This window comes from Suillus discolor (genome assembly GCF_016758755.1).
Source record: "Suillus discolor strain FC423 chromosome Unknown F5147scaffold_31, whole genome shotgun sequence".
Taxonomy (NCBI): Eukaryota; Fungi; Basidiomycota; class Agaricomycetes; order Boletales; family Suillaceae; genus Suillus; species Suillus discolor.
In genome coordinates, this window is record NW_024541278.1 from 1 (window position 1) to 63,773 (window position 63,773).

At 46.6% G+C, this 63,773-nt stretch overlaps 19 protein-coding genes across 19 annotated transcripts; 7 read left to right on the forward strand and 12 right to left on the reverse strand.

Annotated features, from left to right (window-relative positions):
* Window positions 1-886: 886 nt before the first annotated feature.
* On the reverse strand, window positions 887-1,391 carry F5147DRAFT_774208 (uncharacterized protein; the record flags this gene model as incomplete). The annotated part of the gene is made up of 3 exons (XM_041441577.1): window positions 887-898; window positions 954-1,063; window positions 1,115-1,391. The coding sequence occupies 3 exons, from the start codon at window positions 1,389-1,391 to the stop codon at window positions 887-889; spliced, it is 399 nt and encodes a 132-aa protein (XP_041292191.1).
* Window positions 1,392-4,809: 3,418 nt separating this feature from the next.
* On the reverse strand, window positions 4,810-5,153 carry F5147DRAFT_577779 (uncharacterized protein; the record flags this gene model as incomplete). Its single annotated transcript, XM_041431415.1, has 2 exons — window positions 4,810-5,013; window positions 5,064-5,153. Coding segments are annotated over 2 exons (294 nt in total), but the record flags the coding sequence as incomplete, so codon positions are not given.
* On the reverse strand, window positions 5,148-6,884 carry F5147DRAFT_696977 (uncharacterized protein). The gene is made up of 5 exons (XM_041437485.1): window positions 6,678-6,884; window positions 6,495-6,618; window positions 6,191-6,432; window positions 6,052-6,146; window positions 5,148-6,000 (listed from the first exon to the last, which is right to left on the reverse strand). The coding sequence occupies exons 1-5, from the start codon at window positions 6,801-6,803 to the stop codon at window positions 5,508-5,510; spliced, it is 1,080 nt and encodes a 359-aa protein (XP_041292193.1). The 5' UTR covers window positions 6,804-6,884; the 3' UTR covers window positions 5,148-5,507.
* Window positions 6,885-7,392: 508 nt separating this feature from the next.
* F5147DRAFT_203642 (uncharacterized protein) lies at window positions 7,393-10,133 on the forward strand. The gene is made up of 4 exons (XM_041428566.1): window positions 7,393-7,628; window positions 7,676-8,178; window positions 8,233-8,918; window positions 8,971-10,133. The coding sequence occupies exons 1-4, from the start codon at window positions 7,415-7,417 to the stop codon at window positions 9,959-9,961; spliced, it is 2,394 nt and encodes a 797-aa protein (XP_041292194.1). The 5' UTR covers window positions 7,393-7,414; the 3' UTR covers window positions 9,962-10,133.
* Window positions 10,051-11,128, reverse strand: F5147DRAFT_577797 (TBPIP-domain-containing protein; the record flags this gene model as incomplete). The annotated part of the gene is made up of 7 exons (XM_041431418.1): window positions 10,051-10,219; window positions 10,240-10,439; window positions 10,482-10,573; window positions 10,631-10,771; window positions 10,822-10,945; window positions 10,998-11,029; window positions 11,077-11,128. 7 exons carry the CDS (start codon window positions 11,126-11,128, stop codon window positions 10,051-10,053), a joined length of 810 nt encoding a protein of 269 aa, XP_041292195.1.
* Window positions 11,129-11,175: 47 nt separating this feature from the next.
* F5147DRAFT_696986 (mitochondrial carrier domain-containing protein) lies at window positions 11,176-12,581 on the forward strand. The gene is made up of 5 exons (XM_041437486.1): window positions 11,176-11,399; window positions 11,453-11,531; window positions 11,592-11,737; window positions 11,788-11,851; window positions 11,902-12,581. Exons 1-5 carry the CDS (start codon window positions 11,310-11,312, stop codon window positions 12,501-12,503), a joined length of 981 nt encoding a protein of 326 aa, XP_041292196.1. The 5' UTR covers window positions 11,176-11,309; the 3' UTR covers window positions 12,504-12,581.
* On the reverse strand, window positions 12,582-18,107 carry F5147DRAFT_696991 (exonuclease II). Its single transcript, XM_041437487.1, has 21 exons — window positions 18,038-18,107; window positions 17,974-17,984; window positions 17,894-17,910; window positions 17,790-17,845; window positions 17,702-17,740; window positions 17,368-17,646; window positions 17,002-17,317; window positions 16,707-16,951; window positions 16,481-16,660; window positions 15,964-16,430; window positions 15,759-15,912; window positions 15,585-15,706; window positions 15,394-15,538; window positions 14,694-15,338; window positions 14,396-14,646; window positions 14,054-14,347; window positions 13,960-14,005; window positions 13,776-13,906; window positions 13,428-13,720; window positions 13,173-13,376; window positions 12,582-13,123 (listed from the first exon to the last, which is right to left on the reverse strand). Exons 1-21 carry the CDS (start codon window positions 18,039-18,041, stop codon window positions 12,727-12,729), a joined length of 4,296 nt encoding a protein of 1,431 aa, XP_041292197.1. The 5' UTR covers window positions 18,042-18,107; the 3' UTR covers window positions 12,582-12,726.
* A 1,112-nt stretch (window positions 18,108-19,219) lies between these two features.
* Window positions 19,220-21,298, reverse strand: F5147DRAFT_696997 (uncharacterized protein). The gene is made up of 11 exons (XM_041437488.1): window positions 21,144-21,298; window positions 20,889-21,090; window positions 20,821-20,833; window positions 20,716-20,770; window positions 20,468-20,665; window positions 20,318-20,400; window positions 20,165-20,266; window positions 20,057-20,116; window positions 19,922-20,009; window positions 19,581-19,867; window positions 19,220-19,529 (listed from the first exon to the last, which is right to left on the reverse strand). The coding sequence occupies exons 2-11, from the start codon at window positions 20,909-20,911 to the stop codon at window positions 19,470-19,472; spliced, it is 969 nt and encodes a 322-aa protein (XP_041292198.1). The 5' UTR covers window positions 20,912-21,090; window positions 21,144-21,298; the 3' UTR covers window positions 19,220-19,469.
* Window positions 21,299-22,157: 859 nt separating this feature from the next.
* On the forward strand, window positions 22,158-23,892 carry F5147DRAFT_203823 (uncharacterized protein). The gene is made up of 11 exons (XM_041428567.1): window positions 22,158-22,240; window positions 22,304-22,357; window positions 22,413-22,441; window positions 22,496-22,509; window positions 22,564-22,593; window positions 22,706-22,767; window positions 22,929-23,238; window positions 23,285-23,313; window positions 23,365-23,420; window positions 23,476-23,501; window positions 23,557-23,892. The coding sequence occupies exons 2-11, from the start codon at window positions 22,327-22,329 to the stop codon at window positions 23,753-23,755; spliced, it is 786 nt and encodes a 261-aa protein (XP_041292199.1). The 5' UTR covers window positions 22,158-22,240; window positions 22,304-22,326; the 3' UTR covers window positions 23,756-23,892.
* Window positions 23,893-27,266: 3,374 nt separating this feature from the next.
* On the reverse strand, window positions 27,267-29,354 carry F5147DRAFT_745953 (aryl-alcohol oxidase-like protein; the record flags this gene model as incomplete). Its single annotated transcript, XM_041439799.1, has 9 exons — window positions 27,267-27,353; window positions 27,404-27,750; window positions 27,799-27,883; window positions 27,936-28,345; window positions 28,399-28,587; window positions 28,635-28,839; window positions 28,888-28,994; window positions 29,047-29,207; window positions 29,263-29,354. The coding sequence occupies 9 exons, from the start codon at window positions 29,352-29,354 to the stop codon at window positions 27,267-27,269; spliced, it is 1,683 nt and encodes a 560-aa protein (XP_041292200.1).
* Window positions 29,355-29,865: 511 nt separating this feature from the next.
* On the forward strand, window positions 29,866-32,736 carry F5147DRAFT_697017 (MFS general substrate transporter). Its single transcript, XM_041437489.1, has 19 exons — window positions 29,866-29,994; window positions 30,043-30,266; window positions 30,330-30,391; window positions 30,450-30,597; window positions 30,647-30,691; window positions 30,747-30,847; window positions 30,900-30,917; window positions 30,965-31,033; window positions 31,090-31,165; window positions 31,212-31,261; window positions 31,312-31,495; window positions 31,542-31,617; window positions 31,665-31,723; window positions 31,771-31,904; window positions 31,957-32,038; window positions 32,097-32,121; window positions 32,168-32,244; window positions 32,296-32,399; window positions 32,457-32,736. The coding sequence occupies exons 2-19, from the start codon at window positions 30,192-30,194 to the stop codon at window positions 32,506-32,508; spliced, it is 1,437 nt and encodes a 478-aa protein (XP_041292201.1). The 5' UTR covers window positions 29,866-29,994; window positions 30,043-30,191; the 3' UTR covers window positions 32,509-32,736.
* A 1,435-nt stretch (window positions 32,737-34,171) lies between these two features.
* On the forward strand, window positions 34,172-35,159 carry F5147DRAFT_745955 (UbiA prenyltransferase family; the record flags this gene model as incomplete). The annotated part of the gene is made up of 4 exons (XM_041439800.1): window positions 34,172-34,231; window positions 34,295-34,679; window positions 34,731-35,059; window positions 35,109-35,159. The coding sequence occupies 4 exons, from the start codon at window positions 34,172-34,174 to the stop codon at window positions 35,157-35,159; spliced, it is 825 nt and encodes a 274-aa protein (XP_041292202.1).
* Window positions 35,160-35,718: 559 nt separating this feature from the next.
* Window positions 35,719-39,575, reverse strand: F5147DRAFT_697028 (uncharacterized protein). The gene is made up of 12 exons (XM_041437490.1): window positions 39,130-39,575; window positions 38,815-39,079; window positions 38,659-38,765; window positions 38,314-38,609; window positions 38,118-38,259; window positions 37,973-38,066; window positions 37,888-37,922; window positions 37,791-37,833; window positions 37,299-37,733; window positions 36,734-37,251; window positions 36,235-36,678; window positions 35,719-36,178 (listed from the first exon to the last, which is right to left on the reverse strand). Exons 1-12 carry the CDS (start codon window positions 39,418-39,420, stop codon window positions 35,759-35,761), a joined length of 3,090 nt encoding a protein of 1,029 aa, XP_041292203.1. The 5' UTR covers window positions 39,421-39,575; the 3' UTR covers window positions 35,719-35,758.
* A 374-nt stretch (window positions 39,576-39,949) lies between these two features.
* Window positions 39,950-42,114, forward strand: F5147DRAFT_697030 (cytochrome P450). The gene is made up of 13 exons (XM_041437491.1): window positions 39,950-39,991; window positions 40,024-40,179; window positions 40,235-40,275; window positions 40,315-40,374; window positions 40,439-40,611; window positions 40,665-40,725; window positions 40,800-40,873; window positions 40,956-41,192; window positions 41,356-41,516; window positions 41,569-41,611; window positions 41,665-41,737; window positions 41,819-41,868; window positions 41,922-42,114. The coding sequence occupies exons 1-13, from the start codon at window positions 39,955-39,957 to the stop codon at window positions 42,022-42,024; spliced, it is 1,269 nt and encodes a 422-aa protein (XP_041292204.1). The 5' UTR covers window positions 39,950-39,954; the 3' UTR covers window positions 42,025-42,114.
* Window positions 42,115-42,293: 179 nt separating this feature from the next.
* F5147DRAFT_774220 (alcohol oxidase) lies at window positions 42,294-45,371 on the reverse strand (the record flags this gene model as incomplete). The annotated part of the gene is made up of 24 exons (XM_041441578.1): window positions 42,294-42,328; window positions 42,385-42,411; window positions 42,461-42,533; window positions 42,583-42,647; window positions 42,703-42,735; window positions 42,785-42,829; window positions 42,883-42,966; window positions 43,029-43,086; window positions 43,134-43,216; window positions 43,274-43,488; window positions 43,543-43,627; window positions 43,682-43,805; window positions 43,858-43,876; window positions 43,926-44,101; window positions 44,157-44,225; window positions 44,274-44,285; window positions 44,340-44,378; window positions 44,430-44,488; window positions 44,538-44,602; window positions 44,651-44,840; window positions 44,982-45,059; window positions 45,107-45,206; window positions 45,260-45,267; window positions 45,317-45,371. The coding sequence occupies 24 exons, from the start codon at window positions 45,369-45,371 to the stop codon at window positions 42,294-42,296; spliced, it is 1,797 nt and encodes a 598-aa protein (XP_041292205.1).
* Window positions 45,372-47,054: 1,683 nt separating this feature from the next.
* On the forward strand, window positions 47,055-49,348 carry F5147DRAFT_802463 (cytochrome P450; the record flags this gene model as incomplete). The annotated part of the gene is made up of 11 exons (XM_041443297.1): window positions 47,055-47,145; window positions 47,198-47,287; window positions 47,335-47,653; window positions 47,711-47,850; window positions 47,880-48,013; window positions 48,065-48,179; window positions 48,230-48,243; window positions 48,296-48,564; window positions 48,623-48,748; window positions 48,801-48,944; window positions 49,000-49,348. 11 exons carry the CDS (start codon window positions 47,055-47,057, stop codon window positions 49,058-49,060), a joined length of 1,503 nt encoding a protein of 500 aa, XP_041292206.1. The 3' UTR covers window positions 49,061-49,348.
* A 227-nt stretch (window positions 49,349-49,575) lies between these two features.
* On the reverse strand, window positions 49,576-51,939 carry F5147DRAFT_697065 (aryl-alcohol oxidase-like protein). Its single transcript, XM_041437492.1, is given in 11 exon segments — window positions 49,576-49,853; window positions 49,904-50,250; window positions 50,299-50,383; window positions 50,436-50,845; window positions 50,899-51,087; window positions 51,135-51,339; window positions 51,389-51,495; window positions 51,548-51,708; window positions 51,764-51,866; window positions 51,904-51,905; window positions 51,918-51,939. The coding sequence occupies 9 exon segments, from the start codon at window positions 51,853-51,855 to the stop codon at window positions 49,767-49,769; spliced, it is 1,683 nt and encodes a 560-aa protein (XP_041292207.1). The 5' UTR covers window positions 51,856-51,866; window positions 51,904-51,905; window positions 51,918-51,939; the 3' UTR covers window positions 49,576-49,766.
* Window positions 51,940-52,884: 945 nt separating this feature from the next.
* Window positions 52,885-55,183, reverse strand: F5147DRAFT_653272 (uncharacterized protein; the record flags this gene model as incomplete). The annotated part of the gene is made up of 10 exons (XM_041433762.1): window positions 52,885-53,272; window positions 53,420-53,560; window positions 53,612-53,757; window positions 53,802-53,936; window positions 53,996-54,140; window positions 54,194-54,408; window positions 54,457-54,583; window positions 54,635-54,826; window positions 54,891-54,917; window positions 54,969-55,183. The coding sequence occupies 10 exons, from the start codon at window positions 55,181-55,183 to the stop codon at window positions 52,885-52,887; spliced, it is 1,731 nt and encodes a 576-aa protein (XP_041292208.1).
* Window positions 55,184-55,416: 233 nt separating this feature from the next.
* On the reverse strand, window positions 55,417-57,259 carry F5147DRAFT_653273 (uncharacterized protein; the record flags this gene model as incomplete). Its single annotated transcript, XM_041433763.1, has 9 exons — window positions 55,417-55,618; window positions 55,673-55,741; window positions 55,788-55,826; window positions 55,880-55,983; window positions 56,030-56,158; window positions 56,506-56,605; window positions 56,747-56,996; window positions 57,061-57,094; window positions 57,173-57,259. 9 exons carry the CDS (start codon window positions 57,257-57,259, stop codon window positions 55,417-55,419), a joined length of 1,014 nt encoding a protein of 337 aa, XP_041292209.1.
* Between the last annotated feature and the right edge of the window lie 6,514 nt (window positions 57,260-63,773).

The following is a 63,773-nucleotide window of genomic DNA, read 5'->3' on the forward strand; positions in this document are numbered from 1 at the left end:
TCACAATGCTCTACCAAAATGATGCTGTGACTTTGTCTTACTGTTCATATTTAATATTCATGTATGCTATTTAAAATTGGCTTGCCTACCACAGACACTGCTGTGACTGTAACAACTGTACGACAATTGCTGTGATTTTGTCTTACTATTCATACTTAACATTCATGTATGCTATTTAATTTTTGCTTACCTAGCTTAGACACCATGCAACTGTACAACATTAGCTTACTTATCACAGAGACCAATGCGATTGATGTGACAGTGCAACATTGGCTTACTTACTGCAGATACTGACATGATTGACACAGTGTGACATTTAACATTCATGTATGCATTTGACTTACCACAGATACTGACATGATTGACGCGACAGCGCGACATTGGGTTACTTACCACAGAGACTGACGCGACAGCGCGACATTGGGTTACTTATCACAGAGACTGACGCGACAGCGCGACATTGGGTTACTTATCACAGAGACTGACGCGACAGCGCGACATTGGGTTACTTATCACAGAGACTGACGCGACAGCGCGACATTGGGTTACTTATCACAGAGACTTGACGCAACAGCGCGACATTGGGTTACTTACCACAGAGACTGACGCGACAGCGCGACATTGGGTTACTTACCACAGAGACTGACGCACAGCGCGACATTGGGTTACTTATCACAGAGACTTGACGCGACAGCGCGACATTGGGTTACTTACCACAGAGACTGACGCGACAGCGCGACATTGGGTTACTTATCACAGAGACTGACGCGACAGCGCGACATTTACTTACCACAGAGATTGACGCGACAGCACGACATTGGGTTACTTACCACAGAGACTTGACATGATTGACACAACATTTAACATTCATGTATGCTAATTTAACTTACCACAGATACTGACAACAGATATTGACACGACATTTAACATTCATGTATGCTAATTTAACTTACCACAGATACTGACAACAGACACTGCTGCAAACCAACGCGACTGACGCGACCGACGCGTCTGATGTAAACGCGACGTCGCGCGGTAGTATGCCCCATACTACTCGGGACATCTATTTAGGTCAGTGTGACTTGATGCTCGCTCGGTGTCTCATGAAACTTACCAAACTCAGAAGCGTCAAAGACCTTGATTTTGACCGAGTCATTGTGGACGACGTTGATGTGCTTCTGGATAGCTTCACGCTTTTTGAAGACGATCTTACACTCCGGGAGCGGGCAGGTATAACGCCCGTCCGATTGGCCTACAACATGCTCGTTCCCATCAATCAGGAATGTGATAGGGACGGAGTGGTAGCGGTATCGGTGCTTTCGCGCGATCTCGTAGGTCGGGAATGGTCCCATGCCGCATCCTGGATGGTCACAGACGTCGTTGTCGGACATTTATATCAGTAAGCAAAGTGTATGCGATGATAAATTGAGAGATGTTGTACTGTATCGTTGGATGACGGATGAATGGCGCTGGCAAGGTTTTATATGATTTCAAACATATGGGCCTGCGCCTGCAAGGATGGAAAAAAAATACCTGAAGGCGTGGCATGGTGAAAAAAACACGATGGACTAATGACAGCATTTACGGAAATATCAAGAACGAAAGAGGAGACGGCGATCTCGACGCACGACGATCGGAGCAAGGATTCTGTTCGAGCACTCATGATATGTGAGGTTAGGCCATAATACGCGGAAAATAAAGGCTGATGGTCACCGGAAATGAGTCCTCTCATTCGAGGTTCATCCACATGAAGAGACGTGCTTGTCTGTATCCAGTTAATACGATTGAAGCGCCACCTAAAAAAAAACTCTTTAATGTCGGAAGGAATGGAGAGTACAAAAATAAGACACAATGTTCGGTAACATTTGCATCATAGTCGCGTGTCCAATCATGTTCTGGATGGAAGGGAGTCGAATGGCAGCCGTGAACATCGGATGAAAATAAATATTGTTCGTGGATATATGCATTGCGCCCAATGGTGGAGTAAAGCTATTTTTGGACAGTTGAATATTTTGCATGGGCTGAGCGCACATTTACTTTCCATTAGTTGCGAATATCTCAGCAGAATGCCTCTGCAAGCAATCACATCTCGCGACTCATTGCATCGATCGCCAGAAAGTCCATACTTGGACAAGTCCTTGGTTCAAACAAAGATTGCCAAATTATATGCATGAGCCGTCGACCCTGCTGAAAATGCTCGAATAGCACATGCTAGTGACTCATCAAGGGCTTCATGGATCAGGAGGTGACCTAGAACGTGCAGGCATCACAGATGTTCTATGCATGCGGACATGTTCTCCCATGAACTGAGATTCTGTGGCGCACAGGTGATAAAAAATGTGTTTAACCTTACATATGTATTTTCGTCGCTCATGCAGGAAGCCAGCATGGTTCACAAGCATGTCGACATGTGATGGAACGTCCCCAACACATGCTAGCTGACACCTGCAGTCATATATGGTCTTTAAAATCAAGGATGGTCCAAAATAAAACGATTGAATAAGAATATGTCGAGGAACTTGATCACACCAGTGCCCAGCTGTTCTTGACATGTGTTGTATGATACCTGGAGCTGACTGAATCGTCAGTGATGGATGCACCAGAATGAAATGATCTCTTTTCATGAATCATATATGATCCATGACTTCAAACCGATTCGCATCAGGACAGTGATGGACAAAAACAGTACAAAAGGCTCTATGATCTAAATATGCAGGTTAAAGTCGATGGTGATGTAAGAAGCATTCACGGCCTCGATCATCTTCTTCAAAGTGCCGATAGCAAGAAGAAGGCAAGTTGTGAAACGATCCTGCTGTCACCCGAGCCATTAAAGCTGCGGGTTTTAATACTAAGATTCATAAATATACAAGTGGAAAGAGTGCCCTCACAGAACGAGCTCGCAAAACAGCTGCTGGGAATTTACATAATCGTCCATCACAAGCAACTCGGACAGGGCGATGCCTGAAAGTCTAAATAAGTAAGGGTGACGGGTTGACGCCTGATTATAAATAGGTGAGAGTGATGGGGTGATGCCTTAAAGTCTAAATCAGCAAGGGTGACGGGATGACGCATCCAGAAGCAACTCGGACAGGGTGACGGGGTGACGCCTGGATAAGCAAAGGTGACGGGGTGACGCCTATGGATCTAAATGAGGGTGATGGGGTGACGCCTGGCGCCTATGGGTCTAAATAAGGGAGGGTGACGGGGTGACGCCTGGCGCCTATGGGTCTAAATAAGGGAGGGTGATGGGGTGACGCATGGCGCCTATGGATCTAAATAAGGGAGGGTGACGGGGTGACGCCTGGATAAGGGAGGGTGACGCCTATGGATCTAAATAAGGGAGGGTGATGCCCAAGATACTGGATAAGCGAGGGTGACGGGGTGACGCCTATAGATCTAAATAAGGGAGGGTGACGGGGTGACGCCTATGGGTCTAAATAAGCGAGGGTGACGGGGTGACGCTTGTAGCACCAAGGACAGTGCCAAGAGGACATATTGGCGGATGGGAAAAGAAGCGAGGGTGACGGACAGCCACTTACGACACCTCATGGGAAAAAGAAGGGGTGACGCTGACAGCGCCAAGGGCAAAAAATGGCGGATGGGAAAAAAAAAGGTGGGGTGACGGACAGCCACTTACGTGATGGACTTCCATTTGCGGCTGGGGTGACGGGGTGACGTTTACAGGGGTGCGCCCGTCGGACCAAATAGATAGGGCAGCATTAAGAAATGTGGTGAAACTCATATAGTTTCACTTGGAAATTGAGAAAATAGGTGATTTATATTCAGTGATTCAGGATGATAATCGTAGCACACATTGTATCTTATTACCGATGTGTAATATCCATATAAAATTCTATAGAACCCCCTGATAAAACCTATGTGAAACCTATATGAGTCAGATGACTCAGTCATATGATATCAAAAGTATATGACATGAATGTCACTGCTACAGTGAAACATATGTGAAGCCTATAAGAAACTCATATGAAACTCATATGAAAATCAGTCATATGAAAAATGGAAAAGTATATGACATGAACATCACTGCTATAGTGAAACTCATATGAAACTCATATGAAACCTATATGAAACCCATATGAAAAGTATATGACATGAACATCACTGCTATAGTGAAACTCATATGAAACTCATATGAAACCTATATGAAACCCATATGAAAAGTATATGACATGAACATCACTGCTATAGTGAAACTCATATGAAACCTATATGAAACCTATATGAAACCTATATGAAACCCATATGAAAAGTATATGAACATCACTGCTATAGTGAAACTCATATGAAACCTATATGAAACCCATATGAAACTCAGTCATATGACATGAAAAAAGTCACTGGCATACACAAAATCCTCATGAAACCCAGATGAAACCTATGAACTACCCCCCCCTAGGGTGGGCACGGATTCGGGTAAGAAGCACAGGTAAGAAGATAACCAAGTGAAGAACGCACCAGCGAAGTCAAACGGACACGGACGGGACATGGTACGGAGGATCGGAACTGTATACAAGCCTCGGAAATGGACGGACGACCTTCGGATGACTCAGACGAACGCACAGAACTCTCTGAAGGTAAAATGGAGTGTCGAGGAATGTGTATGTGGAATACCTATGAGTTTGGCAGGATACGAGCCCAACGCCAATCCGAGTGCTACATCGGGATCGATAGCATCTGAAGAAACATTGCGCTGAACAAGTCGAAAATTGGCATCAATTGCAAGGAACAGCACATATAAGAATCTGCATTCAATAACATATAAGACACAAAAACAATGAACTACAGACATTAAAACTCACTTTGACTCAGGCGGAGCACTTGCCCAATCACAGGTAAATTCTTTCCTGGATGGGGGCAAGCTGGACACATCACCGCACATGCACCAGGTTGCATGGCAGCAATAGTTCCAGGATGATGGCCCTGGCCAGACCGTTTGATTTGCTTCAAAAAGTGCCACTCTCGCATCATGCATAGAAGTGACTCGTAGCAATCCTGAATTCACTTGTTAGTTTGCTAGCAGATAAGTTTGAAAAACCATGTACCTTTGGTGTGTGAATGCCTGTATTGTTAGTCAATCGTACAATGGTGTGATAAAACTCGAGGGCAGATGCTTTGGACTCAAAGGATAGGAGAACCTACGTTCGAGATACATAAGCACCAGCCACAGCCCCCAGCGAGTAGGCATCCTCCTGTAAATCCCACATCGCATACGGAGGTTGAAGATACAGCAAACACATCAAGAGACAGTAACCAAGGTTGCTATATTCCAGTTCGTGGGTATGGTCCAAACAGTAACATCAAACAGCATGAGTCAACCAACCCAAAGAGCCGAAGTAAAAAATGAACAAGTCCGTCGCTGCATATAACAACAATCGTCTCCAGTAAAGGTAAAACAGATAACCCATCACCATCATGAATGTCAGCGTACAGGTGCAGGTATATTAATATATGCAAGTCTAAATGATATAGTCAATGGCACACTGGATTCATGAGAGGAAGATCATTGCGAAGAGGGTACCGGTGACACCCGCAAGGGTCGAAACGCCAAGAGCGACGGCACCGCCGGTCTGAGTTGCAGCAGCAGCACCAGCTGAGTTCGAGCCAGTCCCAGTGGCCTTAGCACCGCCACTTGCTGAAGCGGAGACGCCAGTAGGGGTAACGGTGGCGATACCGGTGTAGAGAGCAGAGCTGGCATAAGTCACGCAGTTGGATGAGGCGGGAGTGAAAGCTGTGTAGGGTGGGTCGACAGCGGCGGAATCCGGCTGGCTGTAAGTCATGGTGACGCCGCCGGTGACGTAAAGACCAGCAGGAATCTTGAGATCAGAGTCGCAGACCTCGAAGGTACCGTTCTGGGCATTGTTGGGCATGTTGTAACTGCAACCCATGCGGTCGTAGATGTTCTGGCAGTAAGCGGACTGGTTTGCGCTGCTGGAAGCAGGATCACAAATTGTGATACAGAAGGCATCGCCACCCATGAAGCTGCGGTACATGAGAACGAGAACGGGAATTGATTTTAGTTCAACGACTTACTTCGTCCAGTCGATAACTTGCTGGTAGGAGTTGTTGTTGCCACCGTTGCTTGGGAACGCGTTGGAATACATCAAACCTCCAAGAGGGTTCCCACGCTGTCACAGTCAATTTAACTCTAATCGACAAACGTGAGACTCACAAGGTCAGCACCGTGAGGGTCGAGCTCTCCTCCGTAGTCTTGAGCATTCATGTTAATCTGAGTCTGGTCGATAAAACCAGCAATTTGAATGTACTCCGATGTAACGAGATACTGAACACCCTGGAGGGCACCATTGGGGATGAGACGAGTGCCGTGGCCAGGCTTTGTGCACCATGCAACCTCCTCTTGTTCGGTATCGCCGATAGTGGAGTTAGGGATGGGCGGTGCCCACAAGCAGAAGTCTGAAAACAATACGGACATTATGAGCGATGAACGCGTGCAGAGCTGTTAACCAGAGACGCACCGTCAATGTGGTTCACCATTGAGGTTTGGCACAAAGAGTTCTGGTTCTGTGTGGTGGAGTTGCAAATGTTATAGCCGGTCTGAGGGCCACGGATAGCAGCGGTGTTGTAGTCGACCTGGTAGGGCTTGAAAAATTAATGCCATGTGAACACGGTGCACAACGAGAGAGGGCCTGAAAGCTCACAATTCCTGACGGGTAGGCATAAGTCTTGTCGACAAGTGGTGTTGGGTCAGCTGGGTCGGGTTGAGCAAGGGCGAATTTTGAAGTGACAGCGATGGCTAAAAGCACGGAAAGAGTGGAACGAGACATATCTCAAAGTTGGTGGTGGTGATAGAAGTAAAGAAACAAAGAACGCTTTGGTTTTGTAATGGAGGGAAGCGAGGAAAAAAATGAGGCCAAATGTGTAGTCGGATCAAAGTCTCATATAGTTTGACAAAAATAATTTCAGACACCGGAAATAGAATGTTGACAGCTATATTTATATCACATGAGGCTTCCTGCTTGAACATAGCAATAGTAAGTACGGGTATTTGTCGCGTTGACATTAATTAATATTGGCTTCAGACTTTGCAGGGAATTTAAAATTGACTTATTACTTGTGTGATTTTAGTCACAACTTGAATGCGGCTACTGATCTGATCATGTTGACAGTTGAAGGGAGTTGCGAAACGTTACCGGTTAACGTTTACCCCTGGGCCCGAACGTTGCCATTAATATGTGGTCGAACTCATAGCTGGTGGAACAATGATAGAGTAATCCAGTACGTAGGAGAGCTTAGCTCCTATGACGTTACTAGTCCAACCATGTGCGTCATTATGACTGCCAGTACTCCTTTTCTGTCACGAGCTCCTATAAATATTGTGTCTTTATAACGCTCCACTCTCCCCAACAGTCTGATGTCAACTTCCCAACAACACACCATGGACAAATTATCTTCTGTTATCGCTGCTCTCGACGCAGGCAAGCTCCCCACCCAGGAGCAGGCGGATACCGCAATCGATTGGACACTCCAGAATATCATTGCGAGCGTCGAATCTCCTGATGCGGGAAAGATCAGCGAGTCGGGAGAAGTTCTTGCACGCGGTATACAAGACCTCCTCATTGCATACAAGAAGCTTGGGGACAACAAAAATCGTGAGCACCTCGACTTTCCTCAATTTCAAAATCTAATTGCGGTATAGATGACAACCTTTTGCAACAAGTCCTTTGGCACCTCTCTGAGGGAGATTTCGCAGACATGCGTGTAGAAGGAATTGATACAGATAAAGCGTCCGCCGATCTCCAATCCATCCGCTCCACCATTCGTGCTCTTCTGCACATTCTTTGGACCAACGTCAGTGATGAAGCAACTGTCCTCCTGAATGACTTTGCGTCTTTTGCACGTCTGGCAATGGCTGACCTCGCAGGGGACATTGAAACCGGAGCCGTTTACACTAAGGAAAGTCTACGCGAGCTCGACACAGGAGTGCGGCAAGGTGAGCGGGACAACCTGGGGCGCAAGCGAAAGACCCCTGAAGAAATCGAACGGGAGCGTGAGCAAGACACAAAAGCGAAATTTGAGAACACCATGGATGCTGCGAAAGAGACGGGATCTAAGGCTATAGGCGTCGGGCAAGAGGTGAAGGCATCCGCTGAAGAAGCGGCTGAGCGTACACGTATTCGCCTGCAGCAGACTTATTATAATGTCCGTTTTCTTTTCTTTAGCAAACCTTGCCGGTGCTGACAGTACTTTGCGCAGATCTGTGAACGTGCGCAGAAGGATGAGAACTACCATCACGCCATCTCCACACTTTTCAACATCGTATCGAAGTGGATTAACAAGTCTCTTGATACTGCCACTGATATCAACGAGTCCACATCGCTCGAGTCCTTCATTGACGATCCATCGAAAGAGAAGCATGTCCTCAAAGCCCTTTATGGTATCCGTACGCTCGTCGAGCGTGTCGCAGGTGGCAAGTCTTTGGATGACGTCTTCGCCAAGGCCCGTCTGTGCGCCGTACACGTCAGGAACGACAAAGACCTGAAGAGCTGGTTCAATGATTTCTTCGCTCATGTCCGGAAGAGCCTCGACGAGCCTACCTATGCACGATCAGAAGAAGCTCATCACATGCTCCACCAGCTCGCAGAGCGCTGGAAGCAGCTTCTTGATCAAGACTCAAATGCAGGGCGTAAGTGGAAAGAGGATGTACGGGCTCTCAGGCACGAGCTTCGTGATTTCCAACAGGCGATCGCAAGGGATGCAGACTTGCAGCGCGTGCGGAAGGCACATGCTATGTTCGGTAAAGATTTGGCGCAGAGCGTTGGCACGGGCGGACGCATTGGTATGCAGTTTGCCCTCGATCAAGCCTCATGGTTCTGGCAGGATGTCTTCAACGTTTATGCGCCACGCCTCTTGAGCGTCATCAAGGACATTCCGACTCCAAGGTAGGTTCAGGGTTAACTGCGCATTTCCATCATTCGCTGACGAGCTTGACAGAACCGAGTATGTTGATAATGAGATCGAATTTGTCCTCGAGAATTTCGACATCTCGTCGTTGAGCTTGCTTCCTGGGCACGTCTACATCCGCAATATCACTGACGTCGACATCACCGCTCCCGCCGGATCGCAGTCAACCACCACTGCCGTTGGCACACTCACGCACATTCGGATGCAAGCAGTCCAGCTCGCGCTCAAGGAGGTATCATTTTTCTATAGGGACAAGGTTGCTATTGTCGGGCCCAAGGACTTCACAGGTCTCATAGAGTTCAATCTGCCACCAAAGGGTATCGATATCGATCTCAAGTTCTGCTTGATCCCAAACACGCCCCAAGGTCTTAAGGAGCGCGAGCGTCTTGGACGGTTCTTCAAGATCGAGCGCATCGAGGTGAATGTGGCGGAAGATATCAACATGCAAGTCAAGCAGTCCAACCACCCCATCCTTGCATCCGTCTTCAGGCCTGTCATCATGCTTCGCTTCCGCGAAGCGATTTCACGCACCCTGGAGGAGCAGATCCGGGGGCTGTTCGATACTACCGACGCTTTGGCGTTTGATATTGGGCGACGTTCAGAGGTGTTCAAGGATGCTGGGCTTGGGACTACCTCGTCTGTCGTTGCTGCAATGTGGAGCGAGATAGGGAAGCTCCGGCGGATGGAAGGTGGTTTGCTGTCTGGCTGGAGAGCAACTGGAACAGGAGTCATCAAGGATGATTTGGGCGGCAACGCAAAGATTGCGATGGGCGCGGAACCACAAATTCTTTCGGGGGAGAAGAGAGGTCCTTTAGGAACTCATGCGGAGCCGCTTGCAGAAAGGATCCCGGGTGTGGATGTTGGAGGCGCCTTGGAAGGTGCTACGACTACCGTCGAACGAGTAGAGCAAGCCGGGAAGGAAGGTCTAAAGCAGGTGCAGAGTTTCAAGCAAAGCGTTGATCATAAGAAGAGGGAGGAGGAGAAGCGGAGGGGATGGCAGAGCCCAGCATTCGATATTTAATCATCGATGACTCATTTTCTCGGTCTTTATCGCGATGTTTACAAGCACATGAATAAACGGACAGTTGTGCAATAAGCCGAGATGATCGACTATTCCCGCTTCCTCTTAAGGTTACTACGCGCGTTTGTACCTTGTATGGCACACAAAGGTCCCTTCTCGAGTGTCTTGTGTTCTGTAGTATCGAACTCCATCCCTAGATCTTCCAGGAGCATTTCGGCCTCTTGAGGTGGGAGTGAATCCGTCGCAAGCTGCCAAAACCTAGCCTGGTAATCAGTAACACGACTGGATGCATCGGATGCGTTGATGGTCTGGAAGTGTCAGTAGGTAGGCAAAAAACTAACGTCATGAAGACTTTTCTTCGGCGAGTCCATTCCGCTCGCCATTTCGCCCAGTCGGCATCGATCTTGACGAGTTCCTCAGCAGAAATGAGCGGTGCACCAGAGCGAAGGGGGACGAGTCTGTCGGTGAGTTGCGCTATCTTTGTTGGGACAAAAGCAGGTCATATTGGTTCCCTCAAAACCGGTGAGAGTCGTGTACTTACTTCCTTATTCGTACTCGCAATCTGGGCCTCGAGTTCTTCGTCCGTTGGACAATTTTTGAGTTTTGATAGTTCTTTCGGGGTTGAGATTACATATAAGGGGACTGTATCTGCTTGCGTTCAGTGCTTACCTGCTGTTATAGCTTTGACCTCTACCGCAAGTACGTTGTTACTGTCCTCGACCGTCTTGCACTCGACCTCAAGTTCTGTAAGCTTGTCAGCAGGAACCGTGTCAATGCTAGCCTGATTGGCAACAAAGAAGCTCGTTTTCCCTCGATAGGTCGTAAATGCAAGAAGCTCTGACTTGTAAAACTATACACACCATATGTTTTCTGCACAATCTCCCTCCTTTCTGCTAGAGCGACGAGGATCTTCTGCGTTGCAGCCTTCGGCACTGCACCTTTCAGGTTGGCAGCGACGTCTACAGCACCAAATGGACGGTTCATCTGTTGCATGTCATGTCAGTATAGCGCATATATGCGCCTTTTTCTGGGTCACTCTTTTCAGATATTGCAATATTGCATCTTCGGCTAATGCGAAATGAGAAAAGCATGAAGGAGTAGCAATTGGGCCTCACCTTCTTGACCTTTGAGAACCTTGACATCTGAGCTTTTCGCTTTACTTGCCATTGTCAGTTGTGAGAGCGATGTTGGAGCGATGTCGATGATCCGGGTCAGTTGATTCTGCCTTCTGGAGTCACGTGAAGAAATTCGCTTGTGATTGTCTATTTCGGCTTTGCTTCGGGGGAGTAACATCCTCCGCTTCCTGTATGACTGCGTCGTCCAGTACATAGCGACAGCTGGGGTATTCATGAATTCTACTGTCTCTCACCAGCGAGACAAACTTTCACTCGATTCTACTATTCGATCTGGAATTGCTGGTGGTTTGGCAGGATGCATCGTATGCTTCGTTTTTCTCATGCTCTCTGTGGCTCATTGACACCGCATATATAGGCAAAGACGGCCGTGGCCCCCCTTGACAGAGTCAAGATCCTTTTCCAAGCCTCAAACCCTGATTTCCAGAAGTATGCTGGTATGTATAGTCGACAGCGTATCTCCGCATCTACCTCCGGACTGACTTCATCCCTCAAAGGAACTTGGACTGGAGCTTATCGAGCCGGACTCGCAATATATAGAGATGGTGGTGCCAGAGGATTGCTTCAAGGCCACTCCGCGACTCTTCTACGCATATTTCCATACGCAGCCATAAAGTTTATGGCCTATGACCAATGGAGAGCGGTACGTCAACTATTTCATATGTGTACGCACTTACTTACTGTACCATACAGCTTGTGATACCTGATAGGGATAAAGAAACAAATTTTAGACGGTTTACTGCTGGCGCTCTTGCAGGTGAGCCGGGCCCTCAGTCATATATTTTCATTCAATCGTATTCGCCACAGGCATGACCTCCGTTACTTTCACCTACCCACTCGAGTTGGTCCGCGTGCGCATGGCGTTCCATAGTCGACTGTCTAGCTCTTCCGACCAGATGCGTCCCTCCTTTCTCAGAGCTATGCGCGTCATATATAACGAAGGTTCCACGTCTTCCCCTGCAACGCGGACCACAGGGGCGCAAATCTTTGAACGCTTTCCCGTTCTAAAATTTTACCGTGGCTTTACCGTGACCATGGTGGGCATGATTCCCTACGCCGGCACGGCATTTCTCACTTGGGATTTCTTGCGGGCGCATTTTTTCCCAGTCATAGATGACCACTCCAAGCGACCTCACCCCATGGCAAATCTCGCCATTGGAGCTGTTTCTGGTGCAATTTCACAGACTGTGTCGTATCCCTTTGAGGTTGTTCGTCGGCGAATGCAAGTCGGAGGTTTGACTAGACCAGATAGGTGGCTACGGTTGGGAGAGACTGTGCGTGCTGTGTACGCAAGCGGAGGGTGGAGAGGTTTCTACGTCGGATTAGGAATAGGCTACTTGAAGATCATACCCATGACTGCCATCAGTTTCGCTGTTTGGCAAGGAGGCAAAAGCCTGCTGGGTGTCTAGATATCAGGCTATTCATCCGTCGCAACATAACATTTTTCCGTGCAAACATTGGGGGGCCATTGTCCTCAGGGCCAAAAACGCGAACTCTGGTGGACACGACCTTGAGCGATTGATGTGGTCAAGTGAGTATCATCCAGGACTGACATCGAACAAATAACATGCAAATCAAACTACATGAGGACGAAAGCAAGGCTACAGATAGGTAGGTAAAAATACACGGAGCTCATGAAGAGTCGGGGTGAACGACACCTCGTCCCCTTCCTCGGTAACCCCTTCCTCTCCCGCGATCAAGATGCGACATATATCCTCGTCCTCGAAAACCACCTCTAGGATGTGGATAAGGGCGATGGACTGCACCGCCTCTGCTTGGTGCACCATTTTCATGAGAGGAAGGCTGGTTGTTAGTGTTCATGGAAGGTTGCGATATCGATCCAGAAGCTTCGCCTCCTGAGGTGCCTTCCGTTGTTGATGTAGGACGACCGTTTATTGCAGGTCCACCACGCCCATTTGGCGATCCTGCGTAGCCATTAAAGGGAGGGCCTCCACGAGGTACGCGAGGGACAAGCCCTCCACGACCCCGGTTCGGATTGGACATAATTGCTACGGGTGGTTGGTGTTGGCTGTGCGAAAGTTAGCACCGTATATAACCCGCGAGCACAGGGACTTCACCTCTGTGCAGCAGAACGGAATCCAGCAACAGCGTGATGCCCAGGAGCAGGCTGGATGGCTGGATACGGACCAGATCGAGGTTTGAAAGGAACGTTTGGGCGAGGAGGATAAGTTGAACCAGGGGAGGTAGAAGCGATGAATTGGGGGTTGCTTAGGTTTAGACATGAGTTGAACTCTACAGTCGAACCTCGATACTGAGAACATCTACGAATTACAAGTTTAAGTGTCTCAGGCCAGAAGAAGTGTTCCACTAACCTGTCCCCAAGCGTCGTACCGGACATAAATGGCACGTCCCACACGACATCCATCGACTTTGTGTTCAAGCCAACGACAACGCCCTTCGCAGACAACGGAACTCCACCTGAATCTTGAACCATAGTCACCCTGTCTCCCAAAGCAAAGTGCTGGTTCTGAAGTCGATAGATAGCGTGCGACGGTTTCAGAACTGCGTGGCGAGGGATGTTCTTCACAATGGCTTTCTTGATTGTCGCTTTAGACCTGTTCTTATTGATGTCATCAGCAACCTGTTCGATTTCTTTGACAGTGCTCTAAAGGCAGCTTTGAGTGAAACACGATTCGGTGTAAATGGTGATTCTGATATACCTTCGCTAGGTTGTCCGAGAAGAGGGAAACTGGTTCGAGATCTCGGACCCCCTTCAATTTGAGCCACGACTTTACTTCCTTGACCCTGGCATCAGCGTGAGAGTTAAAGATGTCTGTATCACGGGCCATATCTGTCATCCTGGAGTTGAGATCAAGGAATGGTTAAGCTAGTCTAACATCTTACCGTCGCCTCCTTGGTCCAGAATCGCGAAGATTTCTGGGAATTTATCCTGCAAAGAACTGAGTTCCAATTCAAATGCGATTTCAATAGAACCAACCTTATATTCACGAATGAGGTCAACTGCCTTCTCGCTAAACTCCCAATAGCGACCGGTCTTCAGCGAGTAATCAATAACCTTCAAGCTCTTAGCCTCGAACTTGATGCTTAATCCGAGATTGTTCTTCTGATGATCGGAGGTGAGAACCATGAAGCTAGATGTGATCTTAGAGAGCGCTCTGGGTGATATGCCGATTGCAGAAGCTGCTTTGAACGATGGCAAGTAGTGCTGAGAAACACGGCTGTCGACAATAGTCTTGAATTTGTTGTTCTCCGTTTTATCTGAAGGAAAGAACTACGAGGTCATTTAGAAAGATAAATCGTGGTAGACGTTGTAACATACCGCCAAGATAACAGACAAAGCACTGTCGGTAGTTGAAGACACCTGGGCAGCCGCACCATACGCATGTTCGCCTAGGAAGAAAATGTTCGTTCCGTCGGGAAATTCCTCCGACAGAGGTGGAGCATCCTTCTCGAGGAATCTGGGATCTTCAGATGCAACTTCTGAGATGACCATCTGGACGGCTTGTTCGAGTTCTTTTTCGGGTCCTTCGTAGTCCTTAACTAATGCGCCTGATTCCAAGCGTTTCAAACCTGCACGAATGTGTAAAAATGAACGTCCATAAAATACCAGCACGCACCTTTTAGCGGACGGACGTGCACTAGGACATCGACGTCACCAGTGATCACTCCACATTTCTTTGAATATATCGACTCAATCCGCTCAGCCTTGCCTCTCCAATGGCTTAAGCCCTGGTGGGAATGTGGATTTGAAACAACCTTTTCCGGGGTGCCAGGTACGATTACCAACTTCTCATAACTGAACAACGAATCGGACACGGCAGTGACTAGCCCCTCTTGCAAAAAGGGCCAACCGATGAAAGTGCGTTTGCCAACCATTTCCATAGCAATGTCCTCTACCTTGCGGTTTTCGTGAGGATTTTGTATGTGAACTACCATCGACTTATTGCGGCTTTCGGAATTGTGTACATTGACACCATGAAATCCTAGTTGCGCTGTGTGGGGTAATGTATCCAGCGAGGGGAATCCAGCGAGGGCCTTCGCACCGAGGCATACACCTTCACATAGTCCAGGCACGAGATGGAGTCCGTCAAGAGTTGGCAAATCGAAGGATTCCATCTTGCACGTGCAACGATATATGGGAGGGAAGAAGTCTGGCAACGATGAAGGGTAGACTGTGGGTTCTCCAGGATTGAAGAAGAATTTAGTACTGGTTCCAAAGTCATTGCGGCGGCGTTCTTCTGGAGTCAACCTGTGTTCTCGGGCTGCACACATGGAGCGATGACGAACTACAGCCAAAAAGCGGAACTTGCCACTCACAATGCATTGCTTGTAACAGCCGCTGCTCATCAATGAAGGGGATCTTAACGATCGCTTCCCATTCTTGCTTCTTCCCATTTAGATCTTGCTCGAATTCGAGGGGGTAGAAATCCAATATTGGTGAATTTGGATCGTACATTAGATCCTATGAGTGATTAGTTTAATGCACGGCACAGGGCCACTGAACATACTTGATATGCTAACGGTATGTGATCCATGCTTGCGGACGGGAGGACGCCCATCAGTTGTTCGAAAGGATGGAAAGGTTTACCCAGCTCGAATGAGAACAACATGTCGCCAAGGCCGCGTAGATCTTGGAGAAATCGTGAGCGTAGTGTAATGAGGACAAAGACTGCAAAAAGTACCAGATATCCGTGGTGCGTAATGGTAGTTGTAAAACCAACCCCATGAGGCGATCCCGCTGTAATAGTAGTGCATAACCCATTGTAGGCCCTCTACATAGCGGTATATCAAGTCGTGCATATCTTCGGGATCGTCAAAGGAGATTTCGAGTTTCTCCTATGGTGCAAACGGTTGGTTTGAAGAACAGTATGTGATGCGGGAACGCACCTTGTAATATCCTCTCTTCCATTCCGCCATTTTGTCATTGATGGATTGTTCGTGTCGAGCGTCGAAACCCCCACCTTCATCATCATCCACCACAGGTGCCTTGTCGAATTTCTTCAACACTCGATCCACTGCAGCCCTGCCTTCTTCATCTTCCTCGTCTACGTCTTCCCACTCATCCTCAGTATTTTCGTCTCCGTTAGATCGCTCGACATCAGGTTCTGCTGATGGTTCGTCCGAAACTCCGGGAATTCGCCACGTAACAAGATTCTGGTCCTCCTCATCGTACTCATCCCAAGTAACAGACAGATGCAACTCCTCCGCCAGGGTGCTGATGAACTTCCGTTCCCGGGCGGGAAACGTATTAGGCATTGTTAGGGTTGTAGTTCGGTGCTGCGTCGATTTCCTGCGATTTTGCAAGACAAACTGTTGTACTTGATCGAAAATGTCCCGTTCGGGGCGCGTAAGAACTAACATGAATTAATTGTTGGTTGTTGACACGAGGAGTAGAGAACTGTACCAAGCTTAGCACGCTTGCGCGCAAGTTCCATTTCTTGGACTTGTTTGCTCCGTTTTCCCTTGAACCAATTCGAGTCCGCGTATTCTTTCTCGTAGATCTCTCGCTCCCATATGGTCATTTCGTCCAGGACGACCTGCAGTCGCTGGGTATTAATGACCCCGCCCTCATTTATATAACCATCTGAAACGATGAGCCAATGTGCGACATAACGAAGTTCAGGACTTACCCAGTGACGGTAAAACCTTCTTGTACACGTCGAACAGGCGCTCCAGTCCGTTCTCGTGGATGTGCAAGTCCGGAAGATTAGGTAGGAAATCGTTTCCGACGAAGACTGCCAGTAGAATGAAGTCATCAATGACTCGCTCTAGGCTGTAAGCAAATGCGAGAGTGTCTTCTATATCACGAAACTCAAGGTCCAGGTATTCACGCATTAACGAGAGATGTAGGAGGTAGAAGTTGAGGTTCTCCAGGCTTGCGCTGGCGTTCAGTAAATCTGCCTATGCACGAAAACTACGAAATACCTGATGTTACCCTTCTTCTTCGCAGCCGGCCCGAACTTTACTTCCTCTCGCAGGAGACAGAAGTGGGGATCATGACTCAGAAGGCCAAGCATGATGAGGTCGGCATCAAGACCGTACAAGCAATGCCGCACGTTCGGGTTATAATCAGGTTGGGCTCTCGATAGTCGAATGTATTCCATGATCTTGTGTTCACCTTCACCCGGCACTTCGTGACCGGACAATACAACTTGCACGCCACGCCAATTAGCATCTTCGGTAATCTTCTTGTTGATAAAATATCGTAGCTGTGCGGATAGCCTGACCATGAAAGGAGTACCTGAGACAGAATAATCAACATGATGCCATATGAAACAACGTAGCACGCACCTGGCGTAATGCAATTACTATCAAACGCTTTCTCTTCTGGTAGTTTTTCTCCTTTCGACTCTGCCTTCTCCCTGACTTCTTTCGCTTCCTTGGCAGTGCGAAACCGTCGACTTCGTTGCTGGTTCATCTTTGCCCGAGGAGCCACGCCATCCACTGCCATAAAAAAAAGTTTCTTTGGCTTTATCTTACCGAATAGCAAGTCCACATATGCGAATATTGCCGTGAATATTTGCTCTTCGGACATTCTGAAGTGCGCATCTTCATCATTTGGATGCGAGCCTAGAATGAAATTTGAACGCCAGTTTACACCGTATCTCCAGGTACTAGTACTTACAGTTATGAATGATTCCATTGAAATCGAGATAGAGATTATCTATTCGAAGACTTCAGCGCAAGAATACTAAGTAAGTCTAATAACTCACCAAATTCTGGAATCTTGTTCTCCTCGATCAACTGCGAGGTAAGCGGATACCGCTCACTACCGAGAAATCAGCTTCTGTGGTCGAATAATGGACGACTGGCTCACGAGATATAACGGAAAAACTACAACACGAAGGACATTCAGAAGGGTTGAGTGCATATTTCACAGATAAAAGAAGCGCGAACCTTGGGGATTCCTAGAGATTGGATAAATGTGAGCATATACATCAACCTTACCAGACAGACATACCCATAACAAGGAAAGGAAGAGTACAGTTACTGTGAGGATCAGGATCGGTGACGATTCTCGAGGTTGAGACGGAAAAGGCGTATTACGTAAGCGACGCGCTGCACAGCCAGCTAAGTACTACATCACAATCAAACTCTGTCCAGACTCCAGCAGGCTGGCAGCCTGGAGTGGTGGTTGAAACGTTGATCATCAATTACCCCGGAAGTTGCCTGGTATAGGCTGTGGTACTCATTGTTCGACTTGGATAATCTGAAAACCTGAAACAGAGTCGTCACTTCTGGGACCTTGGAGCCTGAGCCTTTTTTTTCTGACAGCGCCGACCTCGGGCGGTGCCCTCCATCATGATTCTCTCTGGGGATAACGCTTAGACTGATCAATCCAAGTAACTCGGGGTAGTCTTTGGATGGTCCTTCCGGACGACTCCAGAGAGAGCCGACGTTCGGACATTGGACACTCTCAGCACGGAGCCCCAATCCTTATTTATAGGCAATCATCACCGCACTGGAAACGCTAATAATACTACGAAATTGTGGTGCTTTGGGCTTGTGAGTTTCTTTCATTTGCTGTACATGTAATCTAGCTCAGCAATCTGACAACTAGCTAGGAATGATCCGATTATAAAGTTAGCCCGACTTCAAATATCATATATCATATATCATACCTGCTATGCCTTTCCTTGATCCACATGGCTACATTGGGACGAGGCCGCCTTACTAAGACCTTGCAAATTCCCTGGGATCGGGCCTCTGTTATCCAACCGGTTCCAACGGCCCCCATACCTTTCCGCCGAATAATGATATTTCGAAGAGCAAACCTATCTTTGCTCCTTATGCGTGTCCCGTATATTGAAACACGGGTCATACTGTCCGTCGCACCCTTGTGGCATTATAGCCCGATGACCGGGGCAGAGAGCGAGGGGTACGCATGAGGCGACCGTTGATTTGGAGGTGCCTCTTCAACCTTGGATTAGCCTATACGTTCCGTGGGCCGAGCCAGCGATGCGGAAGCACTGCTGCCGATGCTCATGGAGATAGCAGGTTTTACGATGAACGCATTGCACTCAGGCCTGTTGTCTCCGACGATGCTAGCGATCTTTGTGTGCCGTGTAGAGCTGATACCATAATAAAATAAAATAACGCACTTATTTTTAAAACTGTGGACATTAAGCGAATATCACGCGTATTTTCGCAAATCAGACCTTGATGCAGGCCATAATTTAGGTCAAAGATACACCGATAACGACGCACGTAATACAAACGCATTGTCATAATGGACAATAAACGTTAAACACTGACTAAATAAACGACGAAAGCAATACGGAATGGAGATGCCAGTACTATAAGCGCTGCATGGATCTCTGTATCATTCGTTTCAAGTAATATTGTAACGGACTGGAAAGGACCAGATATAATTTTAGGCGTGGCGTGTTTGATCACACATCGCAGAGCACGCGATCCGAGTCAGGAGGTGGGTTTCCCTGCTTATTGAGATTCTATAGAAATGCGTAAGTTAGTGTAAGGGGAAGGTAATCTGGAGTTCGTACTTCGGTCTCTGAGAAGCTAACCATTCCAATATCGTCCGAGGTCCGGTGAGCGAGGTCTACTTTCATTGCGCCAGTCCTATTAGCCTCCCTTGAAGCGGAAAACTCCGGCAGTGAATGAAGGGTCTGCGAGGTTGTTGTCTGTTTACTATTCCTATTGCTGTTGCGGCTATTAAGAAGGACAAGGAAGGAATTGCTGTACAATTTCGAAAGCATAAATGCTGGTACCACATGGTAGAAATTATGCTCGAATGTCAAAAACAGGGTGAGCTCGATAATAGCAATTACGGCTATATCGTCAGCGGTGAGTAATACAGACATGAAAAAAAAAGTTGTATACACACAAGTGAGCATGCCGGTCTCTATAGTTATCCTAATCAATTTGTTGAGCAGCGAGTCCGTGGCACGAAACCCAGTGCGACTTGTTGAGAGCTTCCGGCAAAGTCAGATATAGCACTTGAGATGTATTATGAACTTACAAAATAGAACATGGCGCAGCAGATTATGATATCGCACAAGGCAGTTCCCCCAAGCCACACCTGTGGACGAGTAAGAATATAACCTCCTAGCATGGTGAGAACACATACCGCAGTCGTTTTGAAGGTGTTAACCTGGGTTCCCGGCACGTTCTGTGATATTAATATTTGGAGACCTTCAGCCATTGCTGCGGAGCCCTGCACTAATGCGATCTGGTCCGGAAGCAGTCAGTATTTAACGAAACATATTTGACTTGGTCTCACAGCTGCGATCGTTATTGCTAACACAAGTGACTTGCTGAGGATGTAGATGCGCCACGCATAGAAACATTGGATCGTAGCGCTGGCTATACGTAAGATGTCACACATGAGTATACGGTCTCTCTCGTTCGGTAGAGGTCAGAGAAAACGCACTGATGCCCGTTAGAAACGGAAGATCAAACCAAGAGAGCCAAACGTCCAACAAGTCTCCTTCATTTCCCCATCCCAATGCGAGAGTGTGAAAAGAGTCGTGGGTCGCCATAATGAGCTGTAGAGTTTCAAGGATGAAAAGTCCGTATACGATGGACTTGATCAATCGATTGTCCCGAAAACCTGCTTGGTGATAGGTGTCTTGTACAGAGTTACAATTCCGTCACAAGGTATATTTAATTGTTACTCACAAAGCTGAGTTGCCAAAACACCATAGAGGCCCCAATTAAACTGATACCCTAGTACCTACAAATCCATGAGGCTTGATAACCTTCAAGTCAGCCGAATAAGCTCACCAAAGGACCTGTTCTATAATCCGTGAGTAGAAGAGTTAGTACATGAGAGAAGGATTCGTACTACTTACAGTTGTACTACAGTGTCTGCCATTGTGCTGACTCGGACTCAGTAAGTGTTGGCAAGTGCAAGCCCACGATTTATATCACCAAGGAAGCCAGCCAATTGACGAGATTGGTAATGGGAACTGCGGCTTCGGCGTCGACTCGGAACTTCCAGTATCACACTGGATTTTCAATATGCCGAGTCTGTAGACCTATCTCAGATCTCAACTTGGAAGTAAGCTCAGTTTAAGCGTCTAAGCACAGCTATGCAATCAACTTACGTTTAGAATCATTGTTCGTGTCTACTTTTTGTTATACCATCCCCTACGGTCACTTCGTGAATCGTAGAGTGGTCAAAACCTCGTGTCTTCAACGTGTTTTGATACTCTTTTCGTAAGGATTCTTCGAATTCCGACATCGCGTGACAAACCAAGAGTTGCGACGTGCGTGGTCTAAATATAGTTACGACTGGAAGTAAGCGCTTAAGCGACCATGTGCCACTCGATACTTGGCAGCCTGCTAGCCTCTCGGGTAACTCGAGTGAACTTAACCTGGCCCTGCCAGCTTGGGTGTTGGGTGCATGTTAATATATCCAAGGGTAACAAGGAGGCGGTCGAAATAACACTGCCCTGACCATTACGAGAACAACAATAAGAATACGCATGTGCAGTTCTCTATTCGTCAGGCCATCAGGCTATTTAAGTCCGTGTGCGGCATGATCATTGGCAGATAGTACCATATGATGAGATCTAACGTGAACAATGTGAAATTAGAATAACAAATCGGTACTAGTGTTATTGGTTACATACGCTCAAGCTCAAGCCACATGATTACATAAAACATTGAACACATCAACTTGAATGCATCATTTGTCTTGACCACTTCTAGCTGTCTGCGGGGGAGTATTTCTGGAACAACTTAGGACATGGATGGGAAAAAGAAACTCAGCAATGATGCAGGAGTGCCGTGCACAGCATCTGGATTGTCCGCGCGCGGCGCGCTCCAAGTCATCAGGTCTCATGCCATGTCACCCAACAAAGGCTACTGTCGTACTGCAATTCTGATTTTATATCGCCAGGCCCAAACACGAAACGCTCTGATCGGTGACGCATTTCCTATTTGAGCAGGTCGAAACAAGGTAAGCATATCATATCATTGAGACGCCATCAGCTTCCCAGTCGTCTGATCAATGATGTACTTAAGTTAACAAATAAGAGGTACACCCGCATTAATCCCCTAATTCCCACTCAGTAGAGCACTCCTCGAGGTCATGTCCACACAGACGCAGTTACTATGGGCCCACTTTTCATCTAATGAATTGGCTTTGGTATCATTCACCCTTGTGCTGTACGACCACGCTATTACGTTTGCTGAAGAGGTAAGTAAATATTCTCGCCTTCATAAATCTGAGTCATCTTTCGATTTGCCGTTATCATTTTAGATAGATTTCTTCTGGTCTGGGCCATGGTCAACTTCGAGGATACTATATCTCAGTGTAATGCCGTGGACAGATCCCATTTTATTGTCTGTGATTAATCGTAGGTTCACAGATCCGATACCTCGCTGTGACACAAGTGTTGTGCGTTTTTACTCCGTCTCGTAAGGCTGCACCTGTTGACAATCGATTCCATAGCTTGGTCCTTTTTGGTCCGTCAGCTTGAGTATTCCTTGTAGTGGTTCTGGAAACTAATATCCGAATAGCAGATACCAAGAACCTCAATTTTCTTGTAGGCATTTTTAAGTTGCGCATATCGTCATCGGGGACTTACATACAACCTTCCACAGGCGTGAGTTGGTACAGCTGATAGGGCCCCAGCAAGACTAGCTCACATTAAAATACTAGCGCTGGCCAGCTTTTTGTCTTGGTTTACCTCCTTGCATTCGTGGTCATGGTGCTCTGCCAATGTTTGTCTTTCACTTTCTCATCGATCCAATTGCCTTTTTAAAAATTCGTTATCTATCGTCCTTTGGGTCGAAGACCCCATGTCGAACATAGCCCTTCTCACCGCGGCTTACTCCCGCTTGACTATCGTATCCAATTGCCTTTACTAACAGCGAGTCTACAGGTGTCGTCACACTACGAGTATGGCATCTATTCCATCGGAGGCGCTTGATTAGATGGTTTGCGGCCGTCGTGTTCATCGGTTCCATGATAGGAAGTGCAATTGTCGGTGGCGTCAGTTTTGACGCCGTCAAGAGTGCTTACGAGATCACCAACTCTTCTGTGAATTCGAACAAGAGTCCTCCAGTGATATTCATAATCTACTTGCCATCCTTGATCGTTCATACGGTCATGTTCTCACTAACCATGTATCGCTTTAGAGCCAGCTCAGGAGCTTTGCAAGAACATGGGATTATCCACCGGTTCTTAAAAGAGTAGGCTCCTCTGTCGGTCGCAAACTAGTTACTAATGTTTGGTTAGAGGGATGTTTATGTATGCTTTTGCTGCCGGTGCGTACACCTCGATTATTCTTACATGACAGATTCTGAAGCAAATGATAGGAACGCTGCTGTACGAAATCATCAGCCTTTCTATGACTGAACTAGATCACATATCTGTAAGTTTTATTATAACCGTGGCTGCCAACACTACAATCTGAAATTCGGTTCCAGGTCTACTATCCAGCCCTTGGGGGAGGGTAAGGTCATGCCAACCATGCTGTTCACTGAAAGCTCATGGGAAATATTTCCCAGATTGGCAGTAGGGACCACAGTCGTCTCCGTCTGTCGCGCGATGCTGAGCATTCGCTCATTGGCTGCAACTCACCATGTCGATCCTGCATGGTTGCTTAACCACGCAGAACTCAGCCGTGTGCAATGGAGGAGAGGAACCAGTGAAGGCGAAATCTATGTCGAAGTTGATGAGATGGACGTTTTTCCTCCGAGTCACTAACTTCTGCACGGAATATAGGAGCAAATGCGATATAAAAACACGAATCTAATCCATATGCTATTTCTCGATCTGACATACAAAACAAGACATAAATTCGTGCTACATACACTCAATGCATCACCTAATGCCTATCTCGTTCTGTAAGCCAGTTGGTGCGAGTGAGGTGAGAAGACATGGATGTGATGTTGAATGAGGCAAGTGGATGAATCGGGCGAATCGCTGGAGGGCAGCAACGGAAACTTTGGAGAAACAAAAATAGGTGTTGAGAAATCGGAAGTTAGAACTAACCGTGCTTACTAAGTACAAAAGCCGCAGCCTGGGCCGCTGGCTTGGCTTTTCAGCATGTCAGGTTGATGTCAGGCCAAGTCAAAGCCGTGGTCAGGCTAAGAACGTTCTGAACTGACAGTGGCCTGGCTTGGCCTGACCTATTCTGGCCTGGTCTGGCCCACAGCCTGAAGCCGGGCCATGCACGTCACTGGGCAGATTGCTGAGGAACTGAAGCAGTACACTGTCACTCGATCGCACGCTCATTTACCCAAGTAATCGTAGGAGTAAACCATTTATTATAACTAAATACTACGACGAAAACTTTGCCCAGAGTATATCTCCTTGAAACCTTCTTCGGAACACCAAATAACTTAGATCAATACCATTACGAAAGTAGGAATAAATAAAAGAAAATTCCCCTGCTCTTTGTAGAGCACCAGTCAGCTGTCAACTTCACCGAGCATTACACACTACTGCTGGTTGATATATGCACGCGCTCCTGGAAAGCGATCGAGGCCATATCAGTTGCCGCGTCGGAATCTACCACGAGCTTGGCATGATATTCTCGAATGCTAAGGATCAGGCGTGGTCCCAGCACAGACCTCTGCACGACCATAAAAATATCAAGCAAGCCATAAAAAATCTGTTCCTCCAACGAATTCTATAAATGATGAACCATGGTTGCATGCAGAGAGGTCAGTGAAACATTGACATACCGTTAAGAGTGTCGGAAACAAATCGAGAATAACGAAGAGGCAGGAAGCAGCAACAAAACTAGCATGTCCGACCCTTCAGTGGAAAAAGGAACCATGATTATAATATGAACCTACCTCGCAAGATAAATCACCTGAGTTTTTATCAACACCGTGAAAGAGTCCCCGATGATCCCTCTTGCATTTCCGAGTCGCAACTCACGGAAGTGTTTTACAGTAATCCAGGTTGCGAGACATAGTGCAAGGACTTCCCATACGAGGCTGAATATCCAAGCAATGGAAACCAGAAGTGTGATATCTTTCGCAAAGTCATACGAGCACTGATGATTGCCGAAGATGATGAGTTCCTCTGGCATTCATTAATGAGCCTCATTTTGGTTTCATCCACAATTATGCGTACCTCCTGAACTATACACCGCTACTAGTACGACTACCACTGCGGTGAAAATGTAGACAACCAGGAAGGTGACAACGAGAAAGATCAGAATTCTTCTGGATCGTTGATACATGGCATATAACCGAGTGGCGATGATGACTTGCAGCATGTTTCAAAATCAAGTCAATATCACTGAGGTCTCGCAAGTGCCAAGCTCACCACACAACATCGCTAACGCCAAAGCACTCGCCGAACTCCGTACGACGTATATAAGAGAACCTGATGAATCCAGTCAGTGACCAGCCTCGGGCAGTACACACTCCAAACAGACTCACATCTGTGGTCGTATAGCGTGGCAGTCATTAGTGAACCAGGAAGTTAGTAAAGAGCCGCACCCACTCCTACAGGGCACCACAGTTAATTGGAGGGAATAGTAGGCATCTGTGCGAAAGACTCACTGCATCTGTTAGCGGGATGGTCTGAACACTGTCTGTATGTCGTTGGTCAGAAGACCCGAAGACAGTGAATGTACTAAGGAGACATACTCAGTATGGACGGGCTGATTATGAGACAGACCATTAGCACAACACCGATTATTTAGCCTTCTGAACATACGCAGCCCAAAATATTAATATAACGTAGCGCGCCTAGGATACTTTTAAGTCAGCACAATATGTTGCCTGCAACAAACAACCTGCTACATACACCGAGATACATGACTGTCATGAGAGACCAGGGTTGCCTCTATAATTAAGTGTATTTTCATCGTTGGTTCTCTGACATGGACTCTACTCACCCAGACCAATTCAATCTACGAAAGCATTCTTAGCGAAATGGCTGTTCCAGTCGTAGCATTGACGTACCTCTTGTCCGAGTGTAAGTGCTGAAAATACTTGTAAGATATCAACAGTCCTTTAATATGACCATGCTGACCCCAATCATACGTTGCCCCAACCAAGGTGGCAACTGTGAAACCGCAGCCAAGGTTAGATTAAGATAGCAGCTTCAACGTCTGATTGCTCTTAGGCCACGAACCTGCAAAATAGCTATAAACACGTTCTGCGTTGATGAACGGGAACAAAGCGGGATCATTCAAGACTATGGTCATGTTGGTAGTGAATGAGTGTGGGTGAAAAGCTAACTTGGTGGGCGTATGACGATAGCATTCATGCTAGTGATATAACCATCACAGCTTGGATCACTGAAACATTGAGGGTTGAGACCGTTACTGCTTTGATTTTCCAAAGTAGATATTTTTGGATGTTGGTGGTGAAACATTTGCGCGAGTGAAACACTAGTGCTTGAACAGCATTTGCCGCCTTGTGTAAGCTCGTTACTTACCTGAGTTCCCATAATCAGCATAAATACTGTCCGCGATAAACAAAGCGTACTTTGTTTATCACTGCCTACTGTTAAGGGACGACAGTCTTAACTACTTACACCTTGCTCGTAATGTTTTTGCTACACGTGTGTATAAGTCCATCAATGCAAATGATACTTCATCTATTTGACACATACCGATCATGGTGCGACCGTCAAAAAGCCTGTCACATCTTTTCTCTTCGTCTCGCCAACACAGCCCCAGGGAGCATAACAGTTCATCTAAGGTCACTCAACAAATGTTCATTGCGTCGACATGACGCCAGATCCGAATAGTCAGCCATCAAAGATACGAGAGGTCCACATGAAGCAAACAAACTTGCGTCCTACCCTGGTTATTATGTAAAACTTGTGAGCACTGCTGCAATATCGAGTGTGCCATTTGATTCTTTGATTTCATACCTACCGAGCCTGAGTTTGCAGTTGTCAAACTGAACGATGCCCTGAAAAGCAGACTGGGCTAAACTCAAATGTTGCTGCTGACTCGTAAGAACACGTACCGAAAACCAATTTCATCGGAAACGTATTTGCGCTCTTGGAAATTCATGCAGATGTCGTATAGGTGTTACAGGCACTTCGGTGTTCCTGTTTTGAGATGCCATCACCGTCAGTGCCGAGAAGATTACTTTTAAACACAAAGTTCTCATGGCAGCCGCAGCCTTCTGATTAAAGTCTATGTGATTAAGTGGCTGCAACCTCGCACGTACAGAGATAAGAAAACATGTATGTGATGAGTCCACGGGACATTATGCTTCCAACCAGCTCGATCCGAGACTCAGGACCATGCAGCTTTGATCAAATCCGCTGCTCTTTCAGCCAAGGCATAAACACATGCTTGAGTATGTGCAGCCGGTATATACGGCTGAACAGATGTCAGAAACATTGATCACGTAACGCCAAGCTGCGACTTACTAAAACAGATGCGTCGACGATTCGCAATCCAGAAGCCCCTTTGACAAGTAAATCTGGGTTGACCACACCATCCTGGTTAGAGTAGGACGTCATCCGAGCGGTTCCAACTGGATGGAAAACCGTAGTCGTTGAGTTCCGAGCATACTCTGCCAAGTCTTCGTCTATAGTGGAATTGAGAGCACCAAGAGCTTGGATAATGTAACCTTTCCATGCGGGCGCCTCGACGAATCGCTTGGCAGATTTAATGGCTTCCACCATTACATAAATGTCGAATGGGCTTCCCAGCAATGCAGGATCGATGATTGGATTGTCAAAAGGATCGCTCGACGCCAACGTCACCGAACCACCTTGAGATCAATCAGTGACTGAGCACGCGATACACGCAAATTACGCACGGGATAGTGGAGAAGCTACATTTGTTACAATAGTCGAGAAAAACCCTGTCGCTGGGGTACTTTCAACGAATGACACGAATCCGTTCTATAACGCACGTCATCAGATTACACGAAAGAAATGAACAAGAAAGACTTACGACCGGCAGAAGTTCATAGTGAGCAGATGTCGGGCCAGCAGATGGGTCAGGATATTGTTGGAAGATACTTGAGTTTGATGGAAGTCGCTTCCAGCCAATTTGGTTGGCACCGGGGTCCGAGAAAAGGCCTGTGCCGGTTGCATTCCATTGTGCGAGCAGATCAGCAGCCAGAGTGGCATTTCGAGCAACTTTTTCCAACGTGGAAGTGGAATTGACGAGCCAGTGATTGGCCAAGAAAGGATGGTCGGAAAGATTCTTGCCAACGTCTCCAAGATTAAGAATGGTAGTGATATTCAACGGCGCAAGCAATGCCGAGTCGCCGACACCGCTCAGCTGTAAAAGCTGGGGTGTATTGATCGATCCGCCGGATAGAACGACTTCTTTGGTTGCATTGAACAACAACCGTGGACCTTACAAGGGCATGTGAGTTGAGAACACTGGGACTCAGAAACGCTACAGTCACCTGTTGCAGTTTGAGCCACCTCTACTTGGCCGAATGTCGGAACACCATTTTCCTGCGAAACCGCTACAAGTTTGGTGACGCGAGTTTGGATGAGGACATCCAGGTTGTCTCTTTCCATCGCAGGTGCCAAATATGCTGTAGCTGAGCTGCTCCGAAAACCTTTCGAGCTCACGGAGTTCTGCGTCCATCCTAAGAATAATGAGCGGTTGTTCCTGGTGTTAATAGCATTGCCTGACCAAGTCCCAGAGTATAGCCTGAATTCATGTCTACGTTGTAAGGGAACTCGCAGTCAAGTTCTCTCGTTGTGTCAATAACACGCCGATCCACGCCACTGACGAAGCCACCCAGGCTTACTTGCACTGGCCCCTTCTTACCATGTACAGAGGGATCCACCTCTCCGACTACAGAACGATTGTCCGTAGGAGGCACCAAATGTTCGCTCTACCAGTCAGTTAGAATTGAGCTAGGTCGGCAAGATGGGGTATTTACTTTCTTCATGTAATGAACCATTTCATCCCACGACCAACCAGAATCACAGGTCACATTCGCGAATCGATTATAATCATCTCTCGAGCCTCTAGTCCATACCTCAAAATCTGGAACCTTATTAGATCTTGTAAAGTTGTATTATAAGAATAGCGGACTTACTGATTGTACTTGAGCCCCCAAGGACATATCCTCTTGGATATGGTATAGTCCTGTTATTGAGACCGATTTGAGGCGCGGTCGTGTAATTCCATGTAACAGCGGAGTTCGGGGAGAGAGTGGAACCCAAGAATGGCACTTCAGCGGCTAGAATGTTTTGGTTACTTGGAAAATATTAGTGAGTAAAAGACAGCAAAATTAATTATCAAATAGACCTACCTTGGACCAGCTTCTATCACGAGGACAGAAAAAGCAGGATTCTCTGATAGCCTTGCTGCAATGACACTGCCTGCTGTTCCCGCTGATATCATGATGGGCGGCGAGATGGGCGGAACAATTTAGCATTAACGAGTAAACAAAGAAAAACTGGTCACCTCCAACCACGACAAAGTCGTACTCCATCGTTGGCAACTGAGTTGGATCAGTATACAGCGTCGCTGTAACAAAACTCTGGAATGCCAGTCCAGAAAGGAGTAGAAGGCGCAACATGTCGGATGTAGGTGATACCCGGGGTGTTTGAATCATGCATCTTATAGGCCGATAGATCCATTGATGTGATCAGCTGGTGACCATGCGGTGGATACTTGCCTTGTGGGACACTACGGTTATAATGCTAGCGTCATCATTCCTGTACCTCCTCAGGGCCCATCACTAGTCACTGTCAGGCCTCGGCGGTCAGCTGCGGACGTTGTCGGACGTTACAAAATAAAACCAGATCTGGTCGTTCAATTATTTAACGAATATTATAACATGTAAACAACTTATCATAGTAATATGACCTTTGGCGAATTATTAGGTAAGTGTAATATTGGCACGCTGCATCCATGCTGCATGATTGCATGACCCCGGCTGGCAACGTTGTGTACTACATTTCACAAGCTCCCATGACTAAAAGCCGCTCCCATCCCAGGGGCGGTGTTACTGTTTCCTTTTGTATAGCCAATCTCTTCGGTATGACAAACTATTTTTGCTTCGAAGCTGTGAATTGAAATACAATAGTACTAGTACCATACTAATACTCCCGGGGCTGTTCAAGCGTTCAAAATTGCTCTCTCAGTGCCTCATACCTATCAGCAGTCAGCGCTAGCTTTTGACGGCTGGCAGGTGTACCTTTCATATCCCAGCCTCATCGAGTAACTCGCATATTCATGGCACAAGACAACGTCACGTCAGTAGATCCCTACTTGGTACAATTTGCACCGGACGACAAGGAAAATCCAAAGGTACCGCCGTCTATCTAAAGCCTCGTCTTGCAAGCTCTAAAAACGTTCGCCAACCAACTTCAGAACTGGAGCAGACGGAAACGTTGGTACCTGACATATTTTGCGGGGTTATTGGGCTTTAATGCGTGAGTTCTTCCTCTTCAACGCTGCAACTCGACAAATGACATTAATGATGTAATTTAGCACGTTTGCTTCCTCGGCCCCTTCTGGCATTGCTACCCAACTTATGGCTCAGTTCAAGCTCTCTGAAGAGGTAGCTGCATTGACGATCTCAGTTTTTGTGGCGGGGTATTGCGTTGGACCCCTTTTCTGGGGCCCGTTATCGGAGCAGGTACACCAACTTTGCATTTCGAAACAAGAATTTCTTGACAAGTTATTAGTATGGCAGAAGGTTGATATTCCTTGTCACGTTTCCGGTATATGCTGTAAGTGGGGATCGCACTCTAAGCATTAAAACGTCTGACACTTACAACACATCAGTGTTTCCAAGTTGGTTGTGCACTATCGAAGAACACAGCATCTATTATTATATTCCGTCTGCTCGGCGGTCTGTTCGCTGCCGCGCCGTTGACCAACAGCGGGTATGAGCTCAATTTGTCGATTCAACTTTTCTTGACCAATAGCCCCCAATAGTGCGCTGATATCAGACGTGTATGTATAGTTTAGCCCTCTCCTTGCTCTGGCTAAAAGTCTCATAGCTGGGACGCAAAAACTCGAGGAAAAGCGTTGGCTCTATTCACTCTTGCACCTTTCGTTGGACCAGCCTTGTAAGCGGGCGCATGATTCACCTGATAAGAATGACTTACATGGAATTTTTCTCTAGTGGACCACTGGTTGGGGGCTACATTGCACAGTCTGGGACGCCATGGCCTTGGTTGTTCTGGGTTCTCACCGCATTCGTAAGTCGCTTAACGAGGAACGAGCGTATTCATTGACCTTTCATAGGCTACAGTGTGTTTTGTGTTCATCTACTTCACTCTACCAGAAACATATGCGTTAGTTGATACAATTGCCAATGTATATCATGCTGACTTTGTACACTCAGTCCCATTATCCTTCTGCACAAAGCGGAACAGCTTCGTTTGAAAACGGGGGATCACCGATATCATGCTCCTCTGGAGCTAGTCCAAGCAAAGCAGCTACACAAGCGACTTGAAGAGAGCCTCACCAGGCCTTCTAAAATTCTTATTTGCGAACCGATGCTCATCGCAGTCACCGCTTACATGAGTGTAAGTTCTCATATCTTCCATCTACTTTGACTTGACTGTCGTGTAGTTCATCTATGGATGTGTGTACCTGCTGTTTGAAGCATATCCTGTAGTGTTCACGGTAGGACACGGCTTTCAGCCAGGTATTTTGCTACGTTTAAGATTCAATTTGTATTAACCTTTTCCTTAGGGCTGTTGGGGTTGACTTACTTACCTCTGGTCGCGGGCAGCATAACGGGCGTTTTTGGAGTAAGTCATGCATTTTTCGCCGTTCACCCTCATCTGACTTTTCCTAGTATCTCTTGATATTTCACCCTCAGTACGAGGCAGCGATGAATAGGCACAAAGCAGGACTGGTTTCTCCAGAGATACGTCTTAATCTGGCTATGTCTGGGGCGCCCCTATTCGCCATCACCTTCTTTTGGTTCGGGTAAAGCCCAATTGATACCCAAGTGGTCTTGTAAACTCACATTTCTTTGTAGATGGACATCTTATCCATCCATTTCATACTGGGCACCGATGATGGCAGGTGCTTTAATGGGACTCTCTTCAATTTGGATCTTTGTAAGAACTTCCTTTCATATCAATTTTGATACATTAATGAGTCAATTGCGCTTTCTAGCTTGCATTATTCAACTATATCATCGGTACGATGAGAACTCTTTCTTTCCTCATTTACTCAGTTTTGTATAGACGTGTATCTTATTGCCGCTGCATCTGCCCTTGCTGCGAACACTGTTTTTAGAAGTGCTGCAGGCGCAGTGTTTCCTGTACGTCTCTTCTTTTGTAGCACTGGCAGTTGGTACATGATTCTCTTGCAGCTATTTGCGTCCCAGATGTACACTGCCCTTGATCCACGATGGGCTTCAACTTTACTTGGCTGTATTGCCTGCTTGATGATTCCCATCCCTATTGTGCTGAAACGGTTTGCATCTGATTTTTCTCAGGAGAATCTGGCGATTAATTGTCTTTTGAAACACAGCTATGGTCCGATATTACGCGCCAGGTCTCGGTTTGCACCTGCGCTTGTTTAATATGAATGCACCGATTTCGCTCCCAAGGACGTTTCCATAGTGTTGTCGATGAAGTTTTAATTTTATCAGTGATACATATCTAATGGACAGTCTAGCTCAAAACCTCTACCAGAGTCGAGGGATAAGCTCTATTTTCTCCTGTAAGAGTTTATTTCCCATGGGGTTTCTTTCGGTAGAATTATCCCACTAGTAGCAAGTCCTTCCAAATTCAGTGTGTTCTGTGACTAAGATTTGAAGATAGATGTATCGGTATTTGTGCCAGGAGTTTTCTCCGGGTGACTATATGACACCGGAGGATCAAATACTAAGGACCAGGTAAGGAAGTTGAGCCGCGATGCTGCGAGTTATGTACATTTCCAAAACAACGTTCTACAGGGGAGCCCCTACATGGCGATTAGTTTATATCCGTTCTAACGTGGCCGGCGGGAACGGAGAACTGATGGGGGTACGATGGCATTCATGAATTGGGAGATGCGTAGGGACACCGGGGGTCATGTATTTGTCCTCCATGGTGTATATTCTCGGTAGGACGCCAGAAGTATCTGGTCACTACTTTAAATATCTGACTCCGTGACTTGACTCACATGGGGATAGTCGCTACCGTGTTCCAAACCTTTCCCAATATACAGGAACATCCACCGTGGGTCCAATCTCTGAGCTCCCTGATGAATTTTCAAATTCATATCCCGGCCACTCGTTTCCACCGAGGACTACTAAGAGAAAAAGTTATATTGTCTTACATATATGCCATTACCATATGACAATATCTGCGGAGCATCTTTCATCGGTAAAAGCAATGCATGAAGGCCCTGCAATTGACGTAACGCACCCTAATGGACTCCTCGGTGTAAGTACTCTCCTTCAAGCCAATATCAAGCAGGCTTCAAAAATAAAATGAAACAGATGATGTAGCCTGAATGCTGTGTTTGCAAAACGCCGGAGAGTAGCTTTGTATATATTTACTTCTGTTTTGGCACATTTCCGTTTTCACTGGGTCTAATGCATACATCGGTTCTCTGATGTATGGCCCACCCGTGCTACTTTTCATCTGAGTCAGAGGGTACGTCAAGACTCAAATCATTTCATCACTCGCTACAATATTCGTACTAGCCTACTACCGTAGGAATACTCACACTTTTGTATCTAGGTACTTTGCCACTCCACTTTTCAAAGTGACCGTTGATCCGTTTAAGTCGGTCCAGCGCCCTTGTAACCCATCTAACATGGAAGATAATCTCTCAGTGACAATAATCTGGATTAAAAAAAACCCCGTCGCATGAAGTTCATCACGAGTCTTCACGCTGGCCGTCATGCAGGGGTATGTAATTGGTAGCATGAATATATCCTACCGGATGGCAGTATGGCGCTGACGCGCAGAACCTTTTAAAGATTTTGCATGCTGCACATGGTACATCCCGGTCGATCAAGATGGGGCCAGATCGGTCGACCGGTCAGGCCTAGGAATCAAATGTTTTGCCACAATCATGATGGCGAGTCGCCACTAGCAACTTATCAGCCTAAAGAAGTGAACAAGCGTAGTTGTACAGCCCTGCTCGTAGCTACTACAATTACTTCGAGCTGCACCGCCGATATTTTGTTCTTGAACCGTCAATTAGCCACGATGCAGACCAGCGCTTTCACACGAAGTGATACATTATTCGGCATGCTTTTGACAATATTTCTGTTTGTCAAGTCAGACATAAAAACTACGTTAATTCCTATCGTAGGTCATTAATTCGTGGCGAAGTCAAGTACTGATCAATCTTACATCGTACCCTATTTGCAGACAATATTTAGTGTCAGTTCAGCACCCCTTTGCACCCCGCATCGCATTGTTCCAGTGGTTTGGTGGATATTTTTGCATCTCCTGCAGTTCGACACATCCAATCAAATACAAGATGTCGAAGAAGATGCAAAAAATAAGCCCATTCGCCCATTGCCAGCCGGTCGAATCTCACTGAGGCATGCCATCATTCTTCGCTGGGGCTTAGTACCAGCTTGTTGGATCATATCCATCTTACACGGTGGTCCCGTGCTATTTTCTAGCGTGGCTCTCGTGCTGTTTACTATCTTATACAATGAATTACAAGCACACCGTCACTGGCTCACAAAAAACGTTGTAACTGCTATAGGTTTTGCTTCGTTTGAAATAGGAGGAACGTTGATCGCAGGCGAGTGATGTATTTTCCCGTCTGATACAGATTGGCTGATGAATACTGAAGGTTGTGATGCGTCGCACATGGACGCTGCAGCATGTCTGTCTGTCGCGATAAGCACAGCAGTGTTTGCTACCACCATACATACCCAAGATTTCAAAGACGAGGAAGGAGACAGATTAACCGGCAGAATGACCTTACCGATCGTGTCACCACAATTGGGTCGTGCCTCGGTCTTGCCACTTCTTGCATTTTGGTCGATCGCTGTCAGCTTCGTGTGGGAGTTGACTTGGGCTTACAGTACCCTGCTTCTGTGTTTCTCTGTGCTGATCGGCGTTCGATTCTTATTATTGAGAAGCAGGGCAGCAGACCAAACATCATTCCTTCTATACAACGTTAGTCCCAACTCACCTATGTATCGCCTCTGCGCTCAAATTTTGTCAGGTGTGGTTGTCGGCAGTGCACATGTTACCAGGCTATTGGCGGTACCTCTGATATCACGACCCTTTCCTCAAATAACGACATCCGCTCCAGTTGAAATCTACTTTAAGAATGAAACTTTCATTGACGACACTGTGTAAATTATACTCTTTCCCGTCACTGTTTGGTTATATGCCAATGTCTGTACTTATAATGATATTCCGAGCTATTGACCTTTATTGCCCCAGTTGTCCGTTATTAGAATAGATCGTGTTGTCTGGCGCCCAACTTTAGTCGGCTCATCATGTCTTGTTATAGTCGTCACCTCTCGGTCTTATATCGTCCGTCTCCTATCTACCCAGCATAACTACTGCTACTTACAATTGCTGTATCCACAGCCTGGAAGTCCTGTCGACCGTAAACAATTGCTTGTTCAATCAGCACAGGCTGTAACATTGTGTAAAAGATAGCTGGCGGTAATTAAACAAGTACGTGTGTCCATCCCGTACTCACTGGCCTCAGCCCAGACTCAACATTCGCCCTCATGAACTGTGCTGTCAACTCCAGTATCCAGAAAATCGCCATAAATGTACATCACAATGTTCTTCCGGACTTCATACCAGATCATCAAATTCTAATTCAAAATTTTGCATGTCCAGACCGATGTACATCATTTACACACTACTCGATGAACTATTTGACTTAAGAATGAAGTTCACGTACTGTCCGAAGATTTCTGGGCTTATGTGTGCTCGGGAAAAGCTTTCAGACAAAAGCTTCGTGTCTTGTACGCTGAGTACACGATGCCTGTATTGAGCTGCATTGGACAGCCATTCTTCGAAGAATGGTAGAAGCTGCTTCGCCTTCAAGACCATCGGGCTATTTCGCACTGAGGCGAGCCATTTCTCGTTGGATACGAGGACTATCGAATTCCCCGATGCCTCAACCATCCATTGTAGAAAATCCGAGCTGGCGAGTTCTTTGGGACTATCGATGTGCCGCACCAAAAGATTGGTCACATCACTGTGAGGGTCCTTTAGTACGATGTCGACCAAGATGGCTGATGCAACATCAATCGGTGTCCATGATAGGTTCTGTGAAATGAAAATCAGATCATTGGTGGGGTATGGGGGTTATTTGGATGACGAACCGGAATCTGAGAGGGCATAAGCTTCAGAGAGAAACAAGCCTGAATGAAAATAGGAATATGTTCCGTCACATTCCATGCGCCTAGCGTGGTATTGCCAGCGAGTTGTCCAGCACGCACAATCGTTACTGGTATATTTGCGGCTCGAGATGCATCAATTAGAACCCTTTCTGCAACATACTTCGATTGCGCATAACCCTGATCGAGTGGTAAACTCGACGAGTTGAAAGGAACTTCATGGATAGCATGTTCGGGCCCCGAGTAGTTTGCAACAGCAGAAACGCTGGAGATGAAAAAGATGCGTGGTACCTTTGTGCGAACGCTAGAAGCAGATAGTTCGAGCATCGTATGTAGGGCACGAACATGGGGGTCGAGAAAATGTTCCAACTCGTGGTTGAAATTCACATCCCATGCGCAATGAACGATGTGGGTAACGTCTCTATGGATCTGATGCGCGTTGCAACTTATCAGAGCTGAAATTTCCAAGATTCGAGATACTGACCTTCTGAACGATCTCTGAATCTAAACCAAAGTTGCTTTCTCCGAGATTCATAGACCAAGACTCGACCTTCGTGTCTCCTTTGCCTGACGCAGCCTCGTATCTTATTCGCTGAGTATGAGCACCCAACGAACGAGGATTCGCGCGGTCTAAGCAGTAAACAGCGTGAACTCCTTCCCTCCGTACGAGCTCTGACAAAACGTGGCGACCGAACGTGCCTGTTGATCCCGTGAGGAGCACAATCAGGTGATCGTCGTCCATATTGCTGGATGTGTGTTCCAAGTACGATAAACGACTACCCGGAGCAGGGTTCGGAAACGTCCACTTCTTGATGATCGCATCTATGTGTTCTGCATTATTACGATGCATGTTGTGCGATATTCTCCCGGTGATTACTTGATGCAGACTATCGATGGATGAATATTTGTAGACGATATTACGAGGTAATTCTGTGTCCCTAACGAGTTTCCAAAGTGGCGTTAGGTAGGCTGTAAAATTCGCCGCTGATAAGGAATCCATGCCTAGAAAGATATGAGCTAGCTATCATGTAAATTGCAAGAATACCAACCACGGGAGAAAAGGTCATCTTCAACAGCAACCTCCACCCCAAGTACACGGGCTGCGATTGCCTGAATGTACATTAGAACGCCCTTATAATCATCCTTTAATGGCAGAGGTCTAAAAGGAGACCCAGAGTCCAGAGCTGCATACGCTTCCTGGATCTCTTGAGAGTAAAGAGCGAGTGTCTCGTGGCGTCGGATGGTCCCTTTGTCTGTCAGACCGAAAGGTTTTTTCGGATCTCCAAGGATAACGAGAGCTTGTACGACGCGAGAATGCTTTGGAATAACGGAATTCATGTGTTGAATGGTTGACTGTAAGGATGTCACAAAATCAGCATTGCTCCAGGATATTGCCTTGGGAAGAACAAGCAGCCCATTCTGCAAACGCCCTTCGCCAAATACAATCGCGCGTTCCACGAAGGAATTCTTGAGTACAAGTGACTCTGTATCGAAGCTCAGAATTGCTACCTGACCTTTGAAAGAACCATGAAACGCCCTACCAAGCTGTTCGTTGTCAGTCTTCTCTCCATTACAGAGCACAGTCTTAGAAAAGAGATATTAGCTTGCTACATTCCCTCAAAAAGCAACTCGACTAACCACACTACTGATCCTTCCTGCGTGCTTCCAAAGCCCTGTACAGTCATGTTAATGAAGTAACTTGCGTGAAAATTATTTGGGATGCCTTTTCTTGTTGGATGCTCCCGCCATAGGTCTCCAGGGCTGAAGCCAATAGGATCGTGATGATTGACTAGGTCAGAAGACACAAAACGGCCTGGCTGGACAGTATGGTCAAATTAAGCCAGGTTAAACTTTTTGAAAAGAAATACCTTGACAACTAAACGTCGCAGATCACTGGCATTTGGTACATCCACCAATATTATTTCAGATGGATCGATGAATCGGATATAAGGCCAGTCGAGGGGATCATCAGAGCTGATATCTGCCACAGTTAATTGTCCGGTCTCAGTGCTGTGTTCAAAGATCAGAAAGTAACGTCATCGATGGTTAGCAGAGGACACTAACGTTCCAAAGGCCGAAATGATATTCACGCCATGACTTGCTAATTTGTTACCAACAGACTCCTGCAGGGGTGCACCAACGAAAAAAACCATATGTGTGGAGCCCAGTGTTTGTATTGCTCCTTCTCCCATCAAGGAAATCTGTTCAAGTAGGGACGGAGGGGTAACACAAATTGCACCATTGAAGCGGCTGAGAATATGACATAGCAATTCTCCTGTGCAAGGTCGCGTGGATTCAATGACTACCGGTATGCAGCCTGCGCCAATAGTTAACTTGGTTAAGCAAGTAAGCCCCACCGTCTGCAGATGCGCATGAGTAAACCGATGAGACCTCAATGGATGCATTTACATGAAACATAGGCATAGGGGTACACACTACACGGCTCGGAAATGATGCCAATCGCATGGTTTGGTCGTAGCACTGTCTGTGAGTGATTGGTATCAGTTTGGGGTGTCCTGCAATATTTCGAAGGTTAGATTGACATAGAGAGACGATATCGCATACCTGTTGATCCTGACGTATGAAGATTATACGCGACCACATCTAGGTCTAAGTCGTGATCTTGATTGATGGGAGGGTAAGTGACGGGGGTTTGTAGAGTCGTCCCATCATCGCCCTGCAGAGGAATAATTTGAAGATTTGGGACTTGGCGTTGTACGAGATCGACGAGGTCGGGATGAGTAGCGTCCACGAAAAGACACTGAGAACCGGAGGCACGAACAAGGTGTATTACACCTTCAGGACTATTCTTGTCAGATATCAATGTCGGCTTGGAATGATCAGACTTTATTCGCAGGTAAGAAGAAAGTTTAGACACACAGTCCATCTGTTTATCAAGGCAGCGAGGAACCCCACAAAGAGATCATAGCCACTGCGCGCGAAGAAGCATACATTGACTAGTGGTGCTCCGCATTGCCTTCGTGAAAGACCGGAATGCAAGAACCGATGTGCAGTTGCAGTAGCGTCCTGGATAAAGTCTGCCCTCGTTCTATCAGAAATTGAGAGGGTTGAATCACTATCAACCTTGACATTCCAACAAAACGTAGAAGCTGGTTGATCGTTGCAGAATTGCACGAAACTGTCTGGCAAAGTACAGGCTGAGGAATTCATCAGTGTCTGAGACATGATTAGTAGTAGGAGTCGTGAACTTGTGTCAAGTGGATGTGTACTCGATACTAACGCTCTTGGAAAGAACTCTAAGTATTTCAGTGACTTGAAGGCGCGCACGTGTGAGCCCCAGGCACTTTGAAAATAGAAAGTTGCGCAGTGCACCGCAGTTGATGTGACTCGAAGTCCAGTCGCATCAGTATCAGATCATGGCGCCCTACATAACAGTGATCCTGTATGAGCGGTGATACCTTAGTTCAAGTTGGTAAGGCCTAAGGTTTGATGCATATGAATCATGGCCCATATTGGGACATGCATATGTAATTTCGGAATAGGCTAGTATTATTACTCCGTGTATCTATACTAGTAGCCGCAATACTGTGCCTTCGCTGTTCGGATTTAGTAGTACCCCAAGGCAACTCTTTTCCCCGTTAACGTTTAACAATGACACCCGCACAGCCTAGGTTTCGGCGGTGCACCGGTGATATTTAGGCTGAATGTGATCATCAAGGTGCTTCAAAGTGCTTCAGTTTTTACATGTATTCCAAGCTGATAGGTTTTGCGTGCTTGGCCGGTGGCCGCCATTCGTCGTCTATTTGGGTCAAGTCATTCGCAAAAGACTCAGACAATGCGAGCCAAAGGACATACATCAGTTCATACTGTTAGCGCCTGGTCCTAAAAAAATGCCAATCATAGGAAACCTCTTCGATATTCCATTAGTTGACATGGCAAAAGTATTCACAGAGTGGAAAAGCTTGTATGGTTAGTTGTCCAGATATTTTATACAAAGTACTTTCGGTAAACATTCTTCTGATAGGCGACATCATCTATCTTCAGGCATTGCAACGACGAATCATGGTGTTGAACTCCTTCGAACATGCTAACGAACTTTTATAGAAATCGTATTCTGATCGTCCGGTACCCATAATGCTGGGTGAGCTCATGGGCCTTGGCCAAGTAGGGGGTATCGGGATGCTGCCGTTGTTGGTGGTTTAACTTCGCTCTTGGTTGCGTGGCCTAGAGCTTTTCTTTACTTCGATATTGCGCTGCATGGAAACAACAGAGGAAGCTTGCTCATTTGGCTTTGAATGCTGGCGCAATCAAAGAATATAGCAAGTTGCAAACGGAGGCTGTCGTGTTATTTCTAGACAGTCTCATCGAGAACCCAAGCGACTTCATATCTCAGCTTCGGTTGTAAGTGGTGCGCTTCATAATAGCGTCTTTCAGCTCACATAAGGTCATTCAAGAGCTGCAGGCCGCATTGTGCTGTCCATGACATATGGAGTCAAAAGCCCAGAGACGATGAATGTCTGTGCGTTTTACTTGGCCAACGATAGACTTTTGTCTTACATTCTTATACCCCCCTTCTTTCCTCGATCTAGTTTATTGCTGAACTGGAGATTATGATGGCCACCATAGGTAAAGGAATGATGCCAGGCGCATACGCTGTCGATATGTTTCCATAGCGTGAGTAAATCCCGTGAAATTATGTCCTCAGAAGAAATGCTGATATGAAGAATCTGCATGATTCCAGTCAGATATATCCCTTCTTGGGTCTCCTTCAATAACATCCATGCCATTGCCACAGAAGGCCGCACGCACCTTCTTCGCGTTGTCGGACTACCCTTTGAATATGCGAAGCAACAAGTTTTATCGCCTTCACCAACCGCATCCTTCACTGCTACTTGTCTCCAGGTAGAAGGCGCTGCCGACATGGAACATCACATACGGTGGGCTGCTGGTTCGATGTACGGGGGTGAGTTGAAGTCTTTGACGTTCCGATTTGATATTGACTCTCATTAGCTGGTAGTGAAACGGCGAGATTTCAACACGTTGATCATACACGTTGTTCTGACGTTTCGAGATGCAGATCATGGGCACAACTTTGGCTTTCATTCTCGCCATGGCCTTGCATCCTGATATTCAAACCAAGATGAGGATGGAGCTTGATCGCGTTGTTGGCCATGGGCAACTCCCGACATTAGATGATCGCTCCCGCTTACCTTACATGAATGCTGTCATCAAAGAAACGATGCGGTGGAATCCAGTGGTTCCTCTGAGTCTTCCTCATTTTACAAGCAAGGAAGACGTATACCAAGGTCCGCGCAATTCTTTGAATCAGCAGGCATCTATTGAGTCATTTCTTCCAAGGGCTCCGCGTGCCTAAGGGAACAATTGTTTTTCCGAATATTTGGTCAGCGTTATGCAACTTATGTAGGTTCTACGGCGTGCTCATTCGTTTTATAGGGCGATGTCTAGGGACGACATCAGCGGAATTTCTCCCGACGAATTTGCACCAGAGCGTTTTCTTGACGATTGCGTCGAAAGGACAGCATTGGACCCATATTCATACGCTTTTGGATTTGGTAGGACCCATGATGACCAGGGCTCTCCTCCCTAGCTTCGAATCTCTACCTGTCTCACTTACAAGTTTAGACAGGGTATGATGAGGTCAGCTAGATCATGCACTACCTGGATGTTTTACTCACAACTAAATTGGTAAGGTTCCCTGAATCGTTTCACGTTTGTATACTTCCCCGCTCTGAGCAGCTCGCAGAAGAACTCCAAGGCAGAGCTAGGGAGATGTCCAAGAATGGTAGTGAGTGACGCGGCAACTTGTAGAGAGAGGATGAGTAGATCCGTGTATCCTTATCTTATGAATCATGATCTGTGATATACTAGTGTGTCCGTCGTGTCTAAAAATACACGGGGCCTGAACTTAAGACTGATCAATGTGCATAAAGCTGGCCTTGAAAACGCTTTGAATTCAACGTGACAAATGGAACAGTCATGAAAATGCTGTTCAAGAAGTATGCTATTGGTACATGTGACTACGATCCCATTGTTATTGTACAACATAAACCAGCCGAGTTCAACTACTTCTCGTGGGCCGCCTTGATGATGTCCGCAGCTAAGATCACCGGCCCACGATGAGAGTGATTAGTTTCAGAAAGAATCGAAGCATACCTTGTTCTGCTAGAGCATATGCCACAGCTGGAAAGATGATGTTAGGGTGTAGTGAAGCAATAAGCGATAAATTTACATTGAGTGTGGCTGCCAACATGGAGCGGAATGACCGACAAGTCGGCAACTCTGATATTGTGGGTGCCCCATACCTATAGGTCGATGGTTAAAACGCGACAAATGATTGTGTTTGAGTATTACCTTGAGTTGAGGATCGACGACGCCGTTCAATTCCTTCGGAAGCATGGAACATGAACCAGCAGTATCTGATATGTAATGATCTAGCACCGTTGTGTATGCAGACGTGCAGAAAGAACTTACGAAAGGTCGTGCTGACATTATCGCAAATCCATTCTAAATTCAGGTGAGCAATTTCACTCCAAAAATTGAATCATGACAGAACCTGCGATGGCGGCATCATCTTGACAGTCCGGTCCGGGATGAATTTCTGGAATGCATGCGGTATGAGTCTGTTTCACAAGGTGTGAAAACAACGCTTACCTTTGAGTCGGCCCTCTCCTTCTCCCTTCAGGGGAGGCGTCTGAGCTAACTTCCTGCAATACTTGACTAATTCAACCATGGTGTCTAGGTCTTAAGATCGACAGGGTGTGTTAGAGTGGTGCGGATACAAGAAAAGTTTGCCTTACCGAATCTATTCTCGAAAACATGCGGGTCAATCGCAAGCGAATCTTTGGATGTAACATGCTATCAAATGCATTGGCGAAGAACTCATGGGTGAATTTGCTGCTTACTATGGTGCCACGAGAAAGCGGACAGTTGGAAGCAAAACAGAGTGAAATATGCTTCTTCGAGGCATCCCACCCCTGCGAGGGTGCTGCAATGCAATAAGCATCAAAATCAGCCTAAATACAACGACAAATGTGATACATACCCTTTGTGGGTCCTGGAGCCAGTATGATTTCGAGACCAGGGACCTTCTCCCGAAGATGCTCTGCTTGTATCTTGTACTGCGCAGCAAGTCCTGCGTCCTTCTCCTCGGTTTGCAAGGATGCGATTACTTTTGCATTGAGTTCGGGTGAAATATCAGCTAACGCAACGAACGCGATATCGACAGCGTTGAGGTTCAAAGTGCCTTTGCCAGATGCACTAGCAATGTCCTGTTCAGCCGGCAGGATCAAATTGACTATTGATCTGACTTACAACAGCTCTTGTTGCAAGCCAAGATTTGTGACGAGACAATCGATGGTATTGACCTCCTGCTCGCCCGCAAAGTGATCCGTCAACTCTGAAGTCAGGGTGAGTCAGCGACCATACGCTGGGTCGGTATTCCGCGACGCACCGAAGGTTACTCCTGTGTATAGATGTTCCTGAACATTCGTTCCGACACCAGGGAGGTCAAGTTTCACATCAATACCCGCCCGTCGAAGAACAGCGGGATCACCGATGCCAGACATTTCAAGTATCTAAGTAGAAAGTTATTCCATATCGAGGTCGTGATATGTGAAGAATTCAAACCTTCGGAGACATAATTGTACTGAGGAAGTTTTTAGCTGTAGCAACTCAGATAGTAAAAAAGGGCTTACCCAGCCGTTAGGCACACTTCGCCAGCGACATTTGCCGTGTAGGTATTGTCACTTTTGACAAATTTGACACCAGTGGCAGTGATTAATCCATCGACTTCCGTTGTAATGATCTCCGTCACATGGGCATTAACGATGACCTTGAGGTTGGTACGGCCTGCGACAGGTTGATAATACATCTGAGCGATTGTGACGGATCAGTATCAAGTGAGATTACAACTTCGAGGCACCCACGTTAGTAGCGTAAGCTCGATGATGCGTCGATGGGTCCAAATTGGACAGAGAGGGAGATGTTCCGCGGATCTGAGTGAAGATTAGGTGGAAAAGGTCGTAAGCGAATAAAGTATTTACCTCCCCGGAGAACTGGATGCAAAACTCCTTTCAGAACGTACAAGTGTGTCATTACAACGAACTTACTGGATCTTGAATAGTCGGGACATTGTGGGCCTCCATTGCCTGGCCAGCGATGTGAGGTAGAATGCGACATCATTAGGATACAAGCAATACCTTCCTGAAATCTCCCTCAAGGTTTGAAATAAGCGGAGGAAAGGATGTGACGATGGGGCCTGAGATAAGTTGAGCAAGATTCATTATGCTATTAGCGGAGTGACACACCATGCTCTCCGTGAAGTTTTGTATCATACGTCAAGACATCCGTGTTATGGTTCGGTTCCACAAACCTGAGAGGTAATTAGTGACGCAGCCCTCAGCATATTGATATTGTTGACCTCTCAGATTTCTTGGAATATGCCTGAAATTTTTCCCAAGTCCAACCATCGTTGCCAAGCGCACCCCATGCTGTTGGTGTGTTAAGGAGGCGTCGATGTAGGCAAATAAAGCTCGCCTTCAATGTGCTGGCGCGCTGGCTTATTCCAGAGGAGATTATTGATTGCGGAACTGCCTCCCAGTCCTTTTCCCCTGTAAACAAGAGCCGTTAGTTAAAGTAGCAATGACTCTTCGGAGTCAAGCAGCACAAACTGACCTAGGCCAAGTGAATGTTCTGTCTTTGGCGTGATGTTGTGTTTCCTTTACGCTGCTTAGTTGCGACTACGAGCCTACAGTCGGAGATACTAACAGTTTCAAAGTTCCAGTCGTATTCAGCATTGCCCATATACAACCAACGTTGTTGAGGTATCACTAGACTTGATGTCAGGGATAATTCACGAGTATTCTGAAAGACTGACGTAGAGTGGCATCATCGATATGAGCACTGCCTGCTTCCAAAACAAGCACTGAATTCGTTGGGTTTTCTGACAAACGTGTCGCTAAAACGAGACCGGTAGTCTAGGCGCTATCAGTCAGTTTTCAAGTCAAGAGCCGCGAATGCTCCTTCTTACTCCACCACCTGGAAGCAAGGTGAGTTACTCTACATCAGAAATTTATACAGAGCGCACCGATGATGATATAGTCGAAGACTTGTCCTTTGATTCCATCGACGGAGGTCAGCATTGTTCGGCTAGTAAGGAGAAATGAGACTTCAAGCCGTTCTTATAGAGAGAGACAGGCGCTGAGAGAGATGCTAGAACCGTGACTGGATATCAATCGATGATCATTGGGCGCATCTGCGCGAGAATATCTTGGTCACGGAGATGATTGAACCATGATGTGACTAAGACCAACTACGCCTTTCAGGGGCGCTAAACACCGACCCAGTTCACGGAACTAGTGAACCCACAATCACCAAAATAGCCATGGATGATGTGATGCTTGGTCTGATGAGAACATCCACAGGATGGCAAGTTGCATGATAAGATCTGGTAGGATCTCGACCCTACAATTACTAGATTCTAGAATGATCTCGACTTGTCATATTTAGCATGCTTGGTATCAAAGATCACCTGCTATGGAGCCTCGACATGACGACGAACCAGTGCTGATCTAACCGCTTATGCCTGAGGCCTGAGCTTCCGAATCAGTGCACGCAGTACCCCAGACGGCCCGACAAGGATCAAAAAGGAGTGGATGAAACAGGGGAAGCTCCTTCCAGTAGGTCACGCGTCTCTGATTGATCAGAAGCATCTGGATCTAAAATAATAAGCCACTACGTACCGGAGTGTGCATAGATCGGCTCTTAACAGGGTGACAATAACCTCCAAATCGTTCAACCACCGCTCGTTAAGTCGCCGCCGAAGTTCACCGTCCTCGTGCGTACCTATTCTGCCACGTTTGCGTCACTCCCTTGAACAGGGTAGTTGCTTTAAATTGTTCAACTCCGCGCCCTTTCACCATCTTCCTCGTGTCTGCCACCCTTCCCCGTATGGAACTTGGGTGTAGCATCTCCTCGACAATGTTTCATATGAATCATGAATCAACTTCTTAAAATTCTCGTGTCTTTGATTTGCCGTGTAGGCCGCCTAATGTGGATGTAATATAAAATTATGACTACCGATGGCAGGAACATGCCATATGTAGATATTGACATAGTAGGGTAGCCTGAGGAGGTGAAGCTAGCAGAAGGAAAATCCAGGATAGCAGTGGAATCACTGAAGAAAGAATGAGACCCGCACCAATAGAGGTAACTGACTTGATGAAGAGTTAACGAGGCAGAGTTGACTGCGAGCGCGGCAATCAGGATCTGGCGATAGATCCTGGCGTGGACGTACCGCCCAGTCTTGATGAGTGTTTCAAATTTGTTCCAAAAGGGATCAACCGGCGGTTACGGCATGGCTAGGCTGCAGGTCCTAGGAAAGAGCGGAAGTGGGATTGGTGTCAAGGGTTGTGGCAGGATCCGAAGCCTTCACGAGCACTACAGTTGGAAAAAAAAAGGCAGAGGATGTTGTGCGCAAAGACCGCGAGCTCGACGAGGACATGTACTAATTACTAATCAGAGACCGAGAAAAAAAGGTATGCCGAAACTAGCTAAGTCTAGTATACCCTGGATCCAACAGCATCACTAGTATTTACTCTTGCAGTTGCTCAGCGCTCAGTGTTTAGCCACATCATCAAATCCCAATTGCTTATAATATTTCCGTACTACTCTCAAATTGGAATCGAAATCAATGCGGGCGCATCAATCTCACAGCCAGAGCGCGCTCGGATGTTCCAGGATCGAAATATTCTAGTGCGCTCGGGCTACCGCCGAGCATAAAGATAAGAAGCCCATTCAAGTTATCGTATGTCCGAAGATCAAAAATGTTCACATTAGGTCTCTGTTCGTGTTTTTGTACGCTGGCTTTGGCGAGTTGGGCCTTTGCCAGATCCCGGCGCTTGCCTCTTCCCCCAGGTGATTGTTGAATGTGCCGTGCCGAACGCCCAAAGTGACGCCAGTGATACAGGTCCACAAGGAAAGTTTTGGTTTGGAAACGAAGAGATATTGCCTTGGGAGCATCCATGGAAAGAGTTTGTTAACTGGTCCAAAACATTTGGTATGATCTCTTCCTCGTCCGATATATTGCGAGCTCATTGTTTTTAGGGCCATTAATATATCTTCATGCTTATGGTCGGGACATCCTCATCGTCAATGAAGCTAGTGCAGCTACGGACCTATTGGAAACGAAGTCCACGCTTTATGCCCGTCGTCCGACTTGGTCAATGGTGGCTCTCACTGGACGGCAAGACAATATCGTATTCATGGATCATACTGACAGGCAGAAGAAGGCCCGGATGCTCCTTCAAGCTGCTTTCAATCCAAAGGCGCAAAGGTCTTGGGGCCCAATCCTTGAAGAAGATACGACCAGCTTAATGCTGCAGATCGCACAATCTCCGGAGTTATTCAAGCAGCATATTCGAAGGTGCGGATACTATCTAATACCACGGTCACTTAGTGACGTTTTTCTTTGAATGCCAAGGTATCTTGGGTCTTTCATTACTCAATTTACATACGGGACAAAAGTAGAAGATCATGTACTCGACCTGGGGGACGAAATTTCTGTTCACACTCAACAAGCTCTGCGGCCTGGACGCTGGCTTGCTGACGCTGTGCCTCTAGGTAAAGCATATTTTTCTGACCACACACAGTCTTATCGAATATCTCAGTATTGTATTTTCCGGACTGGTTCCCTGGAATGGCTTTCAAACGATGGGCGAGGGATGCTAGAACAAAGTTCATGGAGTATACTGCACGACCTTTCCAACAGGCACGCAGTTCTATCGTACGTTTATCTGTTGTATCGTATCCTACTTATAACAAACATAACACAAAGCTCGACGGCACTGAGATGCGGGGGATGGTGCCCGACACACTCAACGACATCATTGCAGGCACGTCAAAATATAAGGAGGAAGAGCTCATCTCTGCAGCATCAAGCATCTATACAGGTGTGTAAATTTGTTATAAAGGACGGGTCATTCTCTTACACTACAGCTAGCCGCAGTAGAGACTGTAAGTTGTTTGTGTTGTCTGACATTTTGAAACAGCGCGAACCTTTTTACAGACATACGCGATAACTATGAGCTTCTTGATATTGATGATGGCGCACCAAGATGTTCAAGAAAGGGCTTACCGAGAGATTATGAGCGTCACTGAGTCTACTAGACAACCCCTGCTGTCTGACATGGCTGCGTTGCCATACATCGATGCGATAATAAGGGAAGTTCATCGCTTTAATCCCGTGGCACCTATGCTCCCAAGGTCTCCCGTTCAAACCGACTCGTACAAGGGCTACCGTATTCCCCAAGATACCTGGGTGATATTCAACATTTGGTAGGTTAGCCACTAGGCTCTGAGAGGAAGTAATCGTTGAACGCAATGTTTTATTTAGGGCAATGACTCACGACGCAAGCATATACCAAGATCCTCATCAATTTATGCCTGAGCGTCATTTGCCTTTGGGGCATGAAAGCAGCGCGAAGGATCCCCGAGATTTCGCGTTTGGATTTGGAAAGAGGTAGGCAAACCACACATCATGGTTGTCTTGCATTTGCTAAGCAGACGTCAAGAATATGCCCTGGATTGAACCTTGCAAACGTACAGATGTTCTTATTCGTCAGTCAATTTCTGGCTACTTTTGAAATCAGACCGCCGTTGAAAGACGACGGCAACGAAGAAGAGGTAGTCCTTGAATACACGTCGAGTTTTGTGAGGTTCGCAGCCGTTTCATGTACTTATTACTATGTTTTACTGATGACAACCTGACAGCCTTCCATTGCCATTCAAGTGTCGTATCATACCGCGTAGCGGAAATGCGATTCTATATTGAATTTCTTTTTTTGCGGATGAAAGTTGGGATCTGTACACTCAACACCGCCTGACTGGGCTGTATGTTTCTTAGTGCAATACCAAGTAATGCACATCAGGTACCACCGAGAAGTCTGGTCTACGTTGGAAACATACTTATTATGACAATCGGAAAATCATTTATTTGCTATCAAGCGTGGTGGAAAATGGGATTTGGAGTTTGTTACTTCTGTTGGTTGCAGAAGTAAGGCTGATTTGGCAGTCATTTCGGTGGGTACTAGTAGGAGTCTGACCCGAATGTTTATGTGACGGCTTCTTCGAAGTATCAGAATAGCTTGACAGAAGTATACTGAGCTGGATCACTACGCTTATAGATATCAACAGATGGCAGTCATCGAGCTTGGTATACTTGACTAGCTTTTATAAAGTGGATAGTACAACGCGTACCACAAATGACAAGAGCTGATGGCCAGAGCTTGAGAAAATTTGGTGAGTAGGATCGATAGGCTTTGGAAGAATTTATGCGGGTTTTTACACCCTATTTTGATATGTCATCACCGTCAGTGCCGAGAAGATTACTTTTGAACACAAAGTTCTCATGGCAGCCGCAGCCTTCTGATTAAAGTCTATGTAATTAAGTGGCTGCAACCTCGCACGTACAGAGATAAGAAAACATGTATGTGATGAGTCCACGGGACATTATGCTTCCAACCAGCTCGATCCGAGACTCAGGACCATGCAGCTTTGATCAAATCCGCTGCTCTTTCAGCCAAGGCATAAACACATGCTTGAGTATGTGCAGCCGGTATATACGGCTGAACAGATGTCAGAAACATTGATCACGTAACGCCAAGCTGCGACTCACTAAAACAGATGCGTCGACGATTCGCAATCCAGAAGCCCCTTTGACAAGTAAATCTGGGTTGACCACACCATCCTGGTTAGAGTAGGACGTCATCCGAGCGGTTCCAACTGGATGGAAAACCGTAGTCGTTGAGTTCCGAGCATACTCTGCTAAGTCTTCGTCTATAGTGGAATTGAGAGCACCAAGAGCTTGGATAATGTAACCTTTCCATGCGGGCGCCTCGACGAATCGCTTGGCAGATTTAATGGCTTCCACCATTACATAAATGTCGAACGGGCTTCCCAGCAATGCAGGATCGATGATTGGATTGTCAAAAGGATCGCTCGACGCCAACGTCACCGAACCACCTTGAGATCAATCAGTGACTGAGCACGCGATACACGCAAATTACGCACGGGATAGTGGAGAAGCTACATTTGTTACAATAGTCGAGAAAAACCCTGTCGCTGGGGTACTTTCAACGAATGACACGAATCCGTTCTATAACGCACGTCATCAGATTACACGAAAGAAATGAACAAGAAAGACTTACGACCGGCAGAAGTTCATAGTGAGCAGATGTCGGGCCAGCAGATGGGTCAGGATATTGTTGGAAGATACTTGAGTTTGATGGAAGTCGCTTCCAGCCAATTTGGTTGGCACCGGGGTCCGAGAAAAGGCCTGTGCCGGTTGCATTCCATTGTGCGAGCAGATCAGCAGCCAGAGTGGCATTTCGAGCAACTTTTTCCAACGTGGAAGTGGAATTGACGAGCCAGTGATTGGCCAAGAAAGGATGGTCGGAAAGATTCTTGCCAACGTCTCCAAGATTAAGAATGGTAGTGATATTCAACGGCGCAAGCAATGCCGAGTCGCCGACACCGCTCAGCTGTAAAAGCTGGGGTGTATTGATCGATCCGCCGGATAGAACGACTTCTTTGGTTGCATTGAACAACAACCGTGGACCTTACAAGGGCATGTGAGTTGAGAACACTGGGACTCAGAAACGCTACAGTCACCTGTTGCAGTTTGAGCCACCTCTACTTGGCCGAATGTCGGAACACCATTTTCCTGCGAAACCGCTACAAGTTTGGTGACGCGAGTTTGGATGAGGACATCCAGGTTGTCTCTTTCCATCGCAGGTGCCAAATATGCTGTAGCTGAGCTGCTCCGAAAACCTTTCGAGCTCACGGAGTTCTGCGTCCATCCTAAGAATAATGAGCGGTTGTTCCTGGTGTTAATAGCATTGCCTGACCAAGTCCCAGAGTATAGCCTGAATTCATGTCTACGTTGTAAGGGAACTCGCAGTCAAGTTCTCTCGTTGTGTCAATAACACGGCGATCCACGCCACTGACGAAGCCACCCAGGCTTACTTGCACTGGCCCCTTCTTACCATGTACAGAGGGATCCACCTCTCCGAATACAGAACGATTGTCCGTAGAAGGCACCAAATGTTCGCTCTACCAGTCAGTTAGAATTGAGCTAGGTCAGCAAGATGGGGGTATTTACTTTCTTCATGTAATGAACCATTTCATCCCACGACCAACCAGAATCACAGGTCACATTCGCGAATCGATTATAATCATCTATCGAGCCTCTGGTCCATACCTCAAAATCTGGAACCTTATTAGATCTTGTGAAGTTGTATTATAAGATTAGCGGACTTACTGATTGTACTTGAGCCCCCGAGGACATATCCTCTTGGATATGGTATAGTCCTGTTATTGAGACCGATTTGAGGCGCGGTCGTGTAATTCCATGTAACAGCGGAGTTTGGGGAGAGAGTGGAACCCAAGAATGGCACTTCAGCGGCTAGAATGTTTTGGTTACTTGGAAAATATCAGTGAGTAAAACACAGCAAAATTAATTATCAAATAGACCTACCTTGGACCAGCTTCTATCACGAGGACAGAAAAAGCAGGATTCTCTGATAGCCTTGCTGCAATGACACTGCCTGCTGTTCCCGCTGATATCATGATGGGCGGCGGGATGCGGAACAATTTAGCATCAAAACGAGTAAACAAAGAAAAATCGTCACCTCCAACCACGACAAAGTCGTACTCCCTCGTTGGCAATTGAGTTGGATCAGTATACAGCGTCGCTGTAACAGAACTCTGGAATGCTAGTCCAGAAAGGAGTAGTAGAAGGCGCAACATGTGTGTAGGTGATATCCGGCCGGGGTGTTTGAATCATGCGAGACGTCTTATAGGCCGATATATCCCTTGATGTGATCAGCCAGTGACCATACGGTCACGATACTTGCCTTGTGGGACACTACGGTTATAATGCTAGCGGGTCATCATTCCTGTTCCTCCTCAGGGCCCGGATCACTAGTCACTGTCAGGTTGATGTTAAAATAAAGCCAGATCTGGTCGTTTAATTATTTAACGAATATTATAACATGTAAACAACTTATCATAATATAATTGGATTAGACCTTCGACGAATTAGGTAAGTGTAATACATCCATGCATGATTGCATGACATCACCGAAATTCCTCAAAACAGATAAGGGCAGGGCAGGTCAGGTAAGGTCACAAAAGGCGTGCCAGACACATCAGCAAACAGAAGGTGGAGGAGCGGCCTATCAGACCAGAACTAGAAGCAGGATTGTTGCTCAGTACGCCAATGTTGGGTAGCTGTATTGGACCTTAGCAGAACTTTTGACCTTAGGAGTGCTGATTCATTCTGATCCGATGTTAAAAGCTGATAAGACATTGTCATTGCACTAATGTATTACACGGTACGAGCAGTCATATGGGTACATCTAAGCATGGTTCAGACATTGAGGATGAGAAATGTGGGTGAGGAACAGGCGACGACAGCATGTAGATAACGAGACAGTGAATGAATCCGACCACGAGAGCAGTAATGAAAAAATGGTGAGTGAACTTCAGGAATCAGAGCATTGGTGAGTAGCGTCAGAAAGTGGATTACAGCTGAAGACATGCATTAGATTAAATCGTCGTTTTCAAATTAGTAAAGGACGAGACTTGCCGTTACATTCATTTCCTTCCCCTCCTTTTCTTTGGTGCAGCTTGAGTTGTCTTCACCTTGGAGGCAGTGGCAGGTTTGGCACTTTTGCGTGGTGATCTCCGAACCTGATGCTCATGCTCCTCGTCAGGCTCGCCTTCAGACACCGCTGGACTTTCGACCCTCCTCCTCTTTGATGTGGAGGTCTTCGCCCTAGAGGCAGTGGCGCTGCTGGCAGCAGCTTTGCGACCTTTGCGCAGCGATGTTCCAGGCTGAGGCTCATGTTCCTTATCAGACTCATCTTGTGTCAGTGGGCTTTCGAATGCCACTGCCTTCATTTTCTTGCGAGGAGGTGAGGATGGTTGCAGTGCTATATCTGCACCAGATCTAGTAGGAGGTGGACGTGATGGAGAAGGGTGTCTGGGAGGTGGTGTAGGTGATCAAGAAGGAGATCGACGAGCTGGAGTGGGTGATCAAGTGGGTGTTGTAGGCACAGGAAGTGATGGACGTTGGGCACTGGCACTGTGTGGCTGAACAGGAGGGGGGGTAGTAATAGATGCAGGTGACCTTGAAATGTTAGCAGAACACAGCGCAGATTGCTTTCGCATCACCGCAATATCGTCGTCGTCATCATCCGCATCTCCAGAATCAGAAACAGTCGTTGTTGAAAGCGCAGCTGCATGTCCAGCTTTATCTTTGAATACTTTCCTAAATAAACGAAACAATCAGATACTGTACATTCACACACTTGATACATACAAGTTATAATGTTGCAAAATTGCTGTAGCCCATGCCTCGTCTGGAGGGTTACGAATGACATCTATGATCCGGTAGTAAAATTTCCGGTACGAGAAGGTACCGTCATTCTCGGACCATTTGTCGCGAGAAGATATAGAGGACCATGCCTATGAGACGTTAGTCCCTATTTGCTCATCATAACTAAGCTCACCTGTATAGCCCCGTAGGTGATGTGTTCAGCTTCAAAAGACATCATCCCGTGGAGTGAAGCATTGCAAGTGTTCGAGATATGAAAATCATCGCCCGCGAGTGCAGATGAAGGACCAGTCAGGATATGCTTCAACACCTTGAACAAAATATGTTAATTAGCAACACCAATGCGCAATTGAAAAAGGAAAACACTACACATTCAACAATGTAACCTTCAAAAAGGCCATCCTGCATGTTCTGTTGGTCGAAAGATTCTCCAGCTACTTTACCGTTGTATAGAAGAGCAGGCCGGGCGTGGGCATCCATCTTAATCTCGCCAGATTCAATCTTGCTTTTAGTTCTACCAAGTCAATGCGTCATCAATTGTTTGTTTTTTTTAAAAAAGGTGCGTACTGCGAGGGCGACTTTTGATACTCCACAAGGTGCTTGACAGGACACAGCATGCGCGCAAGCTGAGGGTGGTTAAGGCCCATTTTTGTGCGAGATTCTTTGCTGTCAGGAAAGATGGCTGGCTCGAGACCATTGGAGTCATAAGAAGCGTAATGCAAGATGCTCTTCTTCAGGTGCATGGCATCTTCAGACCGTACTTGGCCAATCATATACTGCATCTGAATAGCAATTGTTAGTAAAATGCAACCCAATATATGCATACGTACATTATCAAGAATGTCTTTGAGTTCAGCTGCCCTTTTTTTACCTCCTTTGACGAGTTCAAGGAGGTAAGGTGCGCCGGCAAGAACCTTCTTATATGTACGAAGTAGTTGATCTTGCGCATCGTTGGATCTAGTACACAGTCAATAAATAATATACTCATCCACAAAAGAGACGACTTACATATTAGCAAGGATTGCATTGCGCGCGCTGCACTCATCATCTGACGCGTCAGAGTCCTCTACATTAGTGCTGCATGCAATCTCGACCAATGGTGCAATGCGGAAAACATCTTTTAGTATGCAAAACATATCTATTCCTTGAGGGATCCAACGAGCGAACTGCAGACATTGTTCGCGAGGCTTTGTATCTTTCCTTTACACGTGAAAACACGTGTCAATGGTCAGTATGAAGCTCATCAAGTGTTGCATGTACTTACTTGTCCTTGCTGATATCTTTTGAATGGCTAAAACACGACAATGAGCGAATATATGTGCTCAAAAAATACCTCACTTACGATTTCGGCCATTTTGAAGCCCTAGTTTTGGTCTCGCCATCATTATCCAGGGACTTCTGCTTACGTTTTACATTTTTCAGGGGCCGGGCGCTTGGAGGAGATTTCTCTACCTCTTCTCGAGGGCTTTGGGAAGATTCGTGTGATGAAACTTGAGAGAATACTGATTCTGAATCTGACAGGCTTGCAGAGGAGGAACGAGGACGAGGACGTGTCATGATGGTGGTAGGGATTAGGATGGGAACAACGCGCTGATGAGTGAGATACACACCGATAAATGCTGTATATACATGTTTGGTTTTGTTCCATTTAACGTGTGATCATGGTATTAAAGCGCAACAAGAAATACATTTAATTCTACAATTACAATATGAAACATTTGATTAGCGTATACAGAGTGCAAGATAACATGAGAGCAATGTGACAGCAAAAACGAACAGTGCAGGAAAATCTAATCTAAGTCTGCGGCAACAGGAGCAGGCAAAGCTTGCAAAAAATCTAAATCAGCAACGGAATCCTTATCTACCACATCCCTGAAACGGTGATGGCGTTGGGGTGGCCAATCGGTGCTACTCTTGAATTTGAGTTTGTGTGACGGAGGATTTTTGCGGGCTCCCAACAAGCGCACTGGCTTTGCTTTGACAGAGTTAATTCTGTAAATCAAAATTTGTCAGCGTGACGATCCAGTAAATATAAGAAAAACTCACCTGGAACTCTGGGACGTGATCTTGAGGCGTCCAAGATCTTCCGTGATCCTGATGGTATCGGCTGAAAACCTGAAAATTTTAATGTTAGTGGATATGACTCACAAGATCCACTCACATTTTGATCTTCTTGCTCTCGTGATTGGTCAACGAGGTCCTGTAGTTTAAGTTAGCAATCTTATTGTGAGAGGAGAACCAAAAGGTACTCACTTTTTCCTTTTGTGATTGCCTGGGATCAACAAGTTCACCTCACTATCTGTAGAATCTTTGATGTGAACCATTTTGACAGGGTCTTTGAGGCAGATGATTAGTTTCTAGATAAATGTCAGTAGGTAATATGAAAAGATCGAGATTACATACCAATGGGCCCGGGTTCTCGGGCATAAAGTTAATCTCATAAGTTGGCCAACCAGTTAGGAGGTTTTCAATCTCCATGACAATGACATTGTCATGGATGATGACCTGGTCGGTACCGTTAACGAGAATAGACTGGGCTGACATAGTAGTAGACGATTATAAAAACGATTATGAGAAACGCGTAGTTGACGCGTAGTCGCGTCTCTTTGCATTACTGGCATTTTCCGGCTGACTTTAAAAGGTCACGTGATTTTCGGAGCCAAGGTTTCGAACTTTTCCTTTCTGTCTCTTTTCAGTATTTTACTATCTAGGTTATTTTTGCCCTATGCACCTGGGAGGTGCTGGCAGTGCTGTAGGTCAGCGCGCGAGCACCTGTGATCAGGTGTGTATTGGCTCCCTCCTCACCGCGAGGCTGGTACGGCCGTTTGCCCCAAGCTGAGCGGTGCAGCCATCTAGACCATGTTATGGCTCTCACCAACCTTGTGTGTTCCGCAATGCCCTTGCATGCCCCCACCCTCCACTTGTGTCGCCCTAACGCAGCCGACTTTGGTGAGTTTTTGAATTTCTCTCTCCTTCACTCTACAACTCAAGTTGGCTTTCGAAACCAAGATTTCATTTCAGTATTTTACTATTTGATGCCCTCTGACTTCTGCAGGTGAGAGCCCTGCTATGGCTGGAGGTCTCCGTGCGAGCTCTGTGACCCTGCAGAAGTCAGCATACTTATTTTGTTCTAGGACTTGCCTGAACTTCAGGCATGCATCTTCACCCTCCGATTTCGGCATGCCAACCATCTTTTTCAACATCGCACTTGCTACCCCCGGAGCCCGCACTCTCCATTTGCATGCATCTTGTTGATGGCCACCCAAACTGGAGTCCAAGCATTTTGCCAAGGTTGCCCTGCCGGAGGTAATCCTAGTTCTTCTTAACCTTTTGTCACCATTCAATGTCTTTTCATATTCCCTTTCACGTACTGTACGCACCATAATCATAACTATTTCCAAATAACCGGCATTGTGGTGTGACTTGAGACTCACCATATGGCGGATCACCGCATGCCTCACTCCGAGCCTGCAAGCACCTTAAACGATCAGCATGCTACAATACTGATAAAAAGTGAGCGGTTCCTGTTCTCTGTTGTCAACGCACATCCACCATCTTCACATTATGGATAATACAGTCAATTGTATTGGCTGTGGTCGGGGCTTTAAGTCGCAGAGACAACTCTCTACGCATGCCTTGAAGTGCAAAAAGAACAAGGCACTGACCTTGGACGTTGTTTTTTCAAAACAGGCCAAAAAACGCAAGTCTCAAGGACGAGATCTGCTCCGTGACATGAAGAAGCCCCGTCAGCAGGCGGAAGAAGAAACTTTTGCTGAAGACCAGCTTGACTATGTAGATCTCAATCTCGAGGTAGGCTTTTGTTTAATTTTGTTTATCTATTTGTACTACTATTTTGTTTCTAGGACATGAACATTGCTGGACTGTCTCGCCTGCCATCACCACCAGCAAATCCACCCACTCCACTGCCAGCAAGATCACCCACTCCGCCCCCACAATTTCTCTCAAAGCGTTCAGGGCGTTCTATTCGAATGCCCCGGCATTTTGTTGACTACCTTCCTGGTTCCTCAATACCCCTGGCTCACATGCCAGTCAAGAAACCTCTATGCTGTGCACCTCCTCAGCGAGAACCAACTCCGTCAGAGTCTTCTGATGAGGATCCATTATCCATTGAGCCGCCTCCTCCTGATCCTTTTCAGACAGACCCAGATTCAATGGGTCTTTATCGAGTCTATCCAGCTCGTCCCACCTTCATACCTCCCAATGATAATTCCCTCATTGATCTCACAGATGCGCCAACACTTGAAGGACGACCTGCAACAGGACCAGGCCCACTCGTGTCTACTACTGGACTCGCACCACCGGATGTAGACGATGACCATCTATTCAATGCATTCACCAATCCAACATGTGGATTGCTGATGTCCTGGCGCTATACTGGGACGAACGATAAGTCGGATGCTGAAATCAATCGGCTAGCTGGTATTCACCAGCACCCGTGCTTCAGATCAAAGGATTTGACTGGCTTTACTTGTGCTCGTGAGGCTAAACTATTAGATAAGTATCTGCAAGATCAGTCAAATCCTCTACATGAAGAATTCAGGTGGCGCCAGTCTTCAGTCAAAATTCGCCTGCCAAAAGAACAAACTAAATGGCAATCAGAAGAACATGCACCAGAACTCAAAGTGCCAGGAGTTTATCACCACTCGCTCACATCAGTCATTCGGTCGACATTCGAGGACGACATCACAAACACGTTTCACATGACTCCATATTCTCAGTATTGGAAGGTCTCTGAGATGAAAACTGTGCAAGTCTTCTCAGAATCGTACTCGTCGCCAGCCATGCTCGATGCATATGCCGAGATACATTCCCTTCCCTGTGCACCAGATGATGATCTTGAACGTGTCTTAGCACCTCTTATGATGTGGTCTGACGCGACACACCTCGCAAGTTTTGGGGACGCCTCACTATGGCCGTTCTATTTATTCTTTGGTAACCAGTCCAAGTATGCACGAGGGAAGCCAACCTCCTTTGCAAGCCACCATGTTGCTTATATTCCAACGGTACATTCAGTCACAATATAAATGTAACTACTGATTTGATGGTCATATATACAGCTTCCAGATAATATCCAGGAAATATATTGCGATATATTTGGTGAAGCAATGACAGACAAGGTCCACACGTTCTGTAAGCGTGAACTTGTTCAAGCGATTTGGAAGTTATTGCTTGACGAAGATTTCATGCATGCCTATGAGCATGGAATGGTTGTTCGTTGCGCCGATGGAATCACACGTCATGTGTTCCCTCGTTTTTTCTCGTATTCTGCTGATTACCCTGAAAAGTGAGCATTGAATTATTCTGTTGTTTGTTTTCGCTTGCTCACAGTGTGTTAAAGGGTCCTTCTGGCGAGCATCAAGTTCCTTGGGCGGTGTCTCTGCCCATGCTGCCTTGTCAAAAAGTGCAATGTTCCAAAGATGGGTACCAAGCTCGACATGAAGCGCTGAGAGACCAAAAAACGTGTGGACAATGAACACCACCGTCAAGATATCGAGAATGCCTGAAGGCTCATTTTCGAGCTTGGTGCATCTGTTGATGGAGTTCGCGTCAAAGCGATTCTCAGTGATGAGTCTTATGTCCCTATCCGAGTAAGCTCCATCATAAACTGAGCTAAATTGGATACTTAATGCATCTGCATAGAACACTTTCTCAGATCAACTCGGAAAATTTGGATTTAACATGTTTATTCTGTTCGTTGTCGATCTGCTACACGAATTTGAACTTGGCGTGTGGAAGGCGATTTTCACCCACCTGTTGTGCATCCTCTATGCCCAAGGTGGTAATGTTATCCAAAAGTTGAATAAACGGTGAGTAATCATATCAAGAAATTTCAATGGTTTGACACCTTGAAGTTACCAGGTGGTTCCAACATTTGGACGTGGCACTATCCGACGATTTCACAAGAACGCTTCAGCGATGAAGAGATTGGCAGGTCGAGACTTCGAGGATCTCCTTCAGGTGAGTTTTTGGATCTATGTGTGTCGTGTTACAGGCATCTGTAACACCTACTAGAGCCCCAGCTCTGCCTATGCCTGCCCCCGCTCTGCTAGACTCCCCGCGCGGCGGTGCGCCGCCTGCGCCTAGAAAGACAGTGGTCTGGACCGCTGTGACCCCGCCCCTGGCGCTATGATCCCGCCCCTGGCGCTATGATCCCGCCTGACGCTATGACCCGCCCCTGGCCAAGACAGGCCTTGTACCTGATCCATGGAGGCTGTACGTCTCATGGACACCCTAGATCAGCGCATGCATAACGCATGTCGCTTCATGAAGATCCGGAGCGCGCTTGGCGCTTCCTGTACCTATGCGCAGCTGCCCTTGGCGCAGCATGCTTGATCAGAGGTTAAGCCTCATGTATCTTATCTGAACCTCATGTCTGGTTATCATAGATTTACGATATACTATTGATTACAGACTGAGCTAGAATACTTGTAGTACTTCCCTATAAGTAGACACAGATTATTGTACTTAGACTTTACTTTAATCTACTAGGTTCATCCCCAGAACTTGCTCATCTAAGCTTACCAGCTTCCTTGTGTGAGACCGCACTTCTAAGTCGCCCCCATACGACTTAGCACGTATCCGCTAGCCCTGCATCTCGACGAGCGCTGTCTTACCGAGATCGCCAGAGGAATCCTTGACGTTCCGTCAAGGCCAGACCACGCTCAGCTTCAGTAGACTCACTCGAGTCGTCGCTGAGAAGACCTATCCTAGTTCGCACACGCCGACCGACGGTCAGCGTAACATGTCGTACATCTGCTAATACTCTTGAGTTTTAGTGTGCACTTCCGGTATTCGAGGATCTCCTCCCCAAGACTCATAATTCAAATGTCTTGAATTTGCTCTTCGACTTGGCGACCTGGCACGCTTTTGCTAAACTTCGCTTGCACACAGACGACACTCTCTCCCTCTTTGACAGTGCTACAGTCATTCTCAGACAGACAGTTCGGCAATTCAGCAAGACTACATGTGAGCACTATCATACTACTGAGCTTCCGCAGGAGCACACTACTCGAGGGCGTCGCAAAGCTGCTTTGAGTGCAAAGCAGGGTGAGTCGTCCAAGGGAAAGGAAAGGACCTCCGGCAAAAAGGTTAAAAAGTTGAATCTTCATATGTACAAATACCATGCACTTGGGGACTACCCAAATACCATTCGACGCATGGGGACAACCGACAACTACACGACGCAAGCGGTGCGTACACAATTTAATTTTAAAATTGATGCTTGATGCCCTAACAGGGTGAGTTGGAGCATCGACGTTCCAAACGTTGGTATCCGAGGACACCCAAGAATAGGAAAACCTTGCTGAAGAATATGGCCGTTCAAGAGTCGCGGTCCCATATTTTTATAAAGATTAATGTGCAACTAAAGAGCACCCTTGCTGCACGATTTGCACTCAGGAATACATGCCGTCGCCAACGGACATCTCCCTCCGACCATTATCATGTTGCAAAGCATCCGAGGGCATCATTCGACCTAACCTCCTGGTTGACCGACATCGAAGATGATGATTTGGCCAAGAGGGTCAGTCTTTTTCCCTCAATGTAATCATATATACTAAAGGCACACACATCAGAACTTTATTCCCCGTCTGAAGGACCATCTACTTGCACGGCTTCGTGGCCTTGACTACTCAGGCGATGAACACACATTTTCAGATGTTGAACGAGACCTCATTATCATTGCCAATAATAAGATACACGAACACAGCATCCTTCGAGTAAACTACATGATGTGCGATCTCAGGAGAGAGCAAGATTGTATAAATCCGCAAACTGTTATGAACTAGGATAGTTCTAACAACGACAACTCGACAGAGTTTTCGGTCGTTGAGATTCTCAGTCTCTCAGACAAGAGAGAGTTCTGTGGACTTAGTTAAAGGAGTGCTTTAACTAAGAATCGGGTCTAAAGACGACTTAAGATTGGAGGTCTTAAGCGAAGGATGTTCCAGGTAAAACCTAGTAAGATTCAAGTGAAGAATACAAGCGTAATACATGTGCTTAAATAGATCCATATGTGCGCACAGACCAAGTCATCGTGAGATAGTAAGTACAAGTCCAAGAAAGGAAGGCATGTTGTAAGAATGTAAAAGTATGAGATAACAGTTGTAACATTACCCCCTTACTAAGCGTGAAGTCACCGACTTTACATATCTTGGTTTTCCCAATAGATAGGATCGTCAGAATAGTCAAGCTGATCGTCTCCTCCTCCAGTAAGGTACTCCGCCTGTCAGAGGGCTTCTTCTTCCTGGCACTGATGGACGTAGGCTTCGTCTAAACTTTTCTCCCAATGAGAGAGTTCTTGGTAGAATCCTTCGTCTTTCCAAGTAAGCGTAGTGGGGGAGCTTCCAGTGAATTGGTGGCAATACAGGGATAGATGTCCAGGGGAGAGTTCCCTACATATCCTGCAATAATAATCGGGACAGTGGGTTTGGCGATGGCCAAGGGTTTTGCAGTATCTGCAGACACGGTTTTCGTCTGGGTTCGAGGATGAAGGGCGCATGACGGGAGGAGCGGGATGGTGACTGAATGCTTCATCATCGCTAGAGGCTCTTTTCTTTCCCTTGCCTCGGTATCCATGTTTAGGGGACCTTCTTCTTCTGCGAGTAGATTCTTTAATTTGGGCTACGTCTTCTTTAGCGAGTACGTAGATGGAGGATAATGGCATGGGGATTCGTTCTGCTTCCGCGATTAGCTCAGCGTACTCTGCAGGGGCGGTAGGTCCAAGGGCTTGTATTGGGACAAGGCAATCTACGAATGTTGGAGGAGTAAGCGTGGATGGGATAGTCATTGGTGGATGGATGTGTAGCGCTTTGAGTGCTTCAGCAAGCGCGATGGTTTTGTCGGGAGAAGGAATCGACTGTTCCATGGTTATCTCTTCATGCGTAGAAGAGAAGGCAGTGTAAAGGTTTTCCGGGTGCTCTACAGTTTCTTCTGGAGCAACAACCGTATCAGACGTGGTTGCAGATGACGTGGAGGCTAGTTGTAACGCAAGTTGGGTTTCTTCTTGCAGGTTAACGATCATGGCGTTGGTAATCTCCATGAGGCTGTTAACAGCAGCCAATAGCTCGTCAGACACACGAGGAGGAGGAATGGGAATTCCACCGTCATAGGAAGGTGGTGGAGTCGCAGTCGTTCGTTCAACTGGTTGTGGAGATGGTGGGCGAGCGACTCCGGTGACTCGTTCAGCAACGATGTGAATAGCTTCCTGGATATCTGCCCTAACCTCCTGAGGGATAAGACGCAGAGTGTAAGCACGAATGCGTTTCTGTAAATGCATGATGCCATGCTGAACACGTGGTTCCTCCACATGTCGTACAAGTCTTTCAATGAGCTCGGCGGATCTGATGACGTTAACGAGGAGATTGACGGAGAAGGTGTTTCGGTTGATAAGGATTTTATTGATTTCAATGGCATGTTGGGGACAAAGGATTGCGGCTTCGATGAGAGTGAGGTCTTTGATTTCTGAGATGAAGGATTCAAATCTTCCTTTGTCGGAGGATAGGTCGATTGGGGTGAACGTGGATTCATAGGGGAGAGTGTAAGAGACTGGGAAGGACATATTTTTTTATGTTGATGGGGAGATATCACAGTGAGTGTTTTCTTTTATAGATCGAAAGGGTTTCTCCGGCATTTTCCAGGTTCTCTTCCGGGATCCACTCGTTGCTAGCAGAGGAATATCCTTTCCATGATACAAGATAATGGCGACGTTTGCTGGTACCTTTGTGAGCCAGTATAGCTTCTATTTCGTATTCTTCTTCTTCTTCCAGAATGTCAGGTGGTGGTTCCAAGAAGTTTGGACCGTGAACATCATTTTCGCTATAGGACGATAATAGGGAAGCATGGAACGTAGGATGTATTTTCCATTGCGGAGGTAGTTGGAGTGTGAACATGATCGGAGATAGTACGGCAGAAATAGGAAAGGGGCCATATCTTTTCGGGGCGAGTTTCCGCGATGGGAGTTTTAGACGGAGATTGGTTGCAGATAACCACACCTTATTGCCTACTTTCCATGGTTGGTACTTCTGGCCGAAGGATCTTTCCACCATTCGTTGCATAGCGATGTTGTGACAGGCTATCGCTTCTTCTCTGATCTTTTGAAGAAGTCGAACTCGTTCCTCCACGGCTG

Bases quoted from the DNA above. Each gene is read 5' to 3' on its own strand.
- F5147DRAFT_696977 (XM_041437485.1), bottom strand. From the start codon at position 6,803: ATGTCTCGTTCCACTCTTTCCGTGCTTTTAGCCATCGCTGTCACTTCA. The intron at 6,619-6,677 runs GTGAGCTTTCAG...TAATTTTTCAAG, and splicing joins ATGCCTACCCGTCAGGAATT to CCCTACCAGGTCGACTACAA. The intron at 6,433-6,494 runs GTGCGTCTCTGG...TATTGTTTTCAG, and splicing joins AATGGTGAACCACATTGACG to ACTTCTGCTTGTGGGCACCG.
- F5147DRAFT_203642 (XM_041428566.1), top strand. From the start codon at position 7,415: ATGGACAAATTATCTTCTGTTATCGCTGCTCTCGACGCAGGCAAGCTC. The intron at 7,629-7,675 runs GTGAGCACCTCG...ATTGCGGTATAG, and splicing joins GCTTGGGGACAACAAAAATC to ATGACAACCTTTTGCAACAA. The intron at 8,179-8,232 runs GTCCGTTTTCTT...TACTTTGCGCAG, and splicing joins TGCAGCAGACTTATTATAAT to ATCTGTGAACGTGCGCAGAA.
- F5147DRAFT_696986 (XM_041437486.1), top strand. From the start codon at position 11,310: ATGAATTCTACTGTCTCTCACCAGCGAGACAAACTTTCACTCGATTCT. The intron at 11,532-11,591 runs GTATGTATAGTC...CATCCCTCAAAG, and splicing joins TGATTTCCAGAAGTATGCTG to GAACTTGGACTGGAGCTTAT. The intron at 11,738-11,787 runs GTACGTCAACTA...TGTACCATACAG, and splicing joins CCTATGACCAATGGAGAGCG to CTTGTGATACCTGATAGGGA.
- F5147DRAFT_696991 (XM_041437487.1), bottom strand. The intron at 13,721-13,775 runs GTATATCAGAAT...AGCTGCCTTTAG, and splicing joins TCTCGGACAACCTAGCGAAG to AGCACTGTCAAAGAAATCGA. The intron at 13,124-13,172 runs GTGAAGTCCCTG...ACTTTCGCACAG, and splicing joins TTCCGTTCTGCTGCACAGAG to CCAACACCAACCACCCGTAG.
- F5147DRAFT_696997 (XM_041437488.1), bottom strand. From the start codon at position 20,911: ATGGCAGACACTGTAGTACAACT. The intron at 20,666-20,715 runs GTGAGTAACAAT...ACTCTGTACAAG, and splicing joins TGTTTTGGCAACTCAGCTTT to ACACCTATCACCAAGCAGGT. The intron at 20,267-20,317 runs GTGAGACCAAGT...CTTCCGGACCAG, and splicing joins TAGCAATAACGATCGCAGCT to ATCGCATTAGTGCAGGGCTC.
- F5147DRAFT_203823 (XM_041428567.1), top strand. From the start codon at position 22,327: ATGGTCAACTTCGAGGATACTATATCTCAGT. The intron at 22,358-22,412 runs GTAATGCCGTGG...GTAGGTTCACAG, and splicing joins CGAGGATACTATATCTCAGT to ATCCGATACCTCGCTGTGAC. The intron at 23,314-23,364 runs GTGCGTACACCT...AGCAAATGATAG, and splicing joins TATGTATGCTTTTGCTGCCG to GAACGCTGCTGTACGAAATC.
- F5147DRAFT_697017 (XM_041437489.1), top strand. From the start codon at position 30,192: ATGGCACAAGACAACGTCACGTCAGTAGATCCCTACTTGGTACAATTT. The intron at 30,392-30,449 runs GTGAGTTCTTCC...GATGTAATTTAG, and splicing joins GGGTTATTGGGCTTTAATGC to CACGTTTGCTTCCTCGGCCC. The intron at 32,039-32,096 runs GTAAGAACTTCC...TGCGCTTTCTAG, and splicing joins TCTCTTCAATTTGGATCTTT to CTTGCATTATTCAACTATAT.
- F5147DRAFT_697028 (XM_041437490.1), bottom strand. From the start codon at position 39,420: ATGAATTCCTCAGCCTGTACTTTGCCAGACAGTTTCGTGCAATTCTGC. The intron at 39,080-39,129 runs GTGTGTCTAAAC...GATCATTCCAAG, and splicing joins CCTTGATAAACAGATGGACT to CCGACATTGATATCTGACAA. The intron at 37,923-37,972 runs GCATCCCAAATA...ATGACTGTACAG, and splicing joins GGAGCATCCAACAAGAAAAG to GGCTTTGGAAGCACGCAGGA.
- F5147DRAFT_697030 (XM_041437491.1), top strand. From the start codon at position 39,955: ATGTATTCCAAGCTGATAGGTTTTGCGTGCTTGGCCG. The intron at 40,612-40,664 runs GTAAGTGGTGCG...AGGTCATTCAAG, and splicing joins TTCATATCTCAGCTTCGGTT to AGCTGCAGGCCGCATTGTGC. The intron at 41,612-41,664 runs GTCAGCGTTATG...TTCGTTTTATAG, and splicing joins ATTGTTTTTCCGAATATTTG to GGCGATGTCTAGGGACGACA.
- F5147DRAFT_697065 (XM_041437492.1), bottom strand. From the start codon at position 51,855: ATGATATCAGCGGGAACAGCAGGCAGTGTCATTGCAGCAAGGCTATCA. The intron at 51,709-51,763 runs GTAGGTCTATTT...ATATTTTCCAAG, and splicing joins GTGATAGAAGCTGGTCCAAG to TAACCAAAACATTCTAGCCG. The intron at 50,846-50,898 runs GTGACTGTAGCG...TGCCCTTGTAAG, and splicing joins GGTGGCTCAAACTGCAACAG to GTCCACGGTTGTTGTTCAAT.